Source organism: Triticum aestivum, chromosome 6B, assembly GCF_018294505.1.
Source record: "Triticum aestivum cultivar Chinese Spring chromosome 6B, IWGSC CS RefSeq v2.1, whole genome shotgun sequence".
NCBI classification, from domain to species: Eukaryota; Viridiplantae; Streptophyta; class Magnoliopsida; order Poales; family Poaceae; genus Triticum; species Triticum aestivum.
Genome location: NC_057810.1, coordinates 187,300,858 through 187,372,946, shown reverse-complemented (window position 1 = coordinate 187,372,946; position 72,089 = coordinate 187,300,858). Strand labels below are relative to the sequence as shown.

Here is a 72,089-nt window from a genome sequence, read left to right as displayed (position 1 = left end):
AAGGGTCTGTCTTGATGTTTTACAGGGGCTGGGGTTGGGGCCGCACTGCTACGCGTGCTCGGAACGTGCCAGGTGGTCGTGTTGTAGGTTACTCCGGGCACGCTTAGCTGTGTCCGGCCGCTTGGCAGCCGGACTCGAGAATTGCCTTAAAAGGCTGCTTTGTACTTCTGCCGCGAGAGCCGCCGTATGTTCCTCCGTTCGGAGGGAGCGTTCAGTGTTTCCGTTGACCGTGATGACTCCTCTAGGGCCTGGCATCTTGAGCTTGAGGTATGTGTAGTGCGGCACCGCGTTGAACTTTGCGAACGCGGTACGTCCGAGCAAGGCATGATAGCCGCTGCGGAACGGGACTATGTCAAAGATTAACTCCTCGCTTTGGAAGTTATCCGGGGATCCGAAGACCACTTCCAGTGTAACTGAGCCTGTACAATTGGCTTCTACACCTGGTATGACGCCTTTAAAGGTCGTCTTGGTAGGTTTAATCCTTGAGGGGTCTATGCCCATTTTGTGCACCATGTCCTGATAAAGCAGGTTTAGGCTGCTGCCGCCATCCATCAGGACTCTGGTAAGATGAAATCCATCGACGATTGGGTCTAGAACCAATGCGGCGAACCCACCATGGCGAATGCTGGTGGGGTGGTCCCTTCGGTCAAAGGTGATCGAGCAAGAGGACCATGGATTGAACTTCGGGGCAACTGGCTCCATCGCGTATACATCCCTGAGTGCATGCTTCCGCTCCCTTTTGGGTCTGTGCGTGGCATATATCATGTTCACCGTCCGCACCTGTGAGGGGAAACCCTTTTGTCCTCTATTGTTCGGCGGTCGGGTCTCTTCCTCGTCGTCGCTATGTAGCCCCTTGTCGCTGTTTTCGGCAATTAACTTGCCAGCCTACTTGAACACCCAACAATCCCTATTGGTGTGGTTAGCTGGCTTTTCAGGGGTGCCATGTATCTGGCACAAGCGGTCGAGAATTCGGTCCAAATTGGACGGACCCTGAGTTGTTCTTTTGAATGGCTTTTTCCGTTGACCGGGTTTAGAGCCTCTGAATCCGGCATTGACTGTCGTATCCTCACTGTTATCGCCGTTAATGCGGCGTTTGTTTTTGTAGCGACGCGACCTGCCACTACGGTCCTTGATATCCGGACTGCCAGAAATTTTGTTGAGGTTGTTGCTGCGTGCTAGCCAGCTGTCCTCACCCGCACAGAAGCGGGTCATGAGTGATGTAAGGGCTGCCATGGATTTCGGCTTTTCCTGTCCCAGGTGCCGGGCAAGCCACTCGTCGCGGATGTTATGCTTGAAGGCCGCGAGGGCCTCGGCATCCGGACAGTCAATGATTTGGTTTTTCTTGGTTAAGAACCGTGTCCAGAATTGTCTGGCCGATTCGTCTGGCTGCTGAATTATGTGGCTTAGGTCATCTGCATCTGGTGGTCGCACGTACGTGCCTTGGAAGTTATCGAGGAATGCGGCTTCCAGGTCCTCCCAACTCCCGATTGACTCTGCTGGCAAGCTGTTAAGCCAGTGCCGGGCTGGTCCTTTAAGTTTGAGTGGGAGATATTTGATGGCGTGGAGATCGTCTCCGTGGGCCATGTGGATGTGGAGAAGATAGTCCTCGATCCAGACCGCGGGGTCTGTTGTGCCATCATAAGATTCAATATTGACGGGTTTAAACCCTTCTGGGATTTGATGATCCATTACCTCATCTGTGAAGCACAGTGGGTGTGCGGCACCTCTGTACTGGGCAATATCGCGACGGAGCTCAAAAGAGCTTTGTCTGTTGTGTTCGGCCCGGCCGGACTTACTGTATCCGGGGTGACGGTGATCGTCACGTATCATGGGGCGCCCACGTGATCCATAGATCGATCTTGATTGTCTTGCCTTATCCTCCGATATGTCTCGCAGGTCCGGAGTATTCCCCTGTGGCCTTGTGCTTTTCGAGCGATGCCGGGGTACGGGTCTAGTGAAGGGCCTTGAGGCCTCTCTGTCACGACCACGGGGTGGTCGATCAGCCGTATTGTCTCCTGGTGAAGCGGGATCATATGCCTCCACCTCTAATCGGGGGAGTGTGACGCCCGGATAATTAGGCTACAGTAATCCTGTGTTAACGATGCCATGTTACCTCGGTTACTGTTGCTAACCTCGTGTTAGTTCGAAACCGATTCAATTCAAATTCAAAATCAATCTAACAATAAAAGTTTTCAAAAATTAAAACAAAAATGTTCGGTGGTTGCCGAATATTACAAAGGTAATTGTAGTGAAGTAAACACATTTTTAGAAAATGCCTAAGTAATTTAAAGTGATTTAAAACAGAAAAGAAAAGAAATAAAAGAAGAAAAGGAAAAGGACCCCCCGGGCCAGCCGACCCAACAGGCCGGCCCATTCGGCCACGGCCCAACCGGGCAAAGGCCCAGCCGGTCACTCCCCCTCCATATCCCCCCACCCCGAAACCTTATCCACCCCCACTCCACTGACACTTCCCCCCTCCCCCGCCCCCAAAATATCTCCTCCCTCCTCTCCCCGATTGGATCGAGATCGAGGAGGAGGTCGTCGACGCCGACGACGGCGCCCGGAGCTCCCCGCCACCGGACTGCTTCGCCCTCCCTCGCCGGACTGCCCCCCTACGCACGTCGTCCCCGTCGTCCCCCCTGACCGTCCCCGAGCCCACTGCCAGTTTCCCTACCCCCCGACGTGAGCTCCCTCCTCTCCCCCTTTCCCTTTGTCGCCGGCGCCGTCCGCACCCAGCCGCGGCCCCGCACAGCGGTCGCCATGCCCGACGGCGCGCGCCGTGCGCCCCTCGCGCGTCCGGCCACCGCACTCGCCCCGCGCGACGCGCCATCGTGCGCGGGCACGCTCCCGCCTCCCCTGCGTCGGCCGCGCTCACCGCGACCCAGGGCCACCCTGGCCACGTCCACCGCTTGCCCTGGCCGCGTACGCACACGCCGGCCGCGTCCATGGAGCGCCCCCTCCCCCCCCCCCCCCCCCGCGCTCCCTCTCGTCCTCTCCCCGCGCCCGACCACGCCTCCCGCCGTCGTTGGTCACCGCGCCCGGCCCCATGGCGCCCCTGTTCGCCCCTCTCCGCCCTGCACGTCGTCGCCGGCCCGGCCTCCTACCACGGCCCCGCCGTGCCGCTGCTCCGGCCACGGTCACCATGCGCCCGCGCGGCACCCTTGGGGGCTTCGCCCGCATCCACGCCCAGCGCCCGTTCGGGCAACAACTGTCGCCTGCGCCCGTTCGGGCGACAACTGTTGCCTGCGCCCGAAACCCGCAAGGCCCCCCTGTGGGCCAATGACAGTGGGGGCCCACGCCCAGAACGTTAAAAAAAAGAAGGAGAATTAAAAATAAAAATAATAAATAAAAATAAAAATGATTTAATAAAATTAATTATTAATTAATTAATTATCTAATGAATTAATTAAGTTAATTAATCCGGTTTAATTAATTTAATTAACTAGTTAGGTTAATTAAATAGTAATTAAATGAACTAATCTCTAGTTAACCTAAACAGTGTATGACAGGTAGGTCCCACTGGACCCACTGGTCAGGTTGACCAAGTCAACTCTGTTAACTATTGATGTCAGCATGACATCATGCTGATGTCATAATTACATTTTCGAATTAATTTAAATCATTAATTAAATTCGAGAAATTAATAAAATCTTTAGAAAATCATATCTTTTAATCCGTAACTCGGATTAAAATATTTTCAACATGAAAGTTGCTTAGAACGACGAGATGAATCCGGATACGCAGCCCGTTCGTCCGCCACACACCCCTAACATATCAAACTCGTAACTTTCCCCCTCCGGCTCCTCTGCCCGAAAACACGGAACACCGGGAATACTTTCCCGGATGTTTTCCCCCTTCGCCGGCATCACCTCATACTGTGTTAGGACACACCTAGCACCGCTCTTTGTCATGTCTTGCGTCGTCTTGCTTATGTTTGCACTGTATTTATTGTTTCTTCCCCCTCTTCTCTTCGGTAGACTACGAGACCGACGCTGCTGCTGCCCAGTTCGACTACGGAGTTGACGACCCCTCTCTCTTGCCAGAGCAACCAGGCAAGCCCCCCCTTTGATCACCAGATATCGCCTATTCTTCTCTATACTGCTTGCATTAGAGTAGTGTAGCATGTTACTGTTTGGTTACTCCTATTTTGTTGCATAGCCTGTCATTGTTGCTACAGTCATTGATACCTTACCCGCAATCCTAAATGCTTAGTATAGGATGCTAGTTTATCATCATTGGCCCTACATTCTTGTCAGTCTGCCTCGCTATACTGTTGGGCCGTGATCACTCGGGAGGTGATCACGGGTATATACTTTACATACATACATACTATACAGATGGTGACTAAAGTCGGGTCAGCTCGATGAGTACCCGCAAGTGATTCTGATGAGGGGGCTGAAAGGACAGGTGGCTCCATCCCGGTAGAGGTGGGCCTGGGTTCCCGACGGCCCCCGACTGTTACTTTGTGGCGGAGCGACAGGGCAGGTTGAGACCACCTAGGAGACAGGTGGGCTTGGCCCTGTTCCGCGTTTGCGGATACTTAACACGTTTAACGAGATCTTGGTATTTGATCTGAGTCTGGCCATTTGGTCTATACGCACTAACCATCTACGCGGGAGTAGTTATGGGTATCCCGGCGTCGTGGTATCAGCCGAAGCCTTCTAGACGTCAGCGACTGAGCGGCGCGCGCCGGATTGGAACGTAAGCCTGCTCTTGTATTAAGGGGGCTAGTTCTGCTTTCGGCCGCCCACGCAACGTGCAGGTGTGCAATGGGCGATGGGCCCAGACCCCTGCGCCGTAGGAGTTAGACCGGCGTGCTGACCTCTCTGTTAGGCCTAGGTGGGGCTGCGATGTGTTGATCTTCCGAGGCCGGGCATGACCCAGGAAAGTGTGTTCGGCCAAATGGGATCAAGCGTGTTGGGTTATGTGGTGCACCCCTGCAGGGAAGTTAATCTATTCGAATAGCCGTGATCTTCAGTAACAGGACGACTTGGAGTTGTACCTTGACCTTATGACAACTAGAACCGGATACTTAATAAAACACACCCTTCCAAGTGCCAGATACAACCCGGTGATCGCTCTCTAACAGGGCGACGAGGACAGGATCGCCGGGTAGGATTATGTTATACGATGCTACTTGGAGGACTTCAGTCTACTCTCTTCTACATGCTGCAAGACGAAGGCTGCCAGAAGCGTAGTCTTCGATAGGACTAGCTTTCCCCCTCTTATTCTAGCATTCTGCAGTTCAGTCCACTGATATGGCCTCCTTACACATATACCCATGCATATGTAGTGTAGTTCCTTGCTTGCGAGTACTTTGGATGAGTACTCACGGTTGCTGTCTCCCCCCTTTTTCCCCCTTTCCTTTCTTTCTGGTTGTCGCAACCAGATGCTGGAGTCCAGGAGCCAGACACCACTGTCGACGACGACTCCTACTACACCGGAGGTGCCTACTACTACGTGCAGCCCGCTGACGACGACCAGGAGTAGTTAGGAGGATCCCAGGCAGGAGGCCTGCGCCTCTTTCGATCTGTATCCCAGTTTGTGCTAGCCTTCTTAAGGCAAACTTGTTTAACATATGTCTGTGCTCAGATATTGTTGCTTCTGCTGACTCGTCTATGATCGAGCACTGGTATTCAAGCCCTCGAGGCCCCTGGCTTGTATTATGATGCTTGTGTGACTTATTTATGTTTTAGAGTTGTGTTGTGATATCTTCCCGTGAGTCCCTGATCTTGATCGTACACATTTGCGTGCATGATTAGTGTACGATTGAATCGAGGGCGTCACAAGTTGGTATCAGAGCCAACTGCCTGTAGGAATCCCCCTTCCACACTCCTTGGCCGAAGTTGAGACTAGACATTGCAAAACTTTTTACTAACATGGCTGTGCGGCCCATGGGCCCACGTCGCCATTGGGTGATATTAGGATCTTTTATTCCTCAACCTATACTCTGGGATTCTGATATCTCTTCTACTCGGGTTAAATGATTTTTGCTAACTCTAACTCTAGGTTCTCGTAAATACTTTCTCCCGGAGAGCCCCTTCATTCCAGATGATGGCCTGCTTCACTAGAAGATTCCGAAGATACTCTTCGATATTCTCTCAAGACTTTGTGTCCACCACTTTTGCTATTCCCGACCACCGATAAATCCTTATGGATAACTACTTACACTTGCCATTCATACGCTCATCCCCCGTTGATCTTGTTATTACAAGATACCCCAAAGTTTTCTCTATTGTTCCGAGAATACTTTGTGCCTAATGCCTTGCAGTTCCTTGTCGCCTGAATACACCTACAAATTAATCCTCACACTTACCGAGGATTTGTTTCTCCCTAGTTTTTCAGTTGTTTCACAAAATTCTTCGAAATATTATCTGATTTTCGAGAATCCTCTGCAGCCTATGGCTCTAGAAATTCTTGTCTTCCTGCATTATGGTTAAATCCCAAATGCCTATCGTTATTCATTGACATCCTTTGCACTATCATTATGAGACCATTGATTCAATATGATGCAGTTGTTCGCAATCGTCAATCACAATTAGAATCCATCCTTCCAGCTCAGACGTCATTTTTGAACATGAGCTGGTTCTCGACCAATCAATTGCCGTCGGTTGTAACCCTAAGTCTATTCAGCTTATCCATTCTTAATCAGAGCGTTTGCTTCCGATCCTTCGATTTGGAATCATAATTCCTTTGCATTTGAGCTTCGAATTATTCAGATGATTCCACAACCGTTGCATTTGCATTCTTTCCTCTTCTGGTTAAGTACCGATACTCACATCAGATCCTTTGTGGACCATCAAGTCCTTTGTTGGATTGTTATCCGACAGTGTCCTTCATATTTAATCACCTTGTGAGTTATTTCTCTGATACATAATACCATTGGTAAATCCTATACTCTGAATTGGCCAACCATGCTCTGCTTTCGAGCTGGTGATAATTACTCTCGAAGCTTGTGGTATATGTTTCTAAGATGCCCCGATGGGTTGAACCTATGCCTTTCTTTAATCGGTGTGAACCCGAAAGTTTTTCAAGGTTCATACTCCTCTGGTAATTCACCAAGTAGGTCTTCGCACTCAAATCACTTTAATAGAGCAGTGAATGAAATGTTATGCATTGAAGAAGTGGGAGTCGACCTTGAACTTTGTGTTCATGCCCATGGACACGATGTAGATCTTATCATTAAAGCTTCTCTTACATTAATTATTCCCTTGGTATTAGTTCATCTTATATCTGGGATCATGCCTTTTTGCAATCGTGGTTCCGACCATGTTCTCCTTTAAATACCATTTCTCGTGCAAGTTTAAGCACTTGTCTTCTGCAGAGCATACCCCAGTCCAACCTCTACTTTGATCTGTCGTCGAGTATTACGCCCTGGTATCTCGAGATTATCATGGAACTGCATAACCTCTTACGAGTTCTTCATCAAGTACTACATTCTCACAGATTCCAATTTTTCACGGGCTCTGAGTTATTAAACACTCCAAGACACCGATAACTGAACTGAGTCCGCACTACGGTTCAACAACTCTTCAGTAATCTTCTTGAAGTACGAGTTTGTACCTGATCATGTCATTCCTAGCCAGCTCTGCTATATCTATTCGTGTTGATTTTAACTGTGCTACCTGGTCCGTCTTCCCGTAGCAAAATTTGCGACGATAGCTTAGCTTACGTCGATTTTCCTCGTCATACCCTTTCACCTTAAACAACAAACTTGAGTTCGAGTTTGTGTCGTAACTGTGGTTCCAATAACCTTTTCCTTTATCATTCCTTTGACTTGGTGTCGTCGCTGATTGATTACATCTTCATGAAATCTCTCGATAAATGTGTCGTGATCATCATAAACCTTATGAGCTCTTCCAGGATGTCAATCGAATTCATGATGAGAAATACCATCCTTGCCCTCGATGATTTGTCTTATCATCGGCCAGTTTATTGCCTCCCCTCCAACACAAACATGATCGTGTTTTGTGTTATACCTTGAGTTCCTTGCTATCCAACGTTTGTTCTTCTTTACCTTGGAATATTACCATCTATTATATCAAGTATGTCGTGAGAATTTCACCACCTCTTATGAATTATTGATGCAAGTGATGCTTCTCACCATCACCATTCTTTTCATGCCCCCCGTGTTCCAACCGGAATACCGACAAATGGACTATGATGTGAAAAATTCATAATTTCTAGCAACCCTATTGCTTGTAAGTTAATGAATGATAGTTACATTCTTTGTGTATTGGATATCGGATCACCCTTCTATCATCGATCTTGCTACCTAAGCCCATATTTCGGGTGCACCTTTCAACCAATGTTTAATTGTGTATGTTTTCCTCGAGCATACATCATTATAACATTTGATCTGACAAATGCTATCTCCTTGTTCACATAATTGTGGAAATCCACCTTTTTGGAAATCTCAAGGATTGTTACTGACTCCATCAGCTACCCCGTCATCCTCTCTTTGGTTTAAATGTTGAACTCTTGAGTTGAAACTTGCTTCCATAGTACATTCCCCAATAATCTTACGATGTCGTCTCGTCAATTTGTCTTGCACCTTTTCTTCTCGGGCATCCTGAGTCTGAGGTATCCTGACACCAATCAGATCTGAATCTCGGTCAGATATGGTGGCCGGGACATATTTCCTAGAGTTATAACATTAGCGTTTGACCCGATAAGGTGATGTCATGCCTAGCACACCTGACCGGAGGACCTATCGTTATAATTTTCCTTTTAGCAATTCTATCCATTCTTCCATGAGGAAATTGTTAGACTTATTCTACAAGCTGTTCCTGATGGATCCTTCGAGTATCCAAAGTCTGATCTTTACCCAGTGACCACGTCAAATGCTATCTCGAAGCATGTCTGTGATACTCTGATTTTCAACAAGAACATTTAAAGCCCAATGCTAAATGCTTCTTGATCAATTATCCAAACACCGTTGTATGGGTAATGTCATGAAAATTTCTCTTCCCTTTCCTAAAGGGGTTTTCTACGTTATATCCCGTCATGAATATCATGCTTTGCTTGCCCTTGGGAAGGATATACCCCCTGATATATGTGTTTTAACACATTTTTCTTTCCATTGTTTTGATTAAATCTGATAACCACTTTTCCTTTCCATTGGTTTGTTTAAACCTTCTTGTGATCTATATGATATAAGCAGTAATATTTCCCTGCTTATGTAAACACCTCGTGTACAATTCTGTCAGTAAGACCCTGTTACTTTTGTTGATGACATTCCGGTAGCCACCGAGGGACGAGAACTTTGCCTAATGGTCTGCCTCGTTCAACGAGCAGGAGAATGGTTCTCTTCGTCCCTCGCACTCGGTATCGACGTTGTTGCCGACATAACTAACAGACTACCCTCTGACATGCCTTGCTATCGTGACCGTGCGAGATGTCAGCCACCTTCCTACTTTTAACCCACATGGTGGGCCCATAACCCACAGTTCCACAGGATCGAAGCTTGACTCTCCCATACACCCTGTTGTCAAAGTTATTCCTCGCGTGTGACTTTGTATGTAATCCACGGGCCACCAGCCTGTTGATCTATTCAGGTATCAGATGCAATGCTTAATCACATTGCCCTAAACCCCTTCAACACTTTGTTTCAGGCATCGAACGATTGCCTGCCCACTCGAAACTTCCCATGATACCTCCTTACCTTGCTCTCGATATTTTCTTAAGTTTCAATTCGAGAGTTACTTTCCGCCACCTTCCCCGATGTTAACTATCAGACAGTCAACCTTGCAGAGGTCCGTTCTTACAGAATAACCACCGTTTGTTCTTGCGTAAGTACGATGGAGATCCTGAAGGAAGGACGACAATTTCATCATGATGCATTGAGGCATAGGAGCGAAGACATCAATGCTATGGATCGACCTCTTCGAGGAGAGCAACCAAAGACAAGAAGATTCGTTAGACTTTCGTAACCAGGACTTTCCCCCTTACACCCCTCCTAAATCTCGGGACGAGATTTCTTGTAGTGGAGGAGAATTGTGACGCCCGGATAATTAGGCTACAGTAATCCCGCGTTAACGATGCCACGTTACCTCGGTTACTGTTGCTAACCTCGTGTTAGTTCAAAACCGATTCAATTCAAATTCAAAATCAATCTAATAATAAAAGTTTTCAAAAATTAAAACAAAAATGTTCGGTGGTTGTCGAATATTACAAAGGTAATTGTAGTGAAGTAAACACATTTTTAGAAAATGCCTAAGTAATTTAAAGTGATTTAAAACAGAAAAGAAAAGAAATAAAAGAAGAAAAGGAAAAGGACCCCCCGGGCCAGCCGACCCAACAGGCCGGCCCATTCGGCCACCGGCCCAACTGGGCAAAGGCCCAGCCGGTCACTCCCCCTCCATATCCCCCCACCCCGAAACCTTATCCAACCCCACTCCACCGACACTTCCCTCCCGCCCCCAAAATATCTCCTCCCTCCTCTCCCCGATTGGATCGGGATCGAGGAGGAGGTCGTCGACGCCGACGCCGGCGCCCGGAGCTCCCCGCCACCGGACTGCTTCGCCCTCCCTCGCCGGACTGCCCCCCTACGCACGTCGTCCCCGTCGTCCCCCCGACCGTCCTCGAGCCCGCTGCCAGTTTCCCTACCCCCCGATGTGAGCTCCCTCCTCTCCCCCTTTCCCTCTGTTGCCGGCGCCGTCCGCACCCAGTCGCGGCCCCGCACAGCGGTCGCTACGCCCGACGGCGCGCGCCGTGCGCCCCTCGCGCGTCCGGCCACCGCACTCGCCCCGCGCGACGCGCCATCGTGCGCGGGCACACGCCCGCCTCCCCTGCGTCGGCCGCGCTCACCGCGACCCAGGGCCGCCCTGGCCACGTCCACCGCTTGCCCTGGCCGCGTACGCACGCGCCGGCCGCGTCCATGGAGCCCCCCCCCCCCCCCGCGCGCTCCCTCCCGTCCTCTCCCCGCGCTCGACCACGCCTCCCGTCGTCGTTGGTCACCGCGCCCGGCCCCGTGGCGCCCCTGTTCGCCCCTCTTCGCCCTGCACGTCATCGCCGGCCCGGCCTCCTACCACGGCCCCGCCGTGCCGCTGCTCCGGCCACGGTCGCCATGCGCCCGGCCAATGACAGTGGGGGCCCACGCCCAGAACGTTAAAAAAAGAAGGAGAATTAAAAGTAAAAATAATAAATAAAAATAAAAATGATTTAATAAAAGTAATTATTAATTAATTAATTATCTAATGAATTAATTAAGTTAATTAGTCCGGTTTAATTAATTTAATTAACTAGTTAGGTTAATTAAATAGTAATTAAATGAACTAATCTCTAGTTAACCTAAACAGTGTATGACAGGTAGGTCCCACTGGACCCACTGGTCAGGTTGACCAAGTCAACTCTGTTGACTGTTGATGTCAGCATGACATCATGCTGATGTCATAATTCCATTTTTGAATTAATTTAAATCATTAATTAAATTCCAGAAATTATTAAAATCTTTAGAAAATCATATCTTTTAATTCGTAACTCGGATTAAAATATTTTCAACATGAAAGTTGCTTAGAACGACGAGACGAATCCGGATATGCAACCCGTTCGTCCGCCACACACCCCTAACATATCAAACTCGCAACTTTCCCCCTCCGGCTCCTCTGCCCGAAAACACGGAACACCGGGAATACTTTCCCGGATGTTTTCCCCCTTCGCCGGCATCACCTCATACTGTGTTAGGACACACCTAGCACCGCTCTTTGTCATGTCTTGCGTCGTCTTGCTTATGTTTGCACTGTATTTATTGTTTCTTCCCCCTCTTCTCTTCGGTAGACTACGAGACCGACGCTGCTGCTGCCCAGTTCGACTACGGAGTTGACGACCCCTCTCTCTTGCCAGAGCAACCAGGCAAGCCCCCCCTTTGATCACCAGATATCGCCTATTCTTCTCTATACTGCTTGCATTAGAGTAGTGTAGCATGTTACTGTTTGGTTACTCCTATTTTGTTGCATAGCCTGTCATTGTTGCTACAGTCATTGATACCTTACCCGCAATCCTAAATGCTTAGTATAGGATGCTAGTTTATCATCATTGGCCCTACATTCTTGTCAGTCTGCCTCGCTATACTGTTGGGCCGTGATCACTCGGGAGGTGATCACGGGTATATACTTTACATACATACATACTATACAGATGGTGACTAAAGTCGGGTCAGCTCGATGAGTACCCGCAAGTGATTCTGATGAGGGGGCTGAAAGGACAGGTGGCTCCATCCCGGTAGAGGTGGGCCTGGGTTCCCGACGGCCCCCGACTGTTACTTTGTGGCGGAGCGACAGGGCAGGTTGAGACCACCTAGGAGACAGGTGGGCCTGGCCCTGTTTAGCGTTCGCGGATACTTAACACGTTTAACGAGATCTTGGTATTTGATCTGAGTCTGGCCATTTGGTCTATACGCACTAACCATCTACGCGGGAGCAATTATGGGTATCCCGGCGTCGTGGTATCAGCCGAAGCCTTCTAGACGTCAGCGACTGAGCGGCGCGCGCCGGATTGGAACGTAAGCCTGCTCTTGTATTAAGGGGGCTAGTTCTGCTTTCGGTCGCCCACGCAACATGCAGGTGTGCAATGGGCGATGGGCCCAGACCCCTGCGCCATAGGAGTTAGACCGGCGTGCTGACCTCTCTGTTAGGCCTAGGTGGGGCTGCGACGTGTTGATCTTCCGAGGCCGGGCATGACCCAGGAAAGTGTGTCCGGCCAAATGGGATCAAGTGTGTTGGGTTATGTGGTGCACCCCTGCAGGGAAGTTAATCTATTCGAATAGCCGTAATCTTCGGTAACAGGACGACTTGGAGTTGTACCTTGACCTTATGACAACTAGAACCGGATACTTAATAAAACACACCCTTCCAAGTGCCAGATACAACCCGGTGATCGCTCTCTAACAGGGCGACGAGGACAGGATCGCCGGGTAGGATTATGTTATACGATGCTACTTGGAGGACTTCAGTCTACTCTCTTCTACATGCTGCAAGACGGAGGCTACCAGAAGCGTAGTCTTCGATAGGACTAGCTTTCCCCCTCTTATTCTGGCATTCTGCAGTTCAGTCCACTGATATGGCCTCCTTACACATATACCCATGCATATGTAGTGTAGTTCCTTGCTTGCGAGTACTTTGGATGAGTACTCACGGTTGCTGTCTCCCCCCTTTTTCCCCCTTTCCTTTCTTTCTGGTTGTCGCAACCAGATGCTGGAGTCCAGGAGCCAGACGCCACTGTCGACGACGACTCCTACTACACCGGAGGTGCCTACTACTACGTGCAGCCCGCTGACGACGACCAGGAGTAGTTAGGAGGATCCCAGGCAGGAGGCCTGCGCCTCTTTCGATCTGTATCCCAGTTTGTGCTAGCCTTCTTAAGGCAAACTTGTTTAACTTATGTCTGTGCTCAGATATTGTTGCTTCTGCTGACTCGTCTATGATCGAGCACTGGTATTCGAGCCCTCGAGGCCCCTGGCTTGTATTATGATGCTTGTATGACTTATTTATGTTCTAGAGTTGTGTTGTGATATCTTCCCGTGAGTCCCTGATCTTGATCGTACACATTTGCGTGCATGATTAGTGTACGATTGAATCGGGGGCGCCGGCGGCGCTTGGGCTGTTTTTTGGAGGGGTCATCCTCCGCTATTCCTTCGCCGTTTCCATCCTTTGGGATATCCACCATGTATATGTCGTATGAAGAGGTGGCTTTCCAGTGCCCGGTGGGCGCTGGTTCTTGGTCGTCTCTGGCATCGTCGTCCATACCGTCGATGTCCTCAGAGTCGTAATCTAGCATGTCGGTTAGGTCGTCGACAGTGGCTACCAAGTGGGTGGTGGGTGGGCTCTGAATTTCTTCGTCGTCTGCATCCCAACCATCCTGGCCGCAGTCCGGCCAGGCCTCTTCTGATAACGAGAGGTACTTTAGCGAACTCAAGATGTCGCCAAAAGGTGAGTGTTGAAAGATGTCCGCCGCGGTGGACTCCATGATCGGCGCCCAATCGGATTCGACTGGAGAGGGCATGGGAGGTCCGGAGTCCGGCAAGGAGTCTGGCACCTCGGAGTCACAAGCTTCATGGGGGACAAGATCGGTGTTCGGCTCTATTGCTGTAGAGGTTGCAGCCCCCGAGGTGGTGTCTAGCCATCCATCCTTGGTCTGCGCAACCGGCTCCGAGTCGAAGATCGGAGCGTGTTCGAGTGCGGCCTCCAGGGTACTGTCCGGCTGCAGAGCTAAATCATGCCCATCGTGACAGTACGGCACGCTCGGCTGTGGCTCGAATCCGTCGAGGATCAAGTCCCCGCGGATGTCAGCCGTGAAGTTCAAACTTCCAAATCTGACCTGATGGCCAGGGGCGTAGCCTTCGATCTGCTCCGGCTGGCCAAGCGAATTGGCCCGCAGTGCGAAGCCGCCGAATACGAAGATCTGTCCGGGGAGGAAGGTCTCACCCTGGACTGCATCGTCGTTGATGATTGAAGAAGCCATCGAGCCTATCGGTGACGACACAAAGGAACTCTCAATGAAAGCACCAATGTCGGTGTCAAAACCAGCGGATCTCGGGTAGGGGGTCCCAAACTGTGCGTCTAGGCGGATGGTAACAGGAGACGAGGGACACGATGTTTTTACCCAGGTTCGGGCCCTCTTGATGGAGGTAAAACCCTACGTCCTGCTTGATTAATATTGATGATGTGGGTTACAAGAGTAGATCTACCACGAGATCAAGGAGGCTAAACCCTAGAAGCTAGCCTATGGTATGATTGTTGTTCGTCCTATGGACTAAGGCCATCCGGTTTATATAGACACCGGAGAGGGCTAGGGTTACACAGGGTCGGTTACAAAGGTAGGAGATCTACATATCCGTATCGCCAAGCTTGCCTTCCACGCCAAGGAAAGTACCATCCGGACACGGGACGAAGTCTTCAATCTTGTATCTTCATAGTCTTGGAGTCCGGCCGATGATGATAGTTTGGCTATCCGGACACCCCCTAGTCCGGAACTCCCTCACTCGTCTTTCTTCCTTTTAATTTCTAGCTCTCCGGATCAAGCACAACTTCGGTAAGGAGACGAGGCCCGAAGAAAAAGTTGAGCTCGGATGAAAGGTTTGAGATCATAGAAATCGCGCCCAACGGCGAACCGATTGAACCCATCTGGATAAAGAACGCATTTTCTGCTCAATGCAGGGTTCTTGTTAGGGACAAGATCCCGATCAGCATCCAGCAATGGTATAAGCCTAAGGACGACCCTGAGGTGTCTTATGTCAATGATATGCAGAAAGAAGATCTTTGGACTCAGCTGAAGGCAAATTTCACCCTACCGCCAGAGGAGGATCCGGAGAAGCCAGTTAAAGAGCAATTAATCAAGTCTTGTGCTCTTAAGAAGATGGCAACCCTATTCAGGAGGTGGAGGAAAGAGTTGAACCATTTTGTTAAGAAAAAAAGACACCAGAATTCATCGGCAAATATGAGAAGATCAAAGATCACTGGCCCGCATTTGTGGCCCACAAGACATCGGAAAAGAGTAAGAAGATGTCGGCGATGAACAACAAAATGCTGTGAAGAAGAAGCTTCACCATCGCACGGGGTTAGGTGGCTACCTCAAAGCCCGGCCTAAGTGGTCCAAGGCTGAGAATGATCTGCTTGAAAAAGGGATCAAACCAGAGACAATGAGATGGCCAGACCGTTGCCGGACTTGGTTCTTCGAGGCTGGCGGAACCTTGGACCCTGTATCAGGGATGTGCCGTTGGACGGATGAGCAACTGGAAATACCAGTCAAGAACCTTCGGAAGTATATCAATGCAGCGCAGAAAGGGACGTTCGTACCAGACAGGGAGAAGGACGAGCTCACAATGGCCCTCGGGAATCCTGAGCACCCTGGACGGACACGAGGCACGCCAGGCTCCATTCCGTGGAAGGTTGGTTTTCCGGACGCAGGGTGTTACAAAACCCACGAGAGGAGGAAGAAACTGGAGCAGGGCCAACTACAGGCGCTGCACGAAAGGGTAATGGGGCTAGAGGAACGAGAAGAGGAACGAGAAGCAGCAGATCGCAGCAAACGACCTGCCGAAGCTTCCCCCGAAGCTACCCCGCCATCTCAGCGGAGAAGCAGCATGGCTTCCACCGAGCTGCTTCAGCCGGAGCATGTCTTGACATTTCCTGCCAGCTATCCCGTGGATGCTATCACGGAGTCTCAACATTGCCACATTATGGCGCGATGGATGAATTTGAAGGTCAAGGCGGCTGTTGGCTCTGTTTATCCTACTGGATCTGGAGCAACTTATCACTGCCGACCGATTCCAGAAGGATATGCTAAGATGATGGTGGATGAAATAACGGAGGGATTTGAGGACCTCGTGCTTGACCACCCCACCGGTGAAGGGGAGACTAGGCTGGGTTCTGCTCTGAAGACTCCATGTCTATGGCGGAAGGAGCTCATCAACCTTCCGAACTGGACGCCTCCGCCTCCTCCTCCTCCTCTGGCGAGTCAGGGCACTCCGCCTCCTCCACCGCCTCCTCCTCCGGCGAGTGACAATCAGGGCACGCGTGGCGGCACTCCGCCTCCTTCTCCGGCGCGTGGCGGCACTCCGCCTCCTTCTCCGCCGGTGCCGGCGCTCCCGAGCAGCCAGCAGCCTCCTCCTTCTCTGCCTCGCCAGCAAGGGAGGAAGAGACCCGCCGCCGCCCCGGCTGCTCCGGCGCGTCGTACTCCTTCTCCTTCGCCTCGTAAGCAAGCATGAAAGAAGACAGACGCTGCAGCCGCTCCGTCTGCTCCGGCATCTAGCAGCACAACCAGAGGCGAGAGGCAATACAGATACGGTCCACCTCTCAAGCCTCTAGAGAAGTTACCGTACAAGAGGACCGAGGAGGAAAACAATAGGATTGTGCGGACCCACATGAAGGAGTTCTTTGAAGGGGTGAAAGCAAAGAGACATCCACCTCCGGAGGAGAAGGTAGATCCGGTGAAAGCAAAATGCACTATCGATGCCCTGAGGAAACCACCAAAGTCTCCGCCGAGAAACAACTATGAGCGCATTATTTAACAGACATATCTCCAAGCCCAGCGGTCGGGAACTACTGTTAGTGCTAAAAGGTTAAAACAACGAGAAAAGGAGAAAAAAATTGCCCAGCTCGGTGAACAAGCACAGCAATCGTGCCCCTCGCTCAATGTGTCTAATGCTCCGGGGACGGTGGCTGGTTATGGCAATCTTGCAGATTACCTGCCTGACGATCAACTTCCTGATTTCTTGGAGGTGGATGAACACAAATACGAGTACGGGAAGCCTCTCGTCAAAGATGAAAAATCTCTGACAACAATGATGCGAAGATTCCATAATTGGTACATGGAAACCTGCAGAGAGTCTGGGGGTACGAATGCTTTGTATCTGAATATTAAAGAGGAGCACGACCTCGTTGCAAATGATCTGTTGACTGTTTCATTTGATGAGTTCTTCGCGTTCTTCAATCAAAAGGCCCTCGATAAACTAATGGTCTTTTGCTACTGTCTGTAAGTACTATTTCTGTCATTAAGTCTCTATATATAGCTCGGCTCTTTCATTTCATGTATTTATAATTAATTATCCTTAATATATTATGCAGATTGAAGATCGTCGAGTGCAAAAAACAAGAAATTTATGATATTGGATTCATTAACACAAATATCATAGATGAATTTCTGGTTAAAAAGGACGTCAAAGAGGCCGAGGACAACGTGCTACAATCGTTGATCAAAAATCAAAACAAAGATACCATACTCTTTCCTTACAACGGCAAGTGAGTGTTACTGTCGTGTGCATATTCGGTTTCCCTTATTACTCGAGCGAGGTTATAGTAATGTAATTGATGAGTTATGCATGCGTGCGCAGGTACCACTATATTTTTCTGGAGATTAAGCTTGAGCGTGGACTAGTAACCGTCTTAGACTCGAGACGGAAAGATCCCAAAATCTATGCGGACATGACTGAAATGCTCAGCAAGTAAGTACAATCGATCATTATCGCACCATATCGGCAACTTTTTGTTCATTTCCTGATATCTCAAGTAATAATAATTATTTTCTTTGTCTTGCAGGGTTTGGAAACAGTTCACCGCACAAGCTCCGGGACTGCCGAAGGAGCTGCGATATACATACCCGAAAGTAAGTACTATGGCTAGCTAGTTGGGCGCGCATCTCCCTTTGATTCTATAGCCATATTTTCATCAATGCCATTTATAATGCTTCATTATCAGTTTGATTGATCTCTATTTCTCATAAAGTGCTTGTGGCAGGAAGAAGGGAATGATTTCTGTGGATACTACGTGTGCGAGTTCATCCACAACGCGACTTTGAAAAACAAGCGGGGCTACTCTCAAAGACAATATGAAGTGCGTAAGCAATAATATTCACAATTTCATTTTATTACGCCATCATTTCTGTTGAGTTTCATTCATATATATGTATTAATTAACCCCCTTCTTCAAATTAGACGTGACAGATGCGGAATGAACTCCTAGAACCAGATCGCATGAAAGCAATTCAAGAGGAATTGGCGGGATTCTTTCTTGACCACGTCATCAATAAAGCCGGAGAATACCATGTGGAAATTGATTTCAATTGCTAGGGGATTGTAATTAAGAGATCTTATACATATTGTACATGTATGTAGCCAGTAGCGTCGGATACATGATATACGAAAACTTGTTGTTCGACCAATCTCTCGGAGAAGGAGAGATCGATCGATCACTTTTCTCGGTATGCATGACGAACTTCTGTACTCAATGGTTCTCTCGATCACTTATGTATATATAGTACGTAGCGTCGACCAAGCATGGACATAAGAGAGGACACTTCTCTCTATTAATTAGCTAGCTAACACAATATATGAAACACCTAAATTAACCCCCCAAAACCCCCAACCCACCCCCCCTCCTTTCAAAAAAAAATAAAAACCCCAGCCACTAGAAGGCTGACGCGTGGATGCCTTTTGGTCCCGGTTGGTACCACCAACCGGGACCAAAGGCCCCCTGACTGGGCTCGGCGCACAGGGCCACGTGGAGGCACATTGGTCCCGGTTCGTGTTTGAACCGGGACTAATGGGTGGAGGTATTAGTAACGATCCATTAGTCCCGGTTCATGAACCGGGACTAAAGGCCCTTACGAACCGGGACTATTAGGTGTTTTTCTACTAGTGACCATACCAACAACCATCTCCAAGGACACGAACTTGATAAGTTTCTAAGATTTAAACACACCTTCAGGTACAGATACCTACTTTGTTCTCTAGATTTCCTATGCATTTTAAGAGGATGAGCCGCCCATATATTCATGAGGAAATGATGGAGGTGACCCTATTTCTAGATGAAGCATACCCGGGCACGTAGATCGAGAATTTAAGTCTGGTAAATTGTATGCAGGCTTCATTAGGTCCAGTGTTGCTCGTTCCCTACATCGACGGCAGGATCCGCAGCCTCCTCCTTCTGTTGGGTGATACAAGGATCTGATGTTGTGTGCTGCTCCATCTACACGCCTTCTTTCTTATAGAAATTGGCTTCGCAGGTTAGTCCTCGATCTTCCATGTGGCTTACTGAATTTGAAGTAGTGAAGGAACTATGATCTGAGGCAAATGTGTGCAGATATTCAGTAGCTGAAGCCTCCCGATTGATAACATACACGTTAGTACTCTGAACCTCCAAATTCCCTGCTCTGTTCTTCCAGAAGATACATTAATAGATCCTTTTTTTATTGTTGTTGGTTGTTTGTTGTTCACCGATCTTCAAAAGGCCACAACCACAATAGTGCAAGGATCTGCTGAAGCAGTGGTTGTAAAGGCTCCGCGTGAGTGATTCTGTGCAAGGGGAATGAGAGTTCTAGAAAGAGGTAAGGTGATATTTGGTTACTCCATATGATTAGTTGATTCATGGATCCTTAGATGCATTTGATCATGATAAATTAATCTATATTCATCAGGAAAACATCTACATGTGCGATGGCATACTAATTCACCCATATGTGACCAGATTTAGTATTATAAATGACTAACTTTAAATAGACCATCACAATTTTCACAGGAACAAACTCAAATGACCTTTTTTTTCTTGAAATAAAAGGAACATAATCTCCCAAGTTCAATAACCAAACTAGAGAGTATATAGAGAACTTAGTTACTGTATTGCTTAGGCATAGTCAATCTGGAGCAGTGCTAGACACACGGGGAGAGTTTTACGGGATTAACGGGATAGCTTGGTTGGGATCTTTTGGTTGGACAAAAAATAAGGGTGTGAGGGACCCACCCCCACAGAAAATAGGTGGGGGGGGGTAGGGTAGTTAGGACGGCAATCCGTCAAAGGACCATAAAAACCCCGTGCGTTTGCTTTTTTCCTGGGTGAAAGCACTGGAGGTTTTGTTCGTGCATGAACCTTTATTTATTTTTCCTCTTATATTTTTTCTATCTTGGATGTCTCAAGTAAATACAATTGAAGCTTTAGTGCATGATAGGAATGTAGTTATGATATACTCCCTCCAACCCAAAATAAGTTATTTTGGGACGGATGGAGTATATCATAACTGAATATTGTATCTCATCAACTGAAAAATGTAGCAATCAGTCACACATCGAATATTCAATTTACATCTTTCTGGTACAAAGACATCAATTATCTTCTATTTGCATCCATGTGCGTAGACAGTCTCATGAAGATGGCCATGTTACTTTTAGGTGGAAGATAACCTGTTCAATCTTTTCAAAGAGGTACATTGGTGAAATGCAGCAACCAGATAAAAGAAATGCATTACTCCGTCACCACACTGATTCTCCATCTCCCTCTGATGGCAAGTGCGACCCTGATGAAGCTGCTCCCCTAAATCAAGGACTACCCCGACAGTGCGGCCTTGATGGCACAACTCCCATACACCAAGGACTAGCCCCATGGTGCGGCCACGACATCACTGCTCCCCTACATCGCCGACTACAACCTGAGATCTTAGAACAGGTGCAGAACTTACACAAATTCCATCTCCCTCATTTTTGATCAATTACATCTATATTCTTGCTTGCAAGGTCATGTGAATTGTTTTTTTATTAGGGTCTTTTACATCTGTGTCCCTAACTCGAACCACCTAATCAGATATACCCCTAATTCAAAAGCCTGCTCAAAAATGCCCCTCCGCCGTTATGTGCACTTATAGAAATGCCCTTCCGCTCCGTTACCGTCCGGTCAAAGGCCTTTGACCGTCAACATGACGTTTTCTGGACATTTCTACCCCTCCCTCCATGTGACACTTACGTGTGGGACCCACTCAAACAAAAATAAAAAGAAAAGGCTCTATCTCTCCTCCAAAAAAAATCTTTCCTGTCTCTCCCTCAACTCCGGCGGGAGCGCACGCAACTAGCAGTAGCCTCACCGGGGTGAGGTGCTGCACGGCTCCGGCCCCTTATGACCTCATCGATCCGGTCCACGCCCCCCCCCCCCCCGCACCCTCTTTTCTCTCCGCCACGCGACAAAGACGTGGTCCGCGGGAATCATGGCCGTCCGCCCAGGTGTTGTTCGTCATGCAGGCGGCCAACGGGAACCCCACGACCCGTAGCCTTGTCCAAGGGATCCGCCTGTTCATCCTCGACTTCCACACCGAATTAATTGAAGTATAACGCCTCAAATCAGTGTGGTTGATGTCGTCTTCTCCCCCTCCGGTGATGCTTTGCCGCGCCTCGATCTCCTCTGCTATGCCGTCCCTATGCTCTATCTTGGTTGCCTCATCGAGATCTGGTGCTTACAGACCCTGTGGACCCCTCGCTGCGGAGCCCTTCATTCCCGAGCCACCGTGTCAGCGTCACCTCGCTCCACCGTCCGCCGTGGACGACGAGGTCGTCGCTCTGGTGAATCCCAAGCCTCCTGGATCATGCCTTCATCAAATAAGTGAGCCACTTATGTGTTTTCTCACGTTCTTTAGTCCCCTCCCCCTCTGTAGCTTGCCCGTGCCTAGCGCCTTCCGCCGTTGCCACGGGACCTTGTCGTCGGCGAGCTTCCCGGCTGCTCTACAAACTCCCAGTGCCCTTGCGGACCACCCCGTGACCCCGCCTTGCTCCAGGACCGTTCACAGCTCGCCCTAGCGTGCTCCCGCGCAGTTCCGAGCCAACCCCGGAGCGCCCGTGCTCGTCGGAGTTCAAGCTCCGTCGTGTAGATGGGAGGTGACATGTGGGTGATATGTGGGCCCCATGTGAAATTGATATTTTTTATTTTCGGTCCCACGTGTAAGTGAGACGACAGAGAGAGCTTTTTCTTTTTCTTTTTCTTTGAGTGGGTCCCACGCGTAAGGGACACATGGAGGGAGGGGTACAAATGTCCAGAAAACGTCCCGTTGACGGTCAAATGCCTTTGACCGGATGGTAACGGAGCGGAAGGGCATTTCTATAAGTGCACATAACGGCGGAGGGGCATTTTTGAGCAGGCTTTTGAATTAGGGGTATATCTGATTAGGTGGTTCGAGTTAGGGACAGAAATGCAAATGGCCCTTTTTATTATGGCCAGTCGTGAGATTGATTGTTTTGGATGCAGGTTTGCAGGTTCATTGGAACAAATGTTCAAAAGGAAGATGCACAGTAAGAATTACAGTAAGAAGTTCAACTACGAGCCCAGACATGAGGTATTTTAACCGCCAACAAAGGGTGTGTTGCGCTAAAAATTAGTAATCTTCGCTCCAAATTCTTAGGTCACTGGCCCAGGTTAGTGCCCATTGTCATTGTGCATCTCTGTTAACTATTTTAGAACTAGCACAAATCTGAGTAGGGCTGGAACAAAATGAACACCCAGGGTTCGAGTACCTCTACTATGATATAATTATCTTCCAAACATGTGTCATTTCCTTATCAAGATGGTTCTCGTGATTTAGGAAAACTAACAACACCTCAATGGTCTTCGCACTAGATTAGCTGTAGGATCCATTTTCTGGAGCATTTTGATTTTGGTGGACTATTTAGATACTTCCATACATACACTTTACTGAAGGTTATTTTGACGGAACGTTAGCTTGGAAGCTTTTCCATACTTTTTGTAACTATCCTTCAGCAAAACTAGAGGCAGTTTGTGTTGTGATGAAATTAAGATTGCTCACAATATTTTGCAGGATAAAATTAATTACAATGTAAGTTCTTTGGTGTGTGATCCATTACAATACAGGAAGTTTGTGGTTTATGCCATAAAATTTCAGTTAATATTTGGTACATGAAGTGATGTAAGTCTGCCACACTGTTCGCATTTGTAGCTTGCTTTGTTTAATAAATAGATTGATCTTATTTTCTATAAACTTTTTTATTTAACCTACTAACTTCAAATACATTATATTTGATCCTTCAAGGGGCAAAATAGTTCAGCTCTTTGTTTTACAAGTTTGAGGGATGAAGGGGGAGATGCTACAACAGTACAACTACAAATTCCCTTGCTTCTTTGTAAGGGAACCAATCAACTAACTTAATGAGATTGATGCACGAGAGCTTCTAGATGTTCTTCTCGATCTTGAATATTCATTTTCTCCAACTATGCAAGATTTGCTTGTGTATAAGTTTGATAAGGCCAGGGGCAAGAACAAAGTGGTTGATTCATTGAGTAAGTTCATCCCTCAGTTAGTTTAACTTGGCTGCTTGTGTCCCATAAGGTTGTACAACCTTTTGCAGCATCTAATCTACTAACACATGGTTAGATTGAATTTGTGTAGTTTCTCATTGTATTCATGCTTTGTAGTCACCGTCTCAAATTTATTTAATTGCTTCAGTTAATTCCATTGGTTAATATGTACTCTTTACTTTATTTGGTTACAAATATAAACCTGCATGCCCTTGATATATAATATCATTCGTTCAGGGTGGTTGAATCCACTATAGGGAGTTCTTTAAATTCGCATGTTGTGTTAGTGCATTGTAATTTGTTTGGTACATACGCTGCAATCAATTAGCAGCCACAAGCTTTCCTTTTTCTTTAGCACTATTTTTTCAACTGCAATTGATGCTTTCATTATAGTTAGTTTTATTTTTCCAGATGAAGTATGCGTTATGTACAGTCCTCCAGAATTCAGAAATTGATCTATAATTCTGTGAAGAGAAGGTTTTCAAACCCAAAGGAGCATTGGCAACCTTAGGGACTTGGGCGCCAACGTGTAGTCCCTGCAGAAGTTGCTCACCCGGAAGGTGGTCTTCTCCAAGGCCTCCCTAGCCTTTGAACAAGACCGCTCCATCAAGGTATCTACACACGTTTCCAATTACCAAACATATCTTTTCTCTTGGGCCACAGGACAATACCTTCGTCTTAATTATTTGAATCCATTATTAAATCTTATTCTTTGGTCGAGTTGAATCTATGAGTCTCCCATGGAGCAATGTTGTCTTTGTTAGGCTGCAATTATATGCCTGGGGGTGGTCAAACTGAAAAGTTCAGGGGAGATTCAGATTACATGTGGTAGTGCTGAACATTGTTATGGCGTTCATCAAATGTGGTAGTGCGTATAAGGTTGTAGCCTCGGGTTAAACTAAAAATATATCTGCAATTTGCTTTTATAGTGTCTAAGAGTTAATGATTTCTAGAATTGCTGCAAATTAATTAATTATTATGGTACCATGTAGTGGTACACTGATTATCTGCCGTTAAGTAATTAATTGAACATTATTTTTGTGTTCATCCATTGTGGCAGTGCATAGGCTGTTATATCTTCAGTTTAAACGAAAAACCATCTAAAATTTGAATTTACATTGTCTAACTGTGAATGGTGGCTAGCTTCGGTTGAAGCTGAAATACCAAAGATCACACTAGAGTGAAAAAACACCCCCGCGTCGCCCTCCTCTGGCTACTCCACCCGCACACCGCCGAGACTTCCCCTCTCCCCTTCTCGTCTTGCCCCTGTCGGAGGCGCTCCGCCCGCGAAGCCTGGGCGGGCGCCAATGAGGGCGGCGGCGGGGCCTCTTCCTGGGCGCCCTCCTTTCTTCTCCTTCCCACTTCGCTGGGTGTGGCGGCTGCGCGGCGGCGCGCGCCGATCTGCGAGATCCGGCTGCAGGGTGCAGCGGCGGTCCTCGGCAGGCGGCTGACTGTGGCCGGTGTCGTCGGGGTGGCTTTGGCGCGTCGTGGGGTGGACGCGGTCGGTCGGGGCAAGCGGCCAGATCTGAGCGACGCGCCCTTTCCTGGATGCGGCGGCGGGGATGGCTGGCGGTGCCGCGGTGGCTGCACCCTGGCGGCGCGGCTGCCGGTGCTTTGGCGGCGGGGCTGGCGGGAGGAGGTGTCTCCGGTGGTGGCGTGTTGTGTCGGACCTAGGCTTGGTCCCGACAAGCGGCTCGGCGTGGTGGCTGCTCTGGTCGTGGGCTACAGCGGCGCGGGTTGGTATGGTGGCCTCCCTGCTGCTTGGTTTCTACACGGCAGCTCGGCGGTTCCGGCTGCAGCGACGGTTGGCCTCTCCGCCGGCGTCGGCTCATTTGCAAGTGGACTGCTTCGGCCTTCGATCCCTCTCCTCGGCGTCCGGTTGCTACTTTCATCGAAGGGCTGGTCCTCTCCCAGCTGCGGTCCACCGCTCGTCTCGCGTCCCGGTGCTGCAGGATCGAGCTCGTCCCGCGCCCTACGCGGCTAGACGGAGCTTGTCTCACGCACGGTGCAGCAGGACTGACCTTTGGATCGGGCGGTGGCGGCGATCAGGTGTCGTTCCTTTGGGGTGCGACGTGTCTCGGGTGAGGTGGTGTCGAGGTCTTGGATGCTGGGGCGGCGGCCCTGGTGGTGGTAGCGCGGTGCTTATGGGCAGAGCCCGTGCCTTGGTGCTGCCCGGTCACCATGGCCGTGTGGGCGGCGTGGTGTCCGGGGTGTGGCATTCGATGGCGATGAGTGTTGGCCGAGGTGAAAACCTGTTCTATCTTCGGACGGACCGGCGACGGCGAAGATCGTTCCCTTCTTGAAGGCGTCGTCGCGGCTCTCATTGCCTGTCATGCAGTTCCGAGGGAAACTCTGATGTTTGGATCGGGCGGTGGCGGCGATCCGGTGTCATTCCCTTCCTGAAGGCGCCGCCTTAGAGCACATGGTTCGTCATATGTAGCTTCATCTCTGCGTGGGTAGTGCTAGGGGTGGTGTTGCTACGCTCAGCACCTATGTATCCTGTCCTGGGTGTGTGCGTGTGTTGCGGTTGCGGGGCGTGTGTTTGTACTGGCTGCTTGTTGATTGATGCTTTATATATATAAAGCGGGGCGAAAGCCTTTTTCGGTAAGATCACACTAAAATCCTTTTTTTAAAAGCTCTCATGGCTGAGTTGAATTTCTTCTTGGTTGGTTTAGTAGACGGAAAGTTAGCCTCGTCTCCAAATTCTGAAATATGGAGTATAATTTTTGTTTACTAAAAAGATTAATTGACTTTTAATAGCTGGGGTGATGTGATCTGTTTTTCAACCATGTTAACGTATACTTTTGGAATGGAAAACGAATCTATATCTATTTGTTTAAATAGAGAGAGGACCTGTTTTTCAACCGCATTAATGTATACTTTCGAAACAAAAATGACATTATATCTATTTTTTAAGCTTTTCCAAAATTGGAAGCTGGAAGATGTATACTTTTGGCTGCACGGTGATTTTTTTCTGCCTATCCGTCCATTCAACTGAACCTGATCATCTCTGATTAGTGTTGTTCCTACTTCTTGCAGGGTAAACCATTGAGTGACAATGATACATGTGTGTCCATTGCAACTTAGAGGTTCATAGTGATTAGCAGCATGAGGTGCTGAGCACATCGCGTGTGTGTCTGTATGTGTGCGCTGATATGTGGTTCATGAGGAACAAACTGATTAAGCATGCTCCAAAGCTACGAGCGACTGAACTAGGTATCTTTTCTATTTTCATGGTGAAGCTTGATTTTAATTGCTAAAGAATAGCAGGAGATGGAATCATTGAAATACAATCAATTCTTAAGTAAATGAACTGAAACTTGATGGTTGTGTGTTATTGGTACAATATGTATTTTGAGCCTGAATTGTGACGCAAATCGAGAATTCCTGGTTACTTATTATTAGTATATAGTATACCTTTTTTGGGCCTGAATTCTGAACCTTGCTGATTTTTTTTGGTAGTGTGTTATCAGTGTAGTATGCATTTTTGGCCTGAATCCTTAACCTTATCTAGGTATTGGTTTTCTGCAATCAGTGAAGCACTCATGGTCATGCGTATTTGTTAGTCTACATTACTTATAGATTTAGTTGTTTTGATATGTATCCACTCGTCGGTTAGTTAACTGAAATTTGTTGGCAGTGGTTCTTTATGTTCTTTAACTGTTATACAGAAGCAGCGGACTGAAACATTTAAAAACAATCAGCTCTTTATGAATTAACTAAAGACTTGATGGTTGCGTTATTATTATAGTATATACATTTTTGGGCCTGAATTACAAATCTGATTCAAATATCCTTGTTTTGTGTTATTATTATGGTAATGTTATCGAGATTTGTTAATGTTTTTTTCTTTTCCTTCCTGAACTTCTGATACTCTCTGCAGTGATGAAATGTTTTTGCATGTCAGTTAAGTACCAGGGCAACCACAGATGATGTTTCTTCTTTTCATTGAGTTGCCTTACTGTTATGTCATCCAACTTTTTGTTAATATACACACTTGACAACTTACCGTTATAACGTCCAACTTTTTGTTAATATACACACTTGATTCTGGAACCCATGAACTCTTTGTCTCTCCGAGGACATGTTTCACATCTACTCCTGTTTGTAAAAAAACATTATAGTCCATTATGTGCTATATAGGCAAAAAATACATAATTGGTTCTCTTCTATGTGCTTTCCTTAATGAATACACTTGGTTCACAAAAGCCTTAGCATAATTTGTTGAACAAGTTTTGCCTAATTTTATTTCTTGCATCTTCTATGGTAGGTTTTATTTTTTGGTACTTGTAAAATTGTTCAGATTACTTAGCTTCGTTCAGCTGCTGTGTTGACTAAATCTACTGTGCCTATAAACATACGTGCTTGCCGTGACCATGTCGGCTATGTTGTTATTCTTTTTTGAATTGGTAGGTTGAAACCAAGAGGGCATTGTAAACTTTGATGACACTTTGTGGGAAACCAATTACTTCATGACCAGAGGTGATTTTGGAAGGCTGGTCACAATGGGCAAGAACATAAGCTAGTAACTTACACACTTTTCTAGATTATGTTACTACCTCCATAGTAGGTAGGAACATCTATGTAGTGTCATGCAACGATGTATTTATTAGATTATAGACTCATTGTTTCTTGAAGTGTGTGATGTTCCGTAACTTAGCTAGTTACCACAAGCACCTCTCTCTTCATTAAATATGTGACACATAAGCAAAGTTGTATTGGAGTGTGTGATGTCACTCCTAAGTTCCTCCCCATTGTGACTAGCCTAATGGAGATTTCAGTTGAGAAGATATTCCTTGCATAGAAAATGATGATCTACAAGTGCAACCTTGCTGGTGAGCCTGTTGTCACAGCGATTGTAGGCACCATTCATTTCAATTGTCCATTGGTTTAACTTCAGTTTTTTATGTACAACTTATAGGCCGGACTGATTTTTTTTACTTGCCTTGATGAAGCTGTAGACTATACACATAAGTTGCTGATTTTGCATGCTACACTTGTGTAAATGTTGTTCCACCTTCCCACTTTGTAATTTCATGGCCATTTCAGATGATCTAGACATTTAATGTATGGAATTTACATTGGCACTAAATAAGGAATATTGGAAGATAGTATGCCACAGTATCTGTTACGAGGTAAAAAGTAATAATTTTCTCACTTTAATATTTTAGTCATGACTTGTTTTTTATTTTTGAATTATATTTAGCTTTTCGGAAAGTTGTAAAGAATAGTTCTATTTTTTGTGGGTAGTCAATCAAATTATGGTTCTTGGTTGAAGCCCTCTTGATGAACGACACCCCATGCAGTAGCGACAATGACCACATGGAAGAGATTAAGAACATCAGCAACATCTTGCGGTGTTCCTCCTCATCGTTGTTGTCACCACCGAATAATGACGACCAGCTCATTAGACCGCTACTAGAGCATTGGAGCCTTCTTGAGAAGGCAACACACCTGAGATCGGGCGAGAGTGAGCGAGAGAGATCGAGGGAGGGAGGGAAGGGGGGATTGGAAGAGAGATCTTGCACACATTGGTAGGAAAAACATGTTCTGAAATATAAATGAGATTTGATGGTAAGTCATCATTGTGTTTGTTCCCTATCTGTCAGATACCATAACCTTAATGTCGGATGTGTTGTAGAATTACTTTTTTGATAAATATATTTTAAACCATTGATATTTTAGTATGATTGTAAATTTGTCCATCCACGTATCACCTCAAGGAACATTTTTAGTTGATGGATGGAAGAAAGAAAAAACGAAGTCGCCAATGCAGTCCGTTGCAACGCATGGGCGTTCTACTAGTTTATATAGTTTTCGCATGATCATGCCGATATATATTTTCGTCCGGCTGACTTTGCCGACTTTGCTATTGGCCACCTTTCCACACAACTTGTCAAAGGCGATTACTACTTTTGTCTTTTGACGCATGCCTGACTGGGATAGTCGATTGATCAGTTAACCAAACAAGGTTATCAACTTAGTTCGTGCTTCCCTTCCCTACCAGTCGGTACCACGGCATGTACCTGCTGCCTATCATAGTGTCCTCGCCGTGAAAGGGGCGCGCGGCCTTGGCGAAGCTACCCATGTTCGTCGTCGCCGAATAACGGAAAGCAACCCATTACGTCCGACTCTTTCGAGCTTCGGCAAAGAAAAATGAAATGCTCAAGTGCGTATCTTCTTTCCGAGCGATGAAAGTCACGTCGACGTCGAGAAGATCGATCCATGGATCCGTGCGTTGGGGTACGCGGTCCGGGCTTGATTTTTCACTGTCTTGCGGCCTAGCAGTAGCTGCGTCGTCGGTGCCCATGTCGTACTGTGGAACTGGCTGCTGCAGCAGCTAGCTAGCACCAACTCTCAGAAACTTGTTTCGATCAGAAAGTTGGAAAAACTGGAGCCATCGGGGAGGCCGGGGAGAGGGGTGCAACGGCTTCAAGCGATGCAGGGTGATGCGTGAGCTTAATAGAGAACGACATGAAAAACGCGTCGCAGGTGAGGTGGGCCGCTGCCGGTGCCCCCACGCCGGCTGGCCGTGCTTCGTCCGTAGTCCGGCGCGTACGGCGTACGGAAGGAGGACCGAGTCACCGATGGAGCAAAGGCTAGCTGGAGAGTGGGCCGTGATGGGCCCGTGAACCCTACATCCTTGAATGTGTGTGTAAAAAGTGAATGCTTTGCATGAATTGAATGGCCCGGCCCATTCAGGGGCATGAACTCCCGTGTCTATCTCATGGTTTTAGACTGAGCACGATGGATTAGTCAGTGATGAAATGCGTTTCACAAGTGCCATCATCAGTTCAAACAGCTACTCTAGTTGATTAAGCTCGTTGAGACTTTACAAGTTACCCAGTCGTACCATGTCGATGTCGATTAAAGTCATCTCTACCGGGCAGCCATGGCCCATGGACCAATCTATTATAAAGTGAAAGTAAAAGAGACACATAAAGAGTCCAAATGATCCATTCGTTTCATTGCAACATGGGAGACCCACTTATATACATGGTGAAGGGGTGTGTTGGGGAGACACCTCTTCCCCAACAGACACCTCCTGGGAGGCATCTCTCCCATACAATTTATCACATATTTTTATTTCTCAACACTCCCCCTTGATCAATTCGTCATATGTATATTGCAAACTAAAAACTCCTCCAAAAAACCTGTGAGAAAAATTGAGGAGAAACCTTATAATAATGTGCCATCGAAAACTCCTTTAAAACCCAGTAGAAAAAATATAAGGAGAAACCAATATGGCACATATCCGCACTTGTATTTATATTATTGTCTCGTTAAAAACCTTATATGAGAAACATCATGGAAAACTCATAAAGGGAAAAGGAGTACAATATGAGTGATCTCAAGATCACCAACGGGTTATAACTTGGGATTTTACTCCCCCTGAAATTTGCAAACCTTAAGAATATCTCATACCAATTCCACGAACCTAGTTCTGAAATATATATAGATAGAGACATTGTGAATATCACAATAATTTGTTTGCATACTATCCTCTTACATTTTTGTAATTCACAAGGATAAATATAACCAATAAACAATACAAGTGACATTATCTTGGTAGATAATGATAATTCCACATGATTTCACATGTGGCCAATCATTCTATGAAGTCATCCATATTTTCTGATGCTTCAAATGATATAGAATGATCACTGGAAGGACTCGCTTAGAGTATATTCTGAATACTTTCTTCAAAGTACTCTTCCAGCAAACCCAGTCTTTGATATGACATTGTGGGATCAAATAATTAGCCACTATCAATATATCAAACCATGGTCCCATCTTGATTTTTCGAATGAAATTGATCAAGACCCTTCGTGCCTTGGATATATCCCAGGATATTCCTTACACAAACCTTATACCTTTCAGAGAATTGCACTCTCAATAAATTGCCAAAAACTATAGTGTCAGGCCTGACATATTTTGCAAGATATATGAGTGCTTCGATGGTATTTAGATATGGCAATTCATGCTCCTCTATCACTTCACCATCTCCCCTATGTCTCAAGGATCTATATCCCATATTAGGTATAACATGACCATATGTGTCTTTGATATAATATATCCATATTGGACCTCTCCAATACTTTCGGATATATGAAGACTGATATCTTAGGGGAATATGCTCAAGTCATAAGCTTAGCATAATTTGGTTTAACCCAAATATCCATCTTAACATGATTGTGTGTATTTCATGTCTTATATAGACTTTGATCATAAGATCATCGACACCACAAATTAAGGTGATGTACAGTCCAACCCAGGATTTCTTCATGAATACACGTCAACAATCATTAGTATGAGAGTAATCCTTGTCAAGGAATAACTCACTTAGTCGGTTGCACCACACAATTCTCTGACTACTTCAAGTCATAGAATGACTTCAGAAGTTCCACACATGCATGTTGCGATTTACCTTTGGATTCAAAATATTAAGTCATTCAATGACTTCAATATATACATCCAAACTAATTGACCCATGGGAGTATATAGACATTACATACATCAACCGTGTGGATCTATACTACCATTAACATTCAGTATCGAAACATAATTCCACTCATACCAAGAAGGTATGTTATATCGTAACCGATGTCGGGTCTCTGCAAAAAACCCTTGTGCTACAAGCCTCGCTTTCTCACCACCTCATTTATTTTTGTTTCCAAACAAAAATTCACTTCTCTTCCCTCTAGAACATACTTATGAGGAGCAGATTTTACAATGGTAAATACCTCTCTTTTGATGAGCGAGTGTCAATCTTCCTTAATTGCTTCCTTTCATTTGAACCAATATAAGTGCAACAACACTCTCCATGGATTTGGTTCAGGGCCCAAAAGGATTCTAGCAATTCTCGAAAGAATTTTATGTTGACATATGTAGAATTTCTCATATATGATTCTCATGAATCAATATCATTGTGGAATTCTTATTACGCCTCTTAACTCCTTGTGATTTCCCACAACAACGGAGTCAAGGTGTTTCGATGTCCCAACACATAAAAATATGTGCACATATGTGTTGGACTTTGGATGTGGCGCAACCCTCAGGTGTCATTCAACCAGAGGTTGAATCATATTTACTGATCGAGGGGTCAATCTCCTCTGTTTTCGCCGAAACATATGAGAACTTAATCTCATGCGACTAGAATTATCCCCCTCTTGCTCTCATCTAGGTAGACGAGTGGTTTATTAGGTACCTCCACTCGTTCTGGTACTTGACCATAGTGACAACTTTGTCATCAGTAAATATACTTGGTAGATTATTTGCAATATGCTGCCAATTTTTCATAACTTGAACCTGCATTTCAGATTCTTAAGTACGTGGACAAAATGTCTATGACATTTCTTATCCATTTCCTGGCATTCTTTGTGGTACTCATCTCCCCCTAATGCCAGAAAATGTTCTTATTGCAAAAGCAATCAGCGTATGGGCTGCAAATAACTCCCCTATAAGTGTTAAGGTATTCGGAGGATTAACGAACATACCACAGTTATTCCTCACATAGATCCCAACCATATATGAAGGCCCATAATGTACGCTAGGGTGGTGATATCGGTATACAATCGAATTACCGTAGATGGGAAATACTTCACTTATTTCCACGTACAAACTGCAAGGGGGTGAAGTATCATTTGATCTCATTTAGATCAAATATGCGGAGTGTGAGACCACATGTTATCATCAACAAAATGTTGGTAAATCACAATTCTACAACATTGGCTATGCAATATTGAATCTCTTTCATAAGAGATCAAGCCAAACCATTCTGGTTATGTACTATATACTGAATATAACCATTGAATGCTCGTAATCAAGTTCAACGACATTTCTATTCCAATGGAAGTATCCCACATGAGGATAATTTGCTCTAAATTCGTCAATTTGAGCAATTAATTCAGTAAAAACATGGTTTTGTGTGAATGATACACATCTAAGACCATGTTCTAGATGCGTCTATGAACACCATGAAGTACCAACATAACCCAGATAATGGTTGAATAATCCAAACATATTCTTGAATGCAATCAAGAGTATTGGCTGTCTCATTTCAAATTTTAAGGTGAGAGTGCCTTAAAATTAATTCTCCAATCTGATGATTGTTGGGAATATTGCAACTTGTCAAGTTGGAGCCAACAGAATTGTCAATAATTTCTCTAATCGTCCAATATCATAATGACAAAGGAGGAAAAATTATTATATATGCAACAAGATTGAGTATAAACTAATTCATACACTCAATTATCTCAACTATCATGTCCGAGGGACAAGATGTTGCAATTTATACAATATGTAGTAGTACAATTATAGGCCAATGATATTTAAGGATAACTAGGAGACTACACGAGATCTCCAAAATATCTTTGGAATATCATTCCACAAGCATATCATCAATATAGAGGAGTCTATTCCCCTTTTATCATGCCAGAATGTTCTCTGGTTGTTTCCTTTTGAAGTAGAACTTCAAACTTATCCCATTAAAATCATTTTCCTCCAGTGAGCCGGTGGTATGATTCAACCCAATACTTGACCGTTTGGTAATCATTAGTACGACATTTCGTAAAACCACCATTTTGACAAACTTTAAAGTTGTCATTATGATCATTTAAATTAAATGATCCATTCCCTTTTGAGATATACACTCAATTTCTGCTTGTCATTTTTTTCTCTTCACTTTACATTCAACTCCTCGTGATTCTCTAACCACTATTGCTTAGTACTAAGAGTACTAGCATGAATTTTAGGCATTGCAACCTGAAACAAAGATGATATTTCTGTTTACCATCCTAGGAAAATGTAAAGTGCAGTAAGGACTTATAGTCAGATATGTATCTGAAGCCGCCTTATCACATAATCTCAACTTAGTGTTGATTTATAGACAGTAGAATAATAAGCCTCAACAGACTTGAAGTCCTTAATACGAATGAACAATCATTCGTGTGATGCTTATAACAATATATCTCGCCTCAATGAAGCCTTAGAGGGAAAATGGATATTCATTATCCATTACATACTCAGTTTATAAACCGAGTCATAGCGATGTCACATAAATGCAAATATACACATTTTAGCTATTTATAAATAACCATGACATTCTCTGCAGGTGGAGTCTTTATGGCCACAATGCCATGGGTCGACAAGATCACTATGTCCACGACCCATGTCAAATAATTATTCCCACCTAATGTCATCGCATCGCATTACCTTTCGAAAAGGTCAGTCATATGATGCATGAAATACTCATGCATTAATTTATCTTCAGTAAATTAAGTACGATGAAAATGCTATGGCTAAGCATAATCATGGTCACGGTGATTCTTAGTGATTCATAGGGCAAGCCTTCCAGAAGAACACCACAATATGGTGTAGATCTTCAAATTAAAGGTAGTCACCTCAAAAGGGACAAGCCTTTAATTTTCTTAAAACACATAGAGATAGCCGACCACCTAGTGGTGCCTCACTCTTATGGACAGTTCCCATTGATCATAGTCCCCACAACCATATGTTATTTATAACACATGAAGGTAGTCACCAAAAAATGGCATAAACCTCTCAGCTGTGCATGAAACTTAATTCATAGCTATGATGGCGTCTCATAAGTTGTGTATGCATGGAAGGTAATCACCAAAATATGCAAGTGTTTTGCATAATTCTCTTCATAGAATAATATGCAGCATAGTCACCAATGCCTTGGATTCATCTCCTGATGGAGTATGTGACACTATAGTCACAACCAATGACAAATGCTGTGAAATTGACAAGTATTTGGAAAAATCTCATGAAGGTAGGCACCAGCGGTGTAGGCCTCATAATTGCTATGTCATAAATTTTGTGCCTTCACTTTTGCTTTGAACAAATGGAGATAATCACTACTAAGTAGTGTAGACCTCACTCTTATGTTGCATTTCACAACCTTATGTTAATTAAAAACACATTGAAGGTAGTCATCACATGGTGATGTACACCTCACAGTTGTGAACGAAATTAATTCGTTGCCATAATGCAGTCCATAAGTTGTGTGGAAAATTGAAGATAGTCATTATGTCAGAATGACATAATATAGACCTCACAATAACATTGGATAACATGCAATTAAGCAGTAGGTACCATTTGTCGATTCCTTGTGACAAATGTAAATTTGACATAGTCAGGCAGTGTCATACACTTCACTACCTCATGTTTCCAAACTTGCAAGCAAATTCCATATTCTATGCAAATAATGGAATCAACATATTGCTTTGCAGCAGTATTGCCCATGTAATACAAATAAATGCAGAAGTATAAACATACTTATGCAACACATATGAGGACTTGGGGGCCTCAAACGGTCATTTTACATGACATAAAATTATGCATAATCATTATTATGCAATTTACCAATGGTCTACCCTGCACATTTGCTCTGAAGCCCATGGCTTAACATGCAAATAACAATAATCTTATTGTCAAAGTGCTAAAGCCAAGGGGCTAAAACGCAAGATCTGATAAGCATATATGCCTTAAATCAGAGAAAGCGGGGACCTCTCTAGGATTAACAAATAATCCAATGGCTGATTTACAAAATCGCCAAAGAGATAGGATTTTCTCCCTTCTCTTTCTCGTGCAGTTACTAATTCCCTTAGGAAATTAACCGCCGTATGCAGGCGCTGGTTCCCGTGCGCCGCCGTAGTCGGGGGTCGTCGCCGGTCGAGATTCACGCGACGCCTACGCCGCCTCTGGGCCAAGGACCATACAGTCCCGCGCATAGGGCTGGTGGCTGCTACCGCCATTGGCGGCAGCGCCTCTCGGAGACGGGAGCGGAGACCCTTCGTCGCCGGTGCCAGGCCATGCCATTCACCGGGACCACATGCTGGTCACCATCGCGCCTAGTCCGACAGGACATCGCCCGCCGGGGTTGCGGCCGCGTGCACACCTGGGACGCCGCCTCCACCAAGCTTTGACGGCTGCGTGCTGCCGCGCGGCATGGCTGCACGCTGACGCGCCAGAGCGTGTCGGTACACTAGGGGATGGTTCCCTGGTGTACCACCGTCCCTTGTCTAGAGAGGCACGCCGCGCCGCCAATCTTTTGGACCGCCGTCGCAGGAAACACCAGCAATGGGGGCGAGGCCGCTGCGCATGTTGAGCACTGCCTCCGTGCTGTAGAAGCACGCCGCGGAATCAAGGACGAAATCTCACCGCTTAGAGGCGTCGTCGAGGACTAGAACTCCTAGTACTTTCCCAAGAACAGCGCTCATTTCGAGTTCTCCCTCTTTCTCTTTGGTGTTTGATCCATCCACTTCTTCCTGTGCATGCGCTCGGAAGAAGTAATCTGCATGTATGTACAGGAAACAGAGTCGATTGATATAGATCATTTATTGATCATGAGAAGGCAAAATGAAGTAGATAATGTTCTGATCGGTTTTTGTCCTGAACAGTGCATCTATGCATGCATGTCAATGAATGACTTGCTCGTGTTGTTCATGTTGCCAAGGAAATCGATTTTCCGACTGCGCCAAATACTCACGGGCCGGCCTCTTCTTGGACGATTCGGTGAGGCAATTCTAGCAGGAAAAGGCAATTGATCAGATTCTTCTTACTCCATGTTTCTTAATCATAAGAAGACAAACGAAATTAACAGTCTGATTAATCTCCTGTACACGGATGCATGCATGCTCCATGGTGCTGCCGCTGCATGTGCCTGCGCAGCCAACTGTTACATCGCGTAATGTTGCCGCCGCCACGATGGCCATCTGCATCTCGTGCCTCATCATCATGATGGTCGCTGCTTTGTCTCGCACGGAAGTGCGTTTCTCCATTGCGTGTAACCGCTGTTTTCTTGGCCGAATTACTCTCTAGGCAGAGACTATGTGCTGATAACGTGTTATAGAGTGAAAGTAAAAGAGACACATAAAGACTCCAAATGATCCATTCGTTTCATTGCAACGTGAGAGACCCACTTATATACATGGTGAAGAGGTGTGTTGGGGAGACACCTCTTCCCCAACAGACACCTCCTGGGAGGCATCCCTCCCATACAATTGATCATATATTTTTATTTCTCAACACAATCAATGACTTGAGATCGGTTGGTGCATCTAAGTCGGGTTATCTATGTGTATCCTCCCCGACATGGTGGCCCATGCAAGTTCCTAATGCACTGCTCACCCACCGCAAGCGTCTCATGCAGGCATGTACTATTTGCCCGTACGACATACAGTTACCTGCCAGCCGACGCCGTCTTGTTTCACATGCACTCGCAACACATATGGCACGTACTCCCTCTGTTTTTTTAGTTTGCATATAAGATTTAGTCAAAGTCAAGCATTATAGAATTTGATTAACTTTATATTAGAAAATATAATCATTCACAATATGAAATCAATATATTTAGATGCACCATGAAACATATTTTCATACTATATAGTTTTAGTACTATAGATGTTCATAATTTTCATGTAAATTTGGTCAAACTTTGTATAGTTTGATTTTGACCAAATCTTATAATGGGAGTAAAAAGAAACGGAGGGAGTACGTGCTTTCCTGCACGGATGTCTAGCTGGAGCACATACTGTAGTAGTAGAAGACAGGCAGCATCACCGGCATGCACGCCGCAGTTACTGCGTGCCACGCGTACAACACCAACACTTGCCGACCGACCGAGTAGTGTTTTTCTTTTGCACCGTCCAGACGAGTGCTACTAGCAGTACGGGTAGCTGTGCAATGGATGCTGCCGTGTTCGACTGGACTGAGGCGATGAAACGAAAAAGAAATGGAAGCACGACAAGCAGCCAAGCACAGTGATCTATCTACACACTCAGCGAACTGTCACGAAACCCTCGGTCCCGCACTGTACAGTCCGAAAATCACGGGCCGTGTACCGTGCACGTCCCGTCTCCTGGCGCCGCACAATTTCCTGTGGCCTCTCGGCGCGGCCGGACGCGGTAAAATTTGGTGTTTTGACCCTTTTTCAAACAAAATCAGGATCTGACCCCAGTTCGAAAAAAAATCGGGATCTGACCCTTTTGCCTACCGCCAGAGGACCTGGCGGTAGGATTGCGTTCCCTACCGCCATAGCCTACGGTGGTAGGCCCTTTGACGGCGACTAACGGGCTGACGTGAAAAAGGGCCTACCGCCATCCCCTACGGCGGTAGGTTACTGGAGCCTACCGCCATACCCTCTGGCGGTAGGGTCCTGTGTTCTGGATAAGGTGGGGAGGGGCTGGTTTGTGGGCCCCACCACCACTCTTCTTCCCCACTCATCTTCTTCACCGTGCTCAGCTCCTCTTCCCCCTCTCTCCCCCTCACAAACCCCCTCTAGATCCACTCCATTTGCTTGGGATTTCATCGGTGGATTCGGAGCATTTTCATCACCCAAGGTACCTCCCCCATTCCCCCTTCTTTTGATTGGTTGAGATCTTTGTTTTGTGTTGATTTGGTCAATTTATTGCAAACCCTAGGTGTTGATGTTGTTGTGTGCATTTATGATGCATTTATGGCTAGGGTTGTGGTTATGTTAGGGGTTGGTGTTAGGGTTAGGGTTAGGGATGTTGGGTGGTTATGTTGGGGGTTAGGGTTATAGTGGTTATGTTAGGGGTTATGGTTAGGGTTAGTGGTTAATTGTTAGGTTAACTTTAGTATGAATAGTAGTTATGCAAAATTTCGTTCATTTGTCCATTTGTGTTGGTTGGATGACATATATGGATTGATTATATTCTTCCCATTTTCTTAGATGCATAAGCTCGTAAACGTTCATTATTTGGACAAGTCGACATTTATGCTTGGAAATGACGATGAAGGGGAAGAGGCTATGGTTTTTGACACAAGTCCAAGCTTTGATGATCTTGTAGTTCAAGTGAGAAGCGTCTTACATTGGAATGACCCAAATGCCGAGGTTAAGCTTATTGGGAGGTATGACGTTGGATTGGGAGTAAAGTCCCGATTAAAGAGTATGCCCATCACCTCCCAATTGCATTGGAATGTGTACAAGGAAAAAGTAGACGCATCACAAGACAAGTCTCTTGAGATCTTTGCCACAAAGGTTGATCCTCCTCCTCCTTTGCAAATTGATCTCAACCGCAATGCATCCTCCCCCATGCATGATGACAGTGCCGAGGTGTATGTCCCCAATTCTTCTAGCCAACCACCAAGTAGCCAACCCAATGAAGATCATATCAACGCTAGCGCCATAGTACTCCGTCATGATGCTATTCCTCATGTTGAAGAAGATGCTATTCCTCATGTTGATGATGATGCTATTGTTGCTCTAGAGGAGGATGTTTACTCGGAGAATGAAGAGATCCATTACAATCCAATTGGTAACTTGGATGTCATTGTGCGGCAACAAGACATGGACCGTACCCTCCCTTATAACCGTATGTGTGGGTATAACTCGGATGACGAGGGTCCGGAGGAAGAGTTGGATGAGGATGGGTTGACTGCGCAAGAAAACGAAATCTACAAGAAGGTGACCGGCAAGGAGAGAGGGCCGCCTTTGTTTAGAGATGTGAGTCTTGCGGACAATGCAGTCGTTGATGGTGGGATGAGATTATGGTTGTCCGAGCCAACGCCGTGCCCCAAATTCAGTGATCCTCGACCAGAAAATGAGGATGAGAATGCTCATTTGAAGAAAGGCATCAAGTTTGGTTCTTTGATAGAGTTCAAGATATGGTTGTGTGACTATGCCATTAGGAACCATAGGCCGTTTGTTGTTGGTCATTCAAATCAAAAACTTCGGTACACGGTCAAATGTGACAAAGAAGGTTGCAAATGGATGGTCCGCGGTAGAAAAATCAAAGAAACCGGGCAATGGGTCTTGAAGAGTCATGTTGGCACTCACACGTGCGTACCCCCGGACAAGGCCGACCAAAGCAAAGGACACCGTCAACTCACGTCGGAGTATCTAGGATATAAATTGTTGCATCAAATAGCACATGATCCAACCGTGAAGGTCAAGTTTCTCATGTCTTCGATTGAGGAACAATTCGGACACCCGGTCAAGTACGGGAAGGCATGGATGGCGAAGGCAAACGCTATTAGGATGTTGCATGGTGATTATGAGGCCGCATATAACATTCTCCCCAAGATGTTGGCAGCAATTGCTCATCGAAACCCGGGAATGCGCCATCGGGTGGAGTCAATTGACGGAGTGTTTCGTCGTGCCTTCTGGAGCTTTGGACAATGCATTGAGGCATTCACGTATTGTCGCCCGGTGTTGTCTATAGATGGTACATTCTTGACCGGCAAATACAAGGGCACATTGATGGTGGCGATGGCCCACTCTTCAAATGATAACGTGTTGCCGGTGGCATTTGCCTTGGTGCCTTCGGAGCACGATGATAATTGGGAGTGGTTCATGGGGCATGTGAGAACCAAGGTGATAGGCAAGCGAGAGGTATGCATTATATCGGATCGCCATCATGGGATTCTCAAAGCAATAGACGTTGATATTCCCGGTCTTCCAAAGCTTCAACACCGTTGGTGCATGAGACACTTTGTTGCAAACTTTTACCGGGCATGCAAGAGCAAGGAGTTTTGCAAAGACCTTACCCTTGTTTGCGTTGCTTTCAACACCGCCACATTCAAGACCCGATATGATAAACTCCTCGAGGCTTTGGAGAAGAACAAAGGGGGGAAAGAATTCTTGGTTAGGCACTTTCCGGAGAAGGAAAAGTGGTCACGCGCTTACGATGAAGGAGGTATGCGATATGGGGACATGACAAGCAACATGGTGGAATGCTTCAACAATGTGTTGAAGGGTGTCCGTTCCTTGCCGGTGACCGCAATACTCAAGTACACTTTCATCAAGCTCAATGAGTACTTCCTAAAGCATTCTGCAAGCACGGCCAAGTGGATTGGGGAAAAGATGGACTATCCATTAAAGGTTCATGATTGGTTGTTGCATCAAGCGCGCAAGTCTGCCAAACAACAAGTGATCACATATAATGAAAAAGAAATGATCTATCAAATCGATGAGCCGGGTGGGACAACAAGGGACGGTAGGTCTTACGGTGGAGTTGCTTACGAGGTGCGCCTTAAAAACCGTTGGTGCCAGTGTGAGAGGCCACACAAGTATCATTGGCCTTGCTCGCATTTGATGACCGCAGCACGGGTGAGAAACATGAACGTATCCGATGGCACAACGGTGCGGTTGCACGAGTTTACATTGGAAAGAACAAGGTTGACGTGGGCGCCTCGGTTCAATCCTTTCCTTGATGCCTCACAGTGGCCTGAGTATGTTGGGCCAGACATTGTACCAGATCCCGCACTCATGGTGCCTATGAGGGGAAGAAGAAGAAATAAGAGATTCCGGAGTGACATGGATGATCTAGCTGGATACACCGGAATGAAGCAATTTGGTAGTGGTCATTTCATGGAGCCACCGGAAAACAACAATTGTGGAGAATGCAATGACACAGGACACAACGTTAGGACATGCAAGAAACGAAGAACCAACACAGGCACTAGTCAAACACGTGGATGGAGCAGTAGCCTTGGAGCGGGCCATGGCCGTGGAGGAAGGGCTAACATTGGAGGGGGCCGCGGCCGTGGAGGAAGGACTAGCCTTGGAGGGAGCCGTGGCCGTGGAGGAAGGACTAGCCTTGTAGGGGCCCATGGCCGTGTATCCGGTGGTTCTAGGACACGTCGGGTTGATAGGGGAAGGCCTATCGATGTGTTGCTCAATCCGGATGGTTAAATAATGTGAATGGTACTACTTTTAATATGTTCACGCATGTGTTGATATATTTGCCCCTTTACATGTCAATGTGTTCATATTTAGACTTAACATATTTATTTGTTGTAGGGCATGGCTTCATCCGGTTCCATGACAAGGCCACCGTGTGCTCACCATGAAGACATGCCACACAAGTGGAAGGACGCATCTTTGGACAAGGTGAAGGAGAAGGATGTGAAGATTCCGCCATGTTGGTGTGGAGATGTTTGCAAGGTGAAGGAGTCCACCGACCGAAAGAAGTCATGGACCGAAGGAAGGAGATATTTTGTTTGCCCCAATTATGCTTACGATCGTGCGCTTCCAACTAACGCCTATGACCTTCCACCGGTATGCTAGAGAAGTAACATGTTACTCTCAAATGTGTGTCATCACTAACATCCGTTTTATATGCAGTCACCGCCTCCTCTATGCAAGTACTTCAGCTAGATAGATCATGAAGTGCCAAAAGATATCCAAAAGGACCAATTAGAAGATGGTTTTAGGCGCCAACGGCTGTTCGAAGAAAGGTTTCAAAGAGGCTTGGAGGAAGAGCGTCGTCAAAAAGAGAGGATGGAGCGGAAGCAACACGAGGAGGAGAGGGCACGCCAAGCGAAGCTTGCTCGTGAGGAGGAGAGGGCAAGAAAGCTTGCAAGAGCTCGCAAGGCACAAGAGGAGGATGAGGCACGTGACAGGAAGGGGAAATGGCCCCGTATGACTCAGTAAAGCCTTCGCCTTCGATGGACTCGTCATGTAACCGGATGAAGCCATGCCAAATTTATCATGAACTATGTAGTACTAAGGCAAAAAGGCATGTGTCGTCAACTTGTCGTGAATGAAATTTCCGTTTGTATTAAATTTGGTGTGAAGATGTTTGCAATGTGTTGTGAATGAATTTAGTTTGTTAGTGTATTCTGGGATTTGTCATGATTCTTATTGAAAAACTGTTGTGCTGTGAAGAAAAGTGGGATATAACAGAACAGAGTGCTCTGTTTTCGGAGTTAGAACCCTACCGCCACAGGCCATGGCGGTAGGTTGCTGGACCCTACCGCTAGGTTGCTTGGCGGTAGGGGGGCCAAAGTTTCTGTGACGAAGAAACCAAAACCGCTGGCGGTAGGACCAGACCCTACCGCCACAGGCCATGGCGGTAGGGTGCTGGACCCTACCGCCAGGTGCCATGGCGGTAGGGGGGCAAAGTTTATGTGACGAGAAACGCCAGGGCCCTGGCGGTAGGGTCTGGTCCCTCCTCTCCCCTGTTTTGCCCCATATGTGTTAAATGTTAGCATAATATACCTAATTCTATCAAATATCAGAATGATCATCTCGCAAGCACATACATAACTCGACTCAACATAGTTCATTACATTCACGAATAACAAATGTTCAAACTTATTAAAACATGACCCGGTTCGGATGACATCGTTTGAAACTAATAACTCATGCTCAATGGCACATTTTCCAAACAGGTAACATATCTCGCATACTTATCAGACGTTCAATTTGATTGTCATGCTCTTGATTACGCTTCAGTTGAAAGTCTGTGGATCCTGCCCAATGACCCAACACACCATTCGTTTCACGGAACCAAGCCCATGCACCACGGCGAGCGGGATTCTCTGACACGCCCTGTTTGATTGCCCATCCTATGACCTGCCCGGGTTTCCTCAAATCCATCTCATGGAATTCTTCTTTGCTTGCAGTGAACACAATCTGAACTGCCAAAGCGTGTCTGCAAGCATATTCCTGGTCTTGTAGCTGATCAAGCATGCTCTCTTTCTCCTTCACAAGCTTTCGGAATGCTTTTTTCTCCTTAGCATCAGAAGGTTCCTCGATAAAATGATACTTGCTGAAATCCTTCATGACCGCATTTGCCTCATCACAACTCTTCAACCATGCTTCACATTCCTTCTTCAAGCAACGGTGTCGCTCCGCCATGATCTTCTCACACGCTTGTTCATAGTCATGGATCGACTGTCCATCCTACATGAATATACGGGTTTAAGATGACATAAATAAAAAAATAAAATAAATTAAGTAGAGTACAACACTCGGTTACTTGATATGACATACAACACCAAGTTCTTAATGAGTTCAAATGTTAAGGGTACAAGTCATAGTAGTTCAAACGACGACCAAGCATAGGGTACATGTCATTACAGTCCAAATGACAAAGATTACATAGCCTCATGCAATACTATGCGGCGTACGGTCCCGGGTTGCAACAAATAACATCATTTCTTTCTTTGACCCATGCCCAACGAGATGCACGGTTCTCATCCGACGAGAATGGTTGGCGAACTAACCAATCAATGACCTGACCATGATTGCCCATGTCTATCTCAGCATATTCTGCCGTTGTCGCACACAATGTAATTTGCATTGCAAGATCACGCCTACAATTTTTTTCCGCCGTCTTGAGCTTCTTCATCAGCCTCTCCTTTTTTGTTATAAAATTTTCGGAACGGTCTTTATTGAAATAATTATATGAAAAGGCCCTACACTCCGCATTCAACGCATCAATGGCTTCGATCCACAAGTTCATCTTTTCCTCAATCAATTCGCGTTCACGGTTCGCCGCCGCCTCAGCAGAAGTTTCAAAGAAAACGAACGGTGCCATCCTACAATTCGAAAAGTTGCTATTAAAGTAACTTAGCTTTAATTGCTTTCTTAAGCATAACCTAATCCCCATTATGTACATTAAGATTAGCACTAGATCTAGGCACACAAACTTTTCTACAAGCAATTCTAAGCACATCATACATAAGGAAATCACAAACATAAACCTAAATGGATCATAGTAATTGATTTGACCACACCAAAATGATGAGCTAGGGTTTGCAATCAAATGAGCAAATGCAAAGTAAACAAAGATATCAACCAATCAAAATGAGGGGAAATGAGAGAGCCACCTTGAGTGATGAAAATGGTAAGAATCCACCGGAGAAATCTCAAACAAATGAGAGAGATTTGGGAGGCTCTTGTGCTTCAAAGAAAGAGGGGGGGAGAGTTGAGCTCGGTGGAGAGGTGATGTGGGCTGAATGAGTGGTTGAGGAGGGGGGAATATCCAGCCCCTCCCCACCTTATCCAGAACACAGGACCCTACCGCCAGAGGGTATGGCGGTAGGCTCCAGTAACCTACCGCCGTAGGGTATGGCGGTAGGCCCCTTTCCATGTCAGCGACTGCCAACGGCCGTCAGTCGCCGTCAAAGTGCCTACCGCCGTAGGCTATGGCGGTAGGGCACGCAATCCTACCGCCAGGCCCTCTGGCGGTAGGCAAAAGGGTCAGATCCCGAAATTTTTCCGAACTGGGGTCAGATCCCGATTTTGTTTCCAAAAAGGGTCAAAACACGAAATTCGGCCGCCGGACGCCCCGCTTCGCGTCCTGTCTCTCGCACGGTCGACCGACCACCGGCTCGTCATCGTGCACTGAGAATTCCAATGAGATGCTCCTGCTTTTGGCTCCAGCTTCATGCCCTCTTTTGCTTTGCCAAAAGAAGATCCACTAAGCGCACTAGAGTCTCGGTTGAATTTGGTAGCATTTAGTTCTTCGTTTTAGGTTGAAGTTGTTATGAACCTTCTGTGAAGCGTGGTGGTTTTCAGTAATGAAAATCAAAAAAGGCAAGCCCTTCTTTGATAAAAAACCTAAGCGCACTAGACAAGCTTATCGTGTTCGTTTATGCCATCTCAAAGCTGCTTCTAGTAGCGCCACTCAAGTGGTAGCAAAAAGGGCACGCCGTCTTTATTCTTTCTTTTGCGCGTACCTTCTGTACCACGGCATGTACCAGGAGATATTCGCAGTCGGCCCCGCCCCCCACGAGAGCGACGCGCGACTTTCGAGGCTCCCCGCCGGCCGGCGAGCTCCTGGTTCGTGTCCCGGTCGCCAGCGCCGAGAACGGACGGATGGGTTCAACTGCTCGGCCTTTTCAGAGAAAAGGAGAAGCTAACGCAGATATGCAGATCAGCCACGTACTACTACAGTACTACGATCTTGAATAGATACGATACGACCGGTCGCTTCCGTTGATATGATCCCAAGAGTGAAAGGCACGCTAATCTATCCAGAGTCCAGTATTTAGAGGAGCACAGAGGTCCATCGTGGTCATTATTAGACCGGCTAATTTTTTTTGGCTCGACTATTTTTTAAAAAATTGGACAGAGAGAATTATTATTTTTTGGCTCGACTAGTTTGTTCGTCGTTGAGAGTTTCATCGCTCGAATCATTGAACATATAAAGGATAAGCCAGTGCGCCTAACTAGCGGCACTGGCCACGTCTCCTTTTATTCCCTATACATCGAAGGGGCATCGAAGGTACAGGCGGGAGAAAGTCTGAACCCTAGCCCCAAGCCCCGATCCACAGCCCCCACGCCCCTCGCTCCTCCCTCCCTCATCCGCCGCCGCGCTCCCTCCCACCTCCTCCTCCTCCTCCTCCTTCTGCGTCCTAGGAGTCCCAGCCGACGACTGCTGCTCCTCCACCGCCTCGCCTCTTCCTCCTCCTCGCCGTCCCATCGCTCGCGCGCAGGCCGTCGTGGCCACGCGCTTCACCGGGCGAACCCGATCTCCACTGCCTGCTCCGGGTTCGCGCGGGACGGGCTCCCCCGCCTCCTCCTCCTCGCGGCGGAGGACGACGCCTCTGGAGTGAAGGAGGGTGCCCAAACCATGGTCGAGCTGACGGTTGGGGCCGGGTCAAGGCTGCTGTTGGCGGCCTGGATGCAGGCGATGGTGGCGGCCAGCGGGGGTCTGGCGGGCGTGGCGGCCGACCGGTCCAGCAGCGACCTTGATGGAGGAGAAGGGATCTGGAGGGCATGGCGGCGGCTAGAAGGGCAGCAGCAGCCAGAGGGGCGTCAACCGGTCCAGCAGCGACCTTGACGGAGGAGAAGGGCCAGGCAGGATTCGTGCCCCTGCACCTTCAGGTTCCTCTCCGTCACCTATCCCTTCCTCCCTCTCCTTTCCAGTAGGTATACCCATGTATGTTTTGTCGAGATCATAAACAAGTCTTACTGTTTCGTTAGTTCATCCATAGAAGATAGAGTGCATCGATGCACCTCTCTCAAAGGACTGTAATATTCCCTTAAAAACCATGTGAGTTATTTGTACAATTTATGCTTCTCCATCTTAGCGCATACCGGACAAGTTTGCGAGCAATTTCATCAGGCAGATGCAGAGCCCACAGGGATTTGACCTGAAAGCATCAAGCGGCGAAACATGGCATGTAGGTGTTACCAAGGTTGCCAATGACCTGTTCTTCAGTTCAGGATGGGGAGATTTTGTCAAGACTCATGAACTGCAGGAGAATGACCTCCTGATCTTCACATTCAGCGGCAACTCCTCTTTTAAAGTCCTCATCTTCGATGTGACCGGCTGCGAGAAACTGTCTTCTCTCTTTGCTGGCGCTGGTATGCGCAAACATTTTGATGGTATGGTGGGTCAACAGGTTGAGCAATACGACGATTATGATGATACAAGTGTGCCGTCTCAGTTGATTGAGTCCCATCAGAATGTCTCCACTTTAAGGAAATTCAGTAGCAGGACCAAACCAAGGAAGGCATTATGTGGTTCGACTAATACATGAGATGATATCTCTGAATATATCCCTTTCTTGAGATCTTGGTGTAGTCAGCTAACACAGACCCATGTAACTATGCACATGATCAACATTCCTTTCTTGAGATCTTGGTGTAGTCAGCTAACACAGACCCATGTAACTATGCACATGATCAACATTTATCTTTTGCTGGTTTTTTCAGATGCTAAATTTAAGCTCATGTACACATTGTTTCAGGGAAAGAGCTTCTTCCTGGATCACCAAACTGTAGCAGATCATGTGATGTTAAGCATGAGGAAACTGCGGAAGAGGAGAGTGATGATGACACATATGCTGACTTCTACTACTGCCACTCAAGGGCCGCGAACAGACTACTTGACGACGAAAAACATGAAATAATCGGGTTGGCTTCAATCCAACCAGGCAATCCAGCATTCATGACATTTCTGCTAAGGTCCCATCTGCAACGCAAGGACAACTTTCTGGTCAGTTTGAACTGATCAAAACGATGTAACACACTTGCCGCAAGCTTGTGTAATTCTTTGTCAACTCTGGCATGTACTCCATCCATTCCTAAGTATAAGTCTTTTTAGAGATTCCAATATGAACTACATACATACGGAGCAAAATGAGTGAATCTACACTCTAAAATATGTCTATATACATTCGTATGTAGTCTATAGTGAAAGCTCTAAAAAGACTTATATTTAGGAACTAACATTAATTTCTCCTTGTGCCTTGTGCAGGTCATCCCCAGTGAATTTGTAGATGAACATCTCCACATGAGATTACATGAGGTTGTGCTGCTCAGGCCAAACAGAGAAGAGAGGTGGCATGTCAGCTACTACCACCAGGGGAGCTCTAGCAGAGGCTTCAGGGGCCAACCTTGGGCCAAGTTCGTCAGCGACAACAAACTGCACAAGGGGGATATCTGCGTCTTCGAGCTGATCAATGGCGCGAGGAATGAGAAGAAGGCCAGGACGACGATGACCGTCCATGTTGTTAGGAGGAACAAGTCCGACGGTCGGTTTTCCTTAGTGGGCTAAGTTCCTGCAGTGTGAGACATGCACTGAATATTTTGGCATGTTATATGCAGTGTAGATATGGGCAAGTGGCGGCAGCTGGAAGGGAAGCAGCAGCCTGTGGGGTGTTGACCGGTCCAGCAGCGACCTTGATGGAGGAGAAGGGCGAGGCAGGATTCGTGCCCCTGCACCTCCAGGTTCCTCTCCGTCACCTGTCCCTTCCTCCCTCTCCTTTCTAGTAGGTATACCCATTTATGTTTAGCTGATGTGATCGGTTCTTGCAGGACTATGCCATTGGCACTTTCAACATCTAGCAGTAAGAGAACTGGCCCCAATTAGTACATGGCTCATAATTTATTCAGGTACTTCTAAGGTAAACATTCATCTTCTAGCCATGTTCGTCAAAATATGATGCAGACTTGTGCCTATTGGGGTTAGTTCCTACCTTAGTTCTTTGTCTTACTGTCGTGGGTTGTGGCTCAGTGGATTATGAAGCTATTCTTAGGTGCTTGAATTATATTTTCTGCTACATTTTAGCCTTAAGTTCTTCGTGCTTGAAGCTGTATGGTCTAGCTATGTTAAAAGGATAACATGCCAGTGCCTGGGTGTTTATAGTAGTGTTTGTTACTCTGAAATCGAATATTCCGTGTGTGTTACTGCTTTCGATTAAATGTCTTTCCATTTGGTTTCACTTTGATTATGTTTTTGTGCAAATCCTTTGTTGGTTGAGCTATTGGTGAATCTAGATGCTATGGATAATGTCTGATTTCCCCATCCTGTACTACTTACTATATGGAGGCAATGGTTTAATTTGGTCTCGCTTTGATTCTATTACAACTAAGGACCGGTTCGGCAATCCACCGGCTCCTTGAAATCCTAGGATCTGTAGAGCAGCTGTTTGCTCACTCTATATTTTTCAGTCAATGCATGCCGAGTCCACTTCTAACTGAATATGCCCTGTTTTCTTTGAAATTGAATAACGATGGTTGAAATTTAGTTTCGTTTGGACGAGCTACCCCAAGTATCATCAATTCATGATGGCTAATTTGTTTTGATTCTTGATGAATCGATCCTGGTCCTGATTTAATAGTTTTTATGTTATTTCTCGGCTTATTTGAGCTATTATTGTTTCTGTTTAACACAGACAATTATAACTGCCCTTTTTTATTCAGAAAAATGGTCTTGATGTCTGTGGTTTGGTTAAACATTTTCTCAGCATATCTATATTCGTCAGTCTAACTCACGTAACATTCAATATAATTTGTCCGATCCAAACTAAGTGTTGGTTGTTGCTATGGTTTGTGTGCAGTCTATTTTCTTTGATCTTGGTCATTAAATATGTGACAAGAAAGAAATTTCAAAAGGTTTGATGATCTAGAATGCTCATATGGAGTTATTTGAACCAGTTCTTTTAGTATATATTGAGACCAGATGTACCGGAAAAATTTAAAATATATCAACAGTAGGAGTTGACCAATAATGCTGAATTGATTCAGTCTTTAGGCCTTATGCACAATTTCCACAATGTTGAACATAATATATGCTTTAATGCTCCTGTGCACTGCTTTAATGCTTCTACTTGTTTGTCTGATTTTTGTTGTTGTTCATTAATTTCCTGTCTTCAGGCTGTATAAAAAAATGTTCCTACTAGGTATTCTGACGTTGATTATCTAAAAGAAAGAGCAATTCTAACACCAACGAACGGAGTAGCTCAAAAAATAAACGAGTGTGTTCTATCTTTAGTGCCTACCAGCGAGAGAGAGTCCTTTCTGAAAAGCTTCCGGACGATATGAGCGCTAAAAAGCTCCAGCTTGTTGTTGACGCTGTTGGACTTGGTAAGCTTGATGAAGCCGAGGTCCATAAGAAAAATATTATACCGTTATCCTATACCGGTGGGCGTCGCTGTATAACTGAAAACTTCCACGCCGTGATGACTATTTCCCATGTCCAAGCCTCGCCTGATATAATCACAACCTTCACAACCTTCACGTGTAATCCAAAGTGGCCTGAAATAATGGAGTCTTGAACCTGGGCAAAAAATAGTCGATAGGGCTGATATTACTGTTTGAGTATATCACATGAAACTGCTTGAGTACCTACAGAAGATCAAGACCGGAAATATGTTTGGGACTGTAGTTCCAGGTACCATGCCCAATGCATTTTCTCTCCTTTCTTTGTTTTTCTTACCCATGTTTCTTATTTTTCATGTTTTTCATTTACCCTCCTGTTTTCCAGTTCTCTACACCAGAGTTCAAAAAGAGGGGTCTTCCACACCCATGCGTCCTTGTTTGGCAAGTGAAAGATGATGACTGGGTGGTCACACCAACTTACCATAAATTCTTGTGTTTCAACTACTCTTAGTATTTCTATTGGATTTACCGTCCTCTTTATTGTTTTTTTCTCTTGCATGGTTCCCAATGATTAGCTTGACTCTGTCATAGGGATCTTAACTAGCCGGCGTTGCTGCTATGCACTTACTAACACCATGGAAACTGGAATTGCTCAGCCACCTAGGATTAAGAGGTACGACCTCTCTAGGCAATGAAGCGTAGTTCCCTGTTAGCTACCAATCCAGACTGGAAATACATGCATGCAAATCATAAAACAAAACAGTAATAAGAAACCCTATGCAATCAAGCTTCTGTTCTTATAGCAATTACAATTTTGATACCTCTATTTCTTTATGTCATCTTGTTGGGTTTCTGTTTCTCTTCATATAGGATACTGATATGTGATTCTCATGTGATCCTTTTGCTGGAAGCTTGCTAATCTTAGGGGTGCTGCTACTGGTGTAAAAAATGTTTTATCGAAAGAACTAAAGTAGTAGCTAATCCAAGCATTGAAGAAGTGACGCAGAGGCTACACTATATTGGCATGAAGTCAGAGCAGCGTTTGAAGACTACACAAGATAGTATGGTAACCAATAGAGCCATCTTTTGTTTCGTATCAAGCGATCCAGTATCTTTGCCCTTTTGGCGTTGCTCTAAGCGAGATATGTATAACCTTTAGATTTCCATTTGTGTATGATACTGCATGTACACTTTAGGCCTCATTACTGTCAAGCTTGTGATCACTTGTTCTATATATGTAATCAACTGCCCTTCTCACCCGCAAAAGAAACACTGCCGTTGTACTAATATTTTCAAAAGACTATTTATATATGTTTACACTGGTTAGAGAAAATCATGGCATTGCCAGTAACAATTTTTTATTTACATATGTTTCAATCTGTCTCTAAATATTTTTATGTGTACTCTTTCAATACTTGGCTTGCTCTCGCCCTTTGCGCCATTGGCGCAACGGGTCATCTAGTAGCCCTTAACAGTCTCGTGCAGGATGCAGGTGCAGCAGCACGCCGACGCAGATGCCGCTTCTCGGCCTGCAACCAGTTAGCTCCAGACACACCGTTAATCCATGGCTCGTTGGCGGCTGCAACGTGGGACCCGTACCGTACAGTCCGGAATCACGGGCACGGGCTCCAGGCCCGAGCAACCGCCATGGATTACCCACGAATTTAGTTTACATACATTATAGAAATACGGAAAAACTAACGCCCACACGTGTGGGCGTTTGCAGATCGCCCACATGCCTCCATCATCACTCATTTTGCCACGTATGAATAGATGATATCAGCAGAATTTTTTTTGATTTTTGTCTTAAAAATGTTTTATCTCTTAAATAAAAAAGCAAATTAAAAATCCGTTTTAATCATTAAATCTGTCTCGATGAGATCTTCAAAACTAGACCCCATGTTAATATGTTTCGACGAATTTTTTTTGCCCAAAAGTTGTTATGATATTTACACTATAGTTGCCATAGTGCTTAAACTAAAGTTGCCATGTGACAATTTTAGTTTGTAGATCATGTCAATTTTAGTTTTTTGATGATGGCAATTCCAATACTTTGACCATAAAAATATATTTTTTATTGAACCATGGCAATTTTAAGTGCATGTATCATGTCAATTTTAGTTTATGGTGCATGGTAAGTCTAGTTTCTTAATTCTCCGTTTTATAATATGTTAAAATTTACTTTTAAATGTAAAGGAAAATAGTTGAAACATATCATGGCAACTACAGTGTAAATATCATGGCAATTCATGTGCAATAGACATGGCAATTTTTAATCAAATTTTTTTCGCCGAAATATATCGATATGAGATCTAGTTTTGAAGATCTCGTCGCGAGAGATTTAATGATGAAAACGGATCTTCAATCGCATTTTTCATTTAAGAGATAAAACATTTTAAAAACTGAAAATCCGAAAAGATTCTCGCATGGATGCATGCGATGACGTGGCAATCTATTTGCATTAAAGACGTGTGGTGTGTCTCCTTTCCTGCCACACGTGTGGCAATTATCGACGTCCTAGAAATATAGGACCGGTCAAGGAAAGATGCTTCCATGACCGCGTCTCCCTCCATGACCGCGTCTCCCTCGCCCTCCCCATCCATGCCTACCCCCACCACCGCCCTCCACTATCCCCAGAGTCCGGTCGACGACGCGCTCTCCGGCGCGACAAAGGGCACGAGGATCCGCTTGCTCGGGCACTCTGGTCCCGGAATTGATCTGGGGGTCGTTTTGACTCCAGATCCAGTTCAAAATGGGAGGAGGAGCAAGCGAGAGGAACCCGTAGATCGAAGACCTGGAGGCGCTGCTGCGGGCGGCGAACAAGGCGGAGAAGGCGGCGGTGCGCGCGGCGGAGAAGGCGAAGGAAACCAAGCTAGCTCTAGTTGAGCGAATCATGGCGAGAGTGACGGAAGAGGAGGCGGATCATATGTTCCAATCAGGAGGGCATCTCGAGCCAGATCAAGTGCTGGATTGGGCGGTTGCAGAAGCGTCGTCCACATCACACGTCCAACGGGCGAGATGGCGACCTTTCCGCCGGGATCCATGGTGAGGAGGGGGAAGGATGCAGGGGATCAGCTAGAGGTTGCGATTGGTAGCGTATTCATCCACCTGGCAGCCAAATCAAGGACGCCGGCAAGCTACATCCAGGGATTCAAGGACCGTTGAGGATCTGGGGGGAAGAAGGGCCCCGCGGGTCAACCTGCGTGACGCGGATAAAGCGGATGGGCAGCAAATCCGTGCTAGTGTGGGGGAGGCGTATTTATAGAAGACGCGTCCAAAAAGGGAGGACGAGGAGTTGGTGGATATATATGGGCAGCTTTGGTCCGTCCCCTCACCAAGGAGAGCTAGGGTTCCGGCCGCTGGCGGTAGGCTAGTCTGGATCCGCAAGGATCTGTTCCTAGCCAAAAAAATTGCCGCAAGTGACTGCTACCCAGCTAGAGAAGGAGTCAAGTATCAGCAGCCGAAGAAATTCAGCTTCTCCAAGGATCTATGGAGAGGGGAATCGGGCAGAGCGACCTACGCCGAGGTGGTGATGGGCATGGCCGGAAATAGGGGGGCGGTCGTCGTGGTGGTGGAGGAGGTGCTGGTCGGGGCAACTCATCTCGCGCGGCAAGTGACTAGAGAAGATCCTCAACGCAAGGGCAGATGCAGCAGATGCCGCAACAGTTGGGCGGCTTCCACCACCAAGCCCCTCGGATGCAAGCACACCAAGGTAATTTTGGTCCTACCCAGCAATTTAATGGCCAGGGGGAATGCAAGGGATGCATCCATGGCAAGGGTTCCAATTCCCACAGTTCAATCAGTGGCCGCAACAATTTCTCCCTGTGGTGCCTATTATGCAGCAATATCAACAGCAGTATGGTCCCCCCCCTGCACAATTCCAGTCTGGACCTGCTCAATTTCAGGGTTTTGGGGAAGGGCAGTCAAGCACCTTCCAACAGAATCAATAGAACTTGCAGCAGAAGAAGAAAACCAAAAGTTTCAACTCCCAAAAGGAACAACAGGGGAAATCAAGCAGTGTTGACAAAGCTGACAGTAGTTAAAGCAGAAAGGAATAGGCTGTTATCAACTATGATCCAAAGCTGAAGGATGTGATATGCTACAATTGTGGAGAACCTGCTCATTTTGTTGGGACATGCCCTATACCAAAGAACTGTTTTATTTGTCACAAGGCAGGACATCACATGGACAATTTCCTGGAGTGGTACAAGCCTTAGGCCACTGCACAGTACTTTGGAAGTGGCAATGCTGGGCTAGGGTTCTTTCACATTGAATCTGAGGGCAAGGATGCTACCAAGTGGTTGAACTTAACCAATGTTTGTGTGGCAGTGATTGAAGATGGATCTATCAACACTCAAGAGCCGAAACACAACTTTTCTGAGATTTGGAAGACTAATTGGCCATGGCAAGTGAGACAACTAGCAGAGAAACGTTTTCTGGTCAGATTTCCACCTCATAAAAAGGTTAAGGACTTGGTTGAGCTCCCATCTATCAACCTCAAGAAGAAAGGTGTTATTGTCTCTTTTGATAAGTGGGATGGTGAGGAGGTGGCATATGCTGAGCTACAGGAAGCGTGAGTTACTATGATGGGGATTCGAGTCAACAAGCTTTCATGGAAAGTAATCTCCCAGATTGCTTACATATTGGGAATTCTTGTTAATATGGACTGCCATGAAATCTTCAGAAGGTTTTATGAAAAAGTTAAAGTGCAGATTGTTGTGAGAGATGTTTCCAAGATTCCAACTGAAAGGCTAGTAGAGATTGACAAGGAGCTCTTCCTCATTTATTTCCTGGTTGACACATCACCAAATTTGGAAGCTGCTGCCCACAGTGATGAAGGATCACGAAAATCAGATGAAGATTTGCTGGAAGGAGATCCAAACAAAGATCTACAAATGCATGGACCTAAGGACATGGAGACTGATAGGGATAAGAACAAAAAAGGATCTGCTAAAGGCCCTGCTCAAAACCCCCAAAACTCTCAGAAAGCCCCATCACACTCAAAAACCCCTATGGAGGTGATGAACTCTCTGGAAAAAAGGGTGCAGAGTGTGATACAGGTTATGAAGAGTGGTGGAGTTATAAAAAAAGCATTAAAAGGAATTTGCCTAGAGAGAACATTGGTGTCCAGTTGGTTGAGCAATTCAATGAGGAATCTGATGAAGAGGAAGTAGCAAAGATACCATCCCAGCAAGACACTCAATGTGGACAAGCAAATAATTGGGTCCCTGTGGTGGCGCCTAGGATGAGCACTAGAATCAAGAGAGATGGGAGGACAGCAATTCAGAAAGCTGAGGACCTCAAGAAAACAAAAGACCTGGAGATGCCTAAAGGTAATACAAATAATAACTCCTTTTCTACATTTAATGATGAGGTATTATTATCTAAAGCCAGAAAGGCTGGTCTGAATTTAGGTGATGATGTAGAAACTATCAACCATAATATTCAGGCCATTAGGCTGATTGAGAATGATAGAATTTCTAGTTTTGAAGAATCATACCCTGCATGTTTTCTCCCTGCTAACTTAGATATTAGTTTTGAGGGAGAGGATAAAGAAATATCACCAATTGTAGGACCTAGTTGTGCTCACATTAGCGATACAACAGGTGATATCCCTACTTGGGCTGAGGTGGTGTCAGGTAAGAAGAGTAGTTGTAGAAAATTGGAATTTAAGTATGGTAGTAGGTCTGATATGGAATGTTAGGGAGCTTAACAAGCCTGATAAACTAAATGCAGTGGGGAAACTCATTAGAGACACCCATGCTGACTTGGTAGGGTTTTCTGAATCTAAAAAGGAATCTTTTACTAGTCATCAGCTTAAGTCTGTAGATCCAAGGGAGGAATTCACCTGGAACTGGATGCCAGCTATTGGTACAGCAGGCGGCATTTTGGTAGGTATCAAGCAGGATGATTTTGAGATTCTTAATGTAGATACCCTTCAGTTCTCTATTGCTTGCTTGATTAAAAATAAGAGGGGTGGCAGTATATGGAGATTTATTATAGTTTATGGGGCTGCTTATAATAATCTTAAGTTAGATTTTATAAATGAGCTCCATAATACTATGGAGGCCTGGTTGGGTCCTACTATTATTGGTGGTGACTTCAACTTGGTAAGGAGTAGTGATGAAAAAAGCACTGGAGCTGTGAATGTACAGTGGATGACTTTATTCAATAATTGGGTCAATAAATATGCCCTGATTGAATTAAAGAACTATACTAGGAAGTTCATCTGGGCCAACAACCAGGATAATCTGGTGTTGGCTAATATTGATAAGGTGTTTATATCCACATGTTGGGAGAGTTTATTCCCAGCTGTTCAGCTCAAAGCCCTTCCTAGGGTGGGTAGTGATCACCCCCCTAGTTTTTGACACTGGAGCTATTAAACCACCAAAGGATAAACAATTTAGGTTTGAGAAATGGTGGCTCCAGGTGGAGGGTTTTGTAGAGTTGGTTAAAAACACTTGGAACAAGCCTTTCTCTATTGTGGACCCTATGGATAGATGGCAATTCAAGATTAGAGTGCTCAGAAGAGTGTGTAAAGGTTGGAATGCCAATTATGAGGCTTAAAAAAATAGAAATAAGCAACAATTAGTTGCTGAATATAATCTATTGGATATTGAGTCAGAAACTAAAATGCTCTCCCCACCTTCTAAATCTAGAATGGATAAGATTGCCCTAGATCTCCAAAATATTTGGAAGTTAGAAGAGATTAAATCTAGGCAAAGATCCAGAGAGAGAAATATACTGGAGGGGGGGGGGAATACTGCTTACTTCCATGCTTTGGCTAATCAAAGAAGGAGAAAGAAGCAAATCAGTGTGTTAAATGGCCCAGATGGCCCTGTAGAGGATACTGAGGGGATTATCAACATTGCTGTAGAATACTACAAGCAACTGTTTGGCAGGGAGGAAACCCTGGAGATTGCTTTGGAGGATGATTTCTGGGAACCTTCTGAAAAGGTCTCAAATGATCACAATAGGAAACTAGAAGCAAATATCACTGAGGAAGATGTCAGGGAAGCTGTATTTGGGTCTTATGCAGAAGGAGCCCCTGGCCCTGATGGCTTCCCCTTCCTTTTCTATCAATATTTTTGGGATACTATTAAGAGTGACTTAATGTTATTGGTGGATGCTTGGAACAATGATTCTTTAGACTTATATAGACTAATTTTTTCTCTGTTAACGTTGATTCCTAAAGAGCCTGATATTGATACTATTCAAAAATTTAGGCCTATTGCACTGACTAACTGTAGCTTTAAGAATTTTGCTAAATGCCTAGCTAACCAGCTAGGAGATATTGGAGATGATATTATTTCCTAAAATCAAACAACTTTTATAAAGGGTAGGTATATAGTAGAGATGGTGGTAACAACTCATGAGATTATTCATGATGCTGTGACCAACAAGAAGGAGGCTTTTGTCTTTAAGCTAGATTATGAAAAAGCTTATGATAAAGTCAGTAAGGAATTCTCTTGAAGGTTATGTATCAAAGAGGTTTCAGCCCCAAGTGGATAGGGAAAGTTGAGTCTTTGCTTTATAAAAGTTCAGTTGGGGTTAGAATAAATGATTGTAATAGTGTGTTCTTTGAGACTTTCAAAGGGGTCAGGCAAGGTGATCCTGCATCTCCAATGCTTTTTAATTTAGTGGCAGATGTATTCAGTAGAATGCTCAATAAAGCTGCCAAAAACAATTTGTTGACAGGGATGATGAGTAACATCTTCCCTCAAGGGATCATCAGCCTGCAATATGCAGATGATACTCTCTTGTTCCTAGAAAATAACCTAGAATCTACAAAGATTTTAAAATGGTTACTGGCTTGCTTTGAGCAAATGTCTGGGTTGAGGATTAACTTCCATAAGTGTGATCTCGTGCCCATTAATGTTGATGATGAGGAGGTCCAGTGTGTGGCACAAGCCTTATCTTGTGGCCTAGGGTCCTTCCCTCTGAAACACTTAGGGTTTCCTCTCCACCACTCCAAACTAAGGAGGGAAGATTTACAACCTGTGGTGGACAAAGTATTGAAAAAAATAGCTGGGTGGAGAGGAAGACTGCTAGGATATGAGAAAAAAATTAGTTCCAGTGCAATCCTGTTTAGCTAGTATTCCTACATATCTGATGAGTATGATCAAGTTTCCTAAGTGGGCTATTAACTTGATCAACTCTCAAATGGCCCATTGTTTTTGGGATAACTATGAGGGTCACCATAAATACCACCTAGCTAGCTGGGGATTATTGACTCAGAAGAAGCAATATGGTGGTATGGGGATTCCTAACATTGCTGATATGAATCTTTGCTTACTTGCTGCTTGGATTGACAAATACCAGAAAGGAGACCAAAAAATATGGAAGAAAATTGTTGATGCCAAATATAGGACTAATAGTCCTAATATTTGCTCTTGTCCTGAGAGTAATGCCTCTTCCCCATTTTGGAAAGGAGTCCTTTGGACTGCTAAAGCAGCGAAGATGGGCTACGAATGGAAAGTGGGGAATGGGAGGAAGATTAAATTCTAGGAAGATCAATGGTTTGGGTCCTGTAGCTTAGCCACTCAATTTTGGGATTTGTATATCATTGCCAATGAGCATAATAAAACCATTGCTGATGTTTGGGATGGAAATAGTCTTAAAATTACTTCTAGAAGATGTGTGGATAGTAGACTACTACATCTTTGGTTTGATTTGCTGAGTATTGCTCAATCTATTATCTTGAATGATAAGGAAGATGCTATTATTTGGAAACTAGAGAACAAGGGGAGTTACTCAGTTAAATCCTTGTATGCCGTGGTCAACTTTAAAGGGATTACCCCTGCACATGTGCCAAAATTATGGCAATTGCATGTTCCTCCTAACATTCATACATTTCTTTGTCTGCTTGTTCATGATAAGTTGCTGGTTAGGAGTAATCTCAGCAAAAGACAACACATAGATGATCATAATTGTTTGTTTTGCTGTGAAGGTGAAACTAGTAATCACCTTTTCTTTAATTGTGTTGTGGTTGCTGAGGTGTGAAAAAATATACATAATGTGGCTGGATGCATGTCCCAGCCTGGGCTTAAAAATGTGGCTGATAAGTGGGAGAAACACAATTCACTACAAGCTGAAAATATGCTCATCTCAGCTACTCTCTGGATTATCTGGAGAAGTAGGAATGATTTGTGTTTTAATAATGCCTCTTGGATGGGTGTGCAGGTGATCTTGAGGAAAATTACAGGCTTCTGCAATCAATGGAAGATCCTATGCAAGGAGGCTGCAAAAGAGCGCGTGGAGAGGATGATATCTTCTCTGTGGGAGATGTCCAGGCAGCCACTGTCGTTGTCAAAACCGGCGGATCTCGGGTAGGGGGTCCCGATCTGTGCGTCTTAGGCTGATGGTAACATGAAGCAAGGGACACAATGTTTACCCAGGTTCGGGCCCTCTTGATGGAGGTAAAACCCTACTTCTTGCTTGATTAATATTGAAGATATGAGTAGTAGAAGAGTAGATCTACCACGAGATCGTAGAGGCTAAACCCTAAGAGCTAGCCTATGATGGTATGATTGTAATTGTGATCGTCCTTCTAAGGACCATCCTCTCCGGTTTATATAGACACCGAAGAGGGCTAGGGTTTACATGGAGTCGGTTACAAGGAAGGAAATATAATATCCGTATCGCCAAGCTTGTCTTCCACGCAAAGGAGATTCCCATCCGGACACGGGCCGAAGTCTTGAGTCTTGTATCTTCACGCTTCAATAGTCCGGACGATGTATATAGTCCGGCTGTCTGGATACCCCCTAATCCAGGACTCTCTCAGTAGCCCCTGAACCAGGCTTCAATGATGATGAGTCCGGCGCGCAGTCTTGTCTTCGACATTGCAAGGCGGGTTCCTCCTTCCGAATATTCCAAGGTTATTATCGAACACGTAGATCGTGTCCGGATCTGCAAAATGATCTTCACATACCACCGTCAAGAGAATGATACTTCAGCTGACAACTTTTTAGACGACGTGATATGTCATTACAGTCAGGTCATTATTCAAACCGTTTTTCCGCAACCAGCCACAGCGCGTATTGCGAGGCGGTTTCCTTGACATGTCTTGTCAAAGAAGAGATTGTCTCCCCCTTATCATGGGATTCTAATCAATACGGGTATGGGTAATCCCACCGTGCCATCGAACGTGGCGCTTGGGAAGTAAGCGATTCCCAACGGGCAAGTGGGGAGGCGCACCACTTTCGTCGCCTCTATAAAGGGATAAAGGATCCTCATTTTCACCCATGCCCTCCTCCTCCTTCGCTCATCCTTACCTTCCCGAGCTCCAGCGCCCTAGTCCAAGTCTTCTCCGCACAGCTAGACATGTCCGGAGCAGGAGGCAAGTGGGTGACTTCCACCGTGAAGGAGAAGAATATCGCGAATCTTTGGGCGGCCGATACTTGGCCGCAGACATAGCGCACCGGCTACCAGACGACGGGCAGGTCGTTCCAACTCCAGGACCCCACGAGAGGGTCGTGTTTCTCGCCCACTTCAAAGGCTCTACGGCATGAAGCACAAAAACGCGTGGAAGGCATTGTTCAAGGCCTCCGAAGTACCTCCTCACATATCCGAGGACCGTGGGCTCCACGCCGCGCGGCCTCCTAGTGAGGTGAGTTCTCAGGACGCCACCGGATTCGGTTCTTCCCAATATATTCATGGGGGAGCCTTAAGTAATTGTGCATATTTGCTCAGGATTATGTGGAGACAGCGGAGCAGATTGACTGTCCGGCTCCGCTGCCAGAAAGTCCAGCTAATGCTCTCTTGACGGAGATGCTGGTCCCGGCAACCTACAAGGGACCGGAGAAGAAGGCCGATAAGAAGGCCCCGGGGATCCGAAAGGGTCTCCGGCGTAAGGTTGCGCCAGAAGCCTCGTCCGAAGATGACGAGGCACACTCCTCCCCTGAAGGGGAAGGAGAAGAAGAAGAGGAGGCCACCCCATCCGGAAAGGATGGGGTGCCTGAGAGGGCGGACCAGGGGACCAGGAGAGGCCCCCGGCGCAAGGCCGTCATACCCTCATCGTTCGATGACGACGAGGCAGATTCCTCCTGCGGAGGCGGGGGAAACAAGAAGAAACTCCACCTCCCCGTATTGGGGGGGGGGGGAGAAAAAGAGGAAGGCCGCCCCGGAGGGGGAGGCTGGGACGTCCAAGAAGGGAAAGGTGTCCCTTCCGGACTACTCCGCCACCGCCGCCTATAGCGAGGAGGCGTGGCTGCCCAGGAAGAAGCCCCTGGTGCGATTGTAAGTATCCGCACTCCATCGTAATTTTGCTTCATAGGTTTGTTATAACGCCAAACTTGTACGCAGTCCGGCCAGGGTCCATCCCGAGGTGTCGTCTTCGGACGGGTCCTTGAGTGACTCGGCAATGGATTCACTTCCGACGGCCACTACTCCTCGGCCTGCGGATGACACGGAGGTGTTGTCCCAAAGGCTCCCAGAGCGGGGGGAGGTGGATCTGGAGGCGCCCCAAGAAGGCATTCCAAACATCGGACACGCGGGGTTCAAGATCCCCGCAGATCGTGTTGATGAGAGCCACAGTAGGCTGGGCTCTCAACCGAACACTGTTCCGGAGCCTTTAATAGTTTCGGACTCAGGCGGGCAGCCCCTCGTTAGGGAGGGAGAGCCGTTTGTGTCGAGAACTTCCGTTGCGCCCGAGGCGCCAGATTGTCTGCTGGAAGCGCTTCGCGGCGCTTCCATAGATGAAGAGCACCGTACTCTTATGAGTGTGGTGATTCAGAAGGTTTCGTCCGCCAAGAGCGGACTAACCGAAGCCTGCACTAGCCTCGTGACAGGCTTTGAGGTAAGTAATAAAAATATGTGAAACTACCACCCGATAGGTAGTAGCATCTGATACTCTGTTTGGTGTTCAGAAAGAAAAACCAAACGGAGGGTCAATTAGAATCCACATGAGTCTAACAATAAGTTTGAATGTAAATAAGCAGGCTGTGCTGCTTGCCGCTGCGGTCCGTACGGCCGAGATAGCCGGACTAAAATAGGACCTAGCGCAGGCGCAGGGAGAGCTCGACCTCACAAGGAGGCGGCTCGAAAAGAACAAAGGTGAGTGATTCCCCGCTCTCATATAATGAAGGGTATGTAAAATTGGTTATTCTAACGACTAAGCGTCGTGATTTTGTAACAGAGGCCACCACCGAAGTGGCGTCTCTCAAGAAAGCGCTGTCCAAGGCCGAACACAAGGCGGCCTTGGAACGCAAGGAGCGCAAAAAGCAAGAAGCCCAAGTGGGTGAGGTACAAGAAGAGTTCTAGGAGCTCGACAAAAAGTTTGAGTCCGTGGAGCATGAGCTTAAGGCGAAAGAGGCCGAGCTTGCGAAGGCCCTTGTAAGTATAAAAGACACCAAGGCCGAAGCCGAGAAGGCACAGCTGGAAATCCAGGAGGCCAAAAAGATAACTGCAGGTAAGAAATTCTTTATGCAAAGCAAACATGTGGAGGAAGCGTTTCTTTTACTTACCCGAGTCCGGAGCTCTCCAGGAGCATTCGCAGATCTGCCACGCAGTGTATCAGACGCCACGAAGTTCTAACGTGCTCAGGAGGGGAGCTCAACGGAGAAGATGTTCTGGTCCCAGTATGTTGGGGCCGAACATCCAACGCCTCTGAGTGACCAACTGAAGTAGTTGGTCGAACTCCACAGGGCGGCCGAAGTGGCTATGAAGGATTTCATAGTCCGGATGTGGCCTGGTGAGCCCCTGCCCACCAGCTACTTCGGCCTGATCAAGCGGATGGTGAATGACTATCCGCGCCTGGAAGTCATCAAGCGATCCGTTTGCATTGAGGGCGCCCGCCGGGCCTTTGCCCGTGCGAAGGTGCATTGGGGAAAGCTGGATGCGGAGAAGCCGGTGAAGGATGGGCCGCCGGAGGGCAAGGCGCATCGTATTCCGGAGAAGTATTATGATGGTGTTATGAAGGGTGCTCGCCTCGTGGCCGATGAATGCACCAAGGACATAATGTTCGAATGAATTCACTTCTGTCATGTTTGTATTTTAAGGACAAAGTTACTTGCACTATGTAGCGCTTTTGTTATTTAAAATATTACCTTCTGTGCGGCTGTTTATAAAATTCTGAAAGTAGGCCAGTCGTCGGCTTCCGCCCCCATGTAACTAGTACTGGGGTGATCGTGGAAAACCCGGACACTCTTTATCCAAATGTTTGGTCCCTTAAGGAGGTGTCCGGCGCAGCGAACAAGGCAATCGGACTATGCGGCTTTATAACCTTCACTTAGCCATAGAAGTCTACAATTTTAAATTTCGGCAAAGCTCCTAGAATCCGGAAGACCGAATTGGGGAGCTATATACGCCTAAATGAAGCCGAATTATCGCCAAAAGCGGAAAAATATTTAAGGATTTTAAGACCTCTTGAACAGCGACCAGCTCTCACCACATCATGTCGGTCAGTTTTCGGCTTTCTCTACTGAGGTGCTCGTCCGGAAGAACCGGGGCACAATCGCAGTAGTTCTCCCTGCGCTACCTTAGCCGATATAACGGAACATAAGGCACCAAAACAAGGGAGCCGGGCTATCCCAACTGTAGACCCAAGACATGATTCGGAGCTGATGCATATAATGCTATAACTTCGGGGTGCCGCACTGTTGAAAGTGTTTGGACTTTTCTTGCCATTTTATGTGGCACCATAAGAAGCCCCTGGCAAACTGACGTACCAAGGTGTATGGATGCAATATCAGATAGACATTTGTAAGAAAAATGCTCAAATAAGAATAATAAGCTGACGCTATATATGATCTCCCGTTGATGAATAATACGTTTAAGCGTATGTTTACAATGAATGCATTAAGCGGAGATAACTAGGATTATTTGACATATCCTATCCGGGGGCAGGCTACATGCAGATAGATAAAGAAGGTATAATAATCGTAAATAGATTCCACCTGGGTATTTCCTTCTGTGCGCAAAGCCTGTTGCCTCCTTTGGTTTTCTCTCCTATGTAAGTCCGACAATCTGTCTCCTCTGGAGAGGCTGCACTAAAGCAATGTCCTGAAAGGTGAAAGGAAAGGTTATGAAGGTATGTGGCGGTGATACCGCACTATTGACTGAGCCACTGCTGCACCTCCGCCTGTGCCCATGGTATTTTAAGTGCGTAATTGTGTACACGTGGCACAGATGCTGCTTTGATGGGATTTGAGCGGAGGCCGGATTGCTAGTCGTGCTCTTGGCGTGCCTGGTGATCCTGTTGCGGGGTGCTCCGACCTCACTTGATGGTGTTTGAGGTTGTCGTCGCCGGATTGGTGGTTTGCCGGATGAGGCCGCATTGTACTTCTGCCGCAAGGGCTGCAGTATGCTCTTCTGTACGAAGAGAGCGGTCCATATTTCTGTTGACTTTTATGACCCCGCACGCGCCGAGCATCTTGAGCTTGAGGTATGCATAGTGTGGTACCGCATTGAATCTAGCGAATGCGGTTCGTCCGAGCAGTGCGTGGTAACCACTACGTAAAGGAACGATATCGAAGATTAACTCTTCGCTTCGGAAGTTATCCGGAGATCCGAAGACCACTTCCAATGTTATAGAGCCCGTACAACGGGCCTCTACTCCAGGAATTACACCTTTAAAGGTGGTTTTGGTGGGCTTAATCCTTGAAGGATCGATGACCATTTTGCGCACTGTGTCCTGGTAAAGCAGGTTCAGGCTGCTGCCGCCGTCCATAAGGACTCGCGTGAAGTGGAATCCATCGATGATTGGGTCTAAGACCAATGCGGCCGAGCCGCCATGGCGGATGCTAGTAGGATGATCCCTACGATCAAAGGTGATCGGACAAGCTGACCATGGGTTGAATTTGGGGACGACTGGCTCCATCGTGTAGACGTCCCGTAGTGCTCGATTCCGTACCCGCTTGGGGATGTGAGTGGCGTAGATCATGTTGACCGTTTTCACCTGGGGGGAAATTTCTTCTGTTCCCCCGTGTTCGGACGCCGGGGCTCCTCGTCATCGTTGCTGTGCAACCCCATGTCCTTGTTTTCGGCGTTTATTTTGTCGGCCTGTTTAAATACCCAGCAGTCTCTATTGGCGTGGTTGGCTGGCTTGTCTGGGGTGCCATGAATTTGGCACGAGCGCTCCAGTATACAGTCTAGACTGGACGGTCCCTGGTTGTTTCTTCTGAATGGCTTCTTCCGCTGACCGGATTTGGGTCCGCTGAATCCGGCATTGACCGCCGTGACTTCGGTGTTGTCGCCGTTGTTCCGTCACTTGTGTCTGTTGCGCTGTAGCTTGCCATTATTGTCACGGACATCTGAAGTGCCAGAATGTGGCGTAGTGCTGCTACGAGCCAACTGCTACGTCTTGAGCTAGCGTTGGTTTTCCCCGAAGAGGAGAGGGTGATGCAGCAAGTGTAGCGTAAGTATTTCCCTCAGTTTTTGAGAACCAAGGTATCAATCCAGTAGGAGGCTCCTCAAAAGTCCCACGCGCCTACACAAACAAACTGAGAACTCGCAACCAACGCAATAAAGGGGTTGTCAATCCCTTCACGGCCACTTGCAAAAGTGAGATCTGATAGAGATAGTATGATAAGATAAATATATTTTTGGTATTTTATGATATAGATGCAAAAAGTAAATATGCAAATAAAAGTAGATTGAAAGCAAATATGATAAGAGATAGACCCGGGGGCCATAGGTTTCACTAGAGGCTTCTCTCGAGAGCATAAGTATTATGGTGGGTGAACAAATTACTGTCGAGCAATTGATAGAATAGCGCATAGTTATGAGATTCTCTAGGTATGATCATGTATATAGGCATCACGTCCATAACAAGTAGACCGACTCCTGCCTGCATCTACTACTATTACTCCACACATCGACCGCTATCCAGCATGCATCTAGAGTATTAAGTTCATAAGAACAGAGTTACGCATTAAGCAAGATGACATGATGTAGAGGGATAAACTCATGCAATATGATATAAACCCCATCTTGTTATCCTCGATGGCAACAATACAATACGTGTCTTGCAACCCTTTCTGTCACTGGGTACGAACATCGCAAGATTGAACCCAAAGCTAAGCACTTCTCCCATGGCAAGAAAGATCAATCTAGTAGGCCAAACCAAACCGATAATTCGAAGAGACTTGCAAAGATAACTGAATCATACATAAAAGAATTCAGAGAAGATTCAATTAATATCCATAGATAAATCTGATCATAAACCAACAATTCATCGGATCTCAACAAACACACCGCAAAAAGAGATTACATCGAATAGATCTCCACAAGAGAGGGGGAGAACACTGTATTGAGATCCAAAAAGAGAGAAGAAGCCATCTAGCTAATTATTATGGACCCGTAGGTCTGTGGTAAACTACTCACAACTCATAGGAGGGGCAAGGATGTTGATGTAGAGGCCCTCCATGGTCGATTCCCCCTCCGGCAGAGTGTCGGCGAAGGCTCCAAGATAGGATCTCGCAGATACAGAAGGTTACGGTGGTGGAAATTGTGTTTCGTGGTGCCCCTGGATGTTTTCAGGGTCCGTAGGTATATATAAGAGGAAGAAGTACGTCGGTGGCCGCCCAAGGGGCCCACAAGACAGGGGGCGCGCCCTACAGGGGGGGCACCCTCCTATCTCGTGGAGGCTCCGGTTGTTTCTTGACTTGCACTCCAAGCTCTCCGGATCTTGTTCGTTCCAAAAATCACGTTCCCGAAGGTTTCATTCCGTTTGGACTCCGTTTGATATTCCTTTTCTTCGAAATACTGAAATAGGCAAAAAAACAACAATATGGGCTGGGCCTCCGGTTAGTAGGTTAGTCCCAAAAATGATAAAGATGTATAAAATAAAGCCCATAAACATCCAAAACAGGTAATATAATAGCATGGAACAATCAAAAATTATAGATACATTGGAGACGTATCAAGCATCCCCAAGCTTAATTCCTGCTCATCCTCGAGTAGGTAAATGATAAAAAGAGAATTTTTGATGTGGAATGCTACCTAGCATAATTCTCAATGTAATTTTCTTTATTGTGGCATGAATGTTCAGATCCAAATGATTCAAAATAAAAGTTCATATTGATAAAAGAAATAGTAACTCTTCAAGCATACTAATCAAAGTAATCACGTCTTCTCAAAATAACATGGCAAAAGAAAGTTCATCCCTACAAAATCATATAGTTAGGCTATGCTTCATTTTCGTCACACAAAGATGTTCCCAAATTCTATACCCCCGATGACAAGCCAAGCAATTGTTTCATACTTAAATAATCTCAAACTTTTTCAACCTTCACGCAATACATGAGCGTGAGCCATGGATATAACACTATGGGTGGAATAGAATATGATGATGTGGATTGTGTGGAGGAGACAAAAAGGAGAAAGTCTCACATTGACGAGGATAATCAACGGGCTATGGAGATGCCCATTAATTGATGCGAACATTAGGAGTAGGGATTGCCATGCAACGCATGCACTAGATCTAAAAATGAATGCTCAACAAAAGAAAACTAGTGGGTGTGCATCTAACTTGCTTGCTCACGAAGACCTAGGGCATTTGAGGAAGCCCATTGTAGGAATATACAAGCCAAGTTTTATAATGAAAAATACCCACTAGTATGAAAAAGATAACTTATGAGACTCACTATATGAAAAACATGGTGCTACTTTGGAGCACAATATATGAGACTCACTACATGAAGAACAAGGTGCTACTTTGAAGCACAAGTGTGGAAAAGAGATAGTAGCATTACTCTTTTTATTTATTTTCTTCTTCTTTTTTCTTTTTTTCTGGGCCTTTTTTTCTTTTGGCCTTTCTTCTGTTTTTTTCTTTGGGCAATGCTCTAAAAATGATGATCATCACACTTCTATTGATTACAACATATGAATTACAACTCGAAACTAGAACAAGATATGACTCTATATGAATGCCTCCGGCGGTGTACCGGGATGGTGCAATGAATAAAGAGTGACATGTATGAAAAATAATGCATGGTGGCTTTGCCACAAATACGATGTCAACTACATGATCATGCAATGGCAATATAACAAAAGTAATGTATGTCATGATGATGATAAACGGAACGGTGGAAAGTTGCCTGGCAATATATCTCGGAATGGATATGGAAATGCCATAATAGGTAGGTATGGTGGCTGTTTTGAGGAAGATATAAGGAGGTTTCTGTGTGATAGAGCGTATCGTATCACGGGGTTTGGATGCACCGGCGAAGTTTGCACCAACTCTCAAGGTGAGAAAGGGCAATGCACGGTACCGAAGAGGCTAGCAATGGTGGAAAGGTAAAAGTGCGTATAATCCATGGACTCAACATTAGTCAAAAGAACTCATATACTTATTGCAAAAATTTAGAAGTCATCAAAAACCAAGTAGTACGCGCATGCTCTTAGGGGGATAGATTGGTAGGAAAAGACCATCGCTCGTCCCCGACCGCCACTCATAAGGATGCACAAGCCAGGTACACTTCATGTTTCAAATGTGTTACATAACTTTAACCATACGTGCATGCTACAGGACTTGCTAACTTCAACACAAGCATTCTTTAAATTCATAATCACCCAACTAGCATGACTTTAATATCACTACCTCCATATCTCAAAACAATTATCAAGTATCAAATTGATCATAGCATCCAATTCACTTCCTATGATAGTTTTTATTATACCCAACTTGGATGCTCACCATTCTAGGACCAAATTTGTAACCATAGCAAATACCATGCTGTTCTAAAAGACTCTCAAAATAATATAAGTGAATCATGAAAGACTAGCAATTTCTTCAAAATTAAGATACCATCATGCTCTAAAAGATATAAGTGAAGCACTAAAGCAAAAACTGTCAAGCTCAAAAGATATAAGTGAAGCACATAGAGTATTTTAGCAAATTCTAATCAAATAGGCTTCTCCCAAAAGGTGTGTACATCAAGGATGATTGTGTTAAACTAACAAGCAAAGACTAATATAATACACGATGCTCCAAGCAAAACACATATCATGTGGCGAATTAAAATATAGCTCCAAATAAAGTTACCAATGAACGAAGACGAAAGAGGGGATGCCTTCCCGGGGCATCCCCAAGCTTAGGCTTTTGGCTATTCTTTAATATCTTGGGGTTACTTGGGCATCCCCAAGCTTAGGCTCTTGCCACTCTTTATTCCATAGTCCATAAAAGCTTTACCCAAAACTTGAAAACTTCACAACACGAAACTCAACAGGAAATCTTATAAGCTCCGTTAGTGAAAGAAAACAAAACCACCACATAAGTTACTGTAATGAACTCATTCTTTATTTATTTGGGTGTTAAACCTACTGTATTCCAACTTCCTTATGGTTTATAAACTAATTTATTAGCTATAGATGCATTGAAATAAGCAAACAACACACGAAAAACAGAATCTGTCAAAAACAGAACAGTCTGTAGAAATCTGTAACTAACGCAAACTTCTGGAACTCTAAAATTCCTACCAAAATAGGACGTACTGGAAAATTTGTTTATTGATCAGAATCAAAAATAATTAATGCAAAATCACATTTATGTGATTTATTGAATTGTTTCTTGTGAGCGCAAAGTTTCTGTTTTTCAGCAGAATCAAATCAACCATCATCATAGTTTATCCTATAGGTTCTACTTGGCAAAAACACTAAACAAAAGATAAAAACACATCTAAACAGAAAGTAAAAACAAAATTTAACACTAAACAGGAACAAAAAAAAGAACATAAAATAAATTTGGTTGCCTCCCAACTAGCGCTATCGTTTAATGCCCCTAGCTAGGCATAAAAGCGAGGATAGATCTAACGAGTGCCATCTTTGGCACTTGATTCATAAGTGGCACGCATGATAGATTCATAAGGTAATTTAACTTTCATTCTTGGAAAGTGCTCCATGCCTTTCTTTAAGGGAAATTGGAATCTAATGTTCCCTTCTTTCATATCGATAATCGCACCAATCGTTCGAAGGAAAGGTCTACCAAGAATCATCGGGCAAGAAAGATTGCAATCTATATCAAGAACGATAAAATCTACGGGCACCAAATTTCTATTTGCAACAATAAAAACATCATTGATCCTTCCCATAGGCTTTTTAATGGTGGAATCCGTAAGGTGCAAATTTAAAGAGCAATCTTCAAAATCATGGAAACCTAGAATATCACATAAAGTTTTCGGAATCGTGGAAATACTAGCACCCAAATCACACAAAGCAAAACACTCATAATCTTTAATTCTAATCTTTATAGTAGGTTCCCACTCATCATTAAGTTTTCTAGGTATAGAAACTTCCAAATTAAGTTTTTCATCATAAGATTGCATCAAGGCATCAACAATATGTTTGGTAAAAGCTTTGTTTTTCCTATAAGCATGAGGAGAATTAACAACGGATTGCAACAAGGAAATACAACCTTTTAAAGAGCAATTATCATAATCAAATTCCTTGAAATCCGAGATAGTAGGTTCAACATTATTAAAAGTTAATGATTCTCCAGTCTCTCTTTTACCAAATTTAGCATTAAGATCTAAAGACTCCAAATTCTTGGGATGCCTTCTAGGCAAAGTTGATTCATCATCAGTCCCATAATCATCAAAATTCATATTGCAAAACATAGATCTAATAGGAGATGCATCAATAACTTTAAGATCCTCATCATTATTTTCACGGAAACTAGAAGAACACGCTTTTATAAAGCTGTCTTTCTTAGCACGCAATCTAGCAGTTCTTTCCTTGCACTCGTCAATGAAAATTCTCATTAGTTTGAGAGACTCATTGATATCATGCTTAGGAGGAGAAGGTATAAGTTTAAGAGAATCAACATCAAGCGAAAGTCTATCAACGTTCCTAGCCAAATCATCAACTTTGAGCAATTTTTCTTCAAGCAAAGCATTAAAATTCTTTTGAGAAATCATAAATTCTTTCACACTATTCTCAAAATCAGAGGGCATCTTATTAAAATTACCATAAGGATTATTGTAGGAATTTCCATAATTATTATTAGAGGAATTACTAGGGAACGGTCTAGCATTAAAATTTCCTCTATAAGCGTTATTTCCAAAACTATTCCTACCAACAAAATTCACATCCATAGATTCATTATTATTCTCAATCAAGGAAGACAAAGGCATATCATTAGGATCAAGAGGAGTATTTTTAGTAGAAAACATCTTCATAAGTTCATCCATCTTTCCACTCAAAACATTGATTTCTTCTATAGCATGCACTTTTTTACTAGAAGATCTTTCGGTGCGCCATTGAGAATAATTAGCCATAATATTATCAAGAAGTTATGTAGCATCTCCTAACATGATTTCCATAAAGGTGCCTCCCGCGGCCGAATCTAAGAGATTTCTAGAAGCAAAGTTCAAACCGGCATAAAAGTTTTGTATGATCATCCATAAATTCAAACCATGAGTAGGGCAATTGCGAAGCCTCAATTTCATTCTTTCCCAAGATTGGACAACATGCCCATG

At 45.5% G+C, this 72,089-nt stretch overlaps 1 protein-coding gene and 2 long non-coding RNA genes across 10 annotated transcripts; all 3 read left to right on the top strand.

The window, feature by feature from the left end:
• Positions 1–19,706: 19,706 nt before the first annotated feature.
• LOC123136501 (uncharacterized) lies at positions 19,707–23,337 on the top strand. The gene is made up of 3 exons (XR_006467033.1): positions 19,707–19,821; positions 22,497–22,584; positions 23,065–23,337. It is a non-coding gene; the product is annotated as an uncharacterized lncRNA (long non-coding RNA).
• A 17-nt stretch (positions 23,338–23,354) lies between these two features.
• Positions 23,355–28,041, top strand: LOC123133916 (uncharacterized). 3 transcript variants are annotated; one of them, XR_006465432.1, is made up of 4 exons: positions 23,355–23,543; positions 23,973–24,172; positions 26,601–26,777; positions 27,975–28,041. It is a non-coding gene; the product is annotated as an uncharacterized lncRNA (long non-coding RNA). The 3 variants fall into 3 exon arrangements; XR_006465433.1 differs by having other exon boundaries at positions 26,601–26,650; positions 27,975–27,993; XR_006465434.1 differs by lacking the exon at positions 26,601–26,777 and having other exon boundaries at positions 27,975–28,037.
• Positions 28,042–47,193: 19,152 nt separating this feature from the next.
• On the top strand, positions 47,194–52,006 carry LOC123136499 (B3 domain-containing protein LOC_Os12g40090). Of its 6 annotated transcripts, none has more exons than XM_044555886.1 (6): positions 47,196–47,796; positions 48,039–48,286; positions 48,548–48,824; positions 48,903–49,020; positions 49,108–49,196; positions 51,585–52,006. In XM_044555886.1, exons 1-4 carry the CDS (start codon positions 47,415–47,417, stop codon positions 48,953–48,955), a joined length of 960 nt encoding a protein of 319 aa, XP_044411821.1. In that variant the 5' UTR covers positions 47,196–47,414; the 3' UTR covers positions 48,956–49,020; positions 49,108–49,196; positions 51,585–52,006. The 6 variants fall into 6 exon arrangements, with proteins under 6 accessions (XP_044411822.1, XP_044411821.1, XP_044411820.1 ...); XM_044555885.1 differs by having other exon boundaries at positions 47,197–47,796; positions 49,108–50,965; positions 51,059–52,006; XM_044555884.1 differs by having other exon boundaries at positions 47,197–47,796; positions 49,108–51,346.
• Positions 52,007–72,089: the final 20,083 nt, after the last annotated feature.

Bases quoted from the DNA above. Each gene is read 5' to 3' on its own strand.
- LOC123136499 (XM_044555886.1), top strand. From the start codon at position 47,415: ATGCAGAGCCCACAGGGATTTGACCTGAAAGCATCAAGCGGCGAAACA. The intron at 48,287-48,547 runs GTCAGTTTGAAC...TGCCTTGTGCAG, and splicing joins AACGCAAGGACAACTTTCTG to GTCATCCCCAGTGAATTTGT. The intron at 48,825-48,902 runs GTCGGTTTTCCT...TATGCAGTGTAG, and splicing joins TAGGAGGAACAAGTCCGACG to ATATGGGCAAGTGGCGGCAG.